Raw genomic sequence first — 70,888 nt, 5'->3', positions numbered from 1 at the left:
TTGCCCAGCCGTGCCCGCCGCAGCTTCGACCTCCGCCCACCGGGAGGGGACGCGAACTTAAAGACACACTCACCCCACCGCGTCCCGATAAGCATCCCCCACTTCAACCGCAGCTCCCAAAGAGCCGGTTCCGGGCCAGTTTCCTGCGTCCGCTCGCCCTGCGCCTGGAGAAAAAGTAGGGGGCGGGAAACAGTGCCCGCGAAGCCAGTTCCTCTTCCCTTGTCGGCTCCGCTCCTTCTGGAAGATACCCAAGGCCGGCTTCCAGCTCCTTGCCTGGAGAAAGCGGCATAGGCTGGTGGCGCCACACCCTCTCCCCAACTCCAGGTCCCCGAGGATGTTGGTAGCCCCTGGCTTCCCTATCTTCTTTCTGCTTCTCCAGTCTGAGCAGAACACCTGGGCTCCAGAATCGTCCTTTCTCCTGTGCAGCTTGAACTAGGGGACAAACGTCTCTGGGCTTCAGCCTCTCCGTATTGAAAGACCCCTGTCCCTTAGCCCTTTCTTTCTCAAGTTTGTCTCCTCTTCCTCCTGTCGGCGGCTTCCCCGATCCCCACCCCCAGCGGCCTTTCCCCCGCCACCCCCGCACCGGCCCGAGAACAAGCACCGGGTGGGCCGGCCCGAGAATGAGCACCAGGTGGGCCAGCCCGAGAACGAGCACCAGGTGGGTCGGCACGAGAACAAACACCAAGTGAGCCGGCCTGGAGCCCTGCCCCTGAGCCCCCGCCCGAAGAGAAACACTCCGTCCCAAGGTCTCCGCCCCCAAGGTCAGCCATCAGGAAGGGGGGGGGAATTGAGTCTGCTGTACCAGACACCAGACACCAGACCTTGAGAATATGCTGATCTGGAATGGCTCTGTGTCTCATTTGAACCATCCAATAGAAATAATTCTGTATTTCGCCTCATTTGAAAGACTCTATGTTTCACCTCATTTGAATAACTCTGTACTTTGCCTCATTTGAATAACCCTGTATAGCGCCTCATATACATTGACCAATGGGAATAGCTCTGTACAATGCCTCATTAGAATTATCCAATAGAATCCCTGCTCCTAGCTTGCGCCTTTTTCCCTATATAAGGACCCCTTTCCCTTGGCTCGGGGCGCTTAGCCACACAGAAGCTAAGTCGCCCCGGGTACCCGCGTCTCCAATAAAGCCTCTTGTTTTTGCATCCAAGTTCGTGGCCTCGCTGATTCCTGGGTGTGGGTCTCCCTCTACGAAAGTACCTCTTCGGGGGGTCTTTCAGTATGTCCACGGAAAGGCCCCTTAAAGAGCAGATTGTTAGCTTGAAGGTGGCTTAAGAAAGCTGCAGCTCCCAGACTTTGAAAGAGGAGGGGTCCCTCTGCTCCTACCCAAGGTCTCCAAGTAGTGGTGGGCCCAGTGGCTCCGTCGAGCTCTGGGTCCAGCACCTGGGCAGGCTACCTGACCCTTGACCTCGGCTCACCCATGTGCACTTGCTCACCCCTGCTTATGTCTCAGAAGAACCTCTTTGTGTATAGACAGAGTTACATTTTCCCTCTCTCACACCCTACACTAAGGAATCTATCCTCACCTGCCTCTAATCTGCCTTGGCCAGTCAGAACAAGAGGGTCCTTGGCACACTGCGTGGGGAGTCGAGACCAGGATGAAGACAACGCACGCCTGGCTTCTATCCACAGTCAAGCCAGGGGACTCGAATCATGCAGGGTGAAGGGCTTGCAACCCTCAAACGATTCATTAAGGGTGATCTGGCCAGATACCCAGCATGTCTGTGGTAGTGTCTCATCTGTCTAATCTTAGAAGATATCTATCATTGTTCATAATGATAAGGGGTGGGGTGCCCTGTACAGATGTGTTTGTGGTGAACCTGCATGCACAGCCAGCTTGTGCTGCCCCTCTACAGGAATGTGAAGAAGTGATCGTGTGTCTGTGTGAAGGCTTCAGTGGGAGTGTGGGAACGCAAGTGTGTGTCTGCGCGAACCTGTGCGTGCATGTGCGTGTTTTCGAGTGCATGTGTGTGCCTGAGCCAGAAGAAAACGCATATAGAACGCACAAAGAACCCCACCCCATTGCAGAGTCAAAAAACTACAAAAAGATGCTACAAAAAGCATCTCAGGAGGGTAACTTGTCTGGACACAGGACCACTCAGCTGTAGCCAGGTTTCAGTGCTCTTGAAAGAGCACTCTCAAATCCAGCCCTTGAGCAGAAGCTGTGAGAACCCAGCTTCCCTCGTGGGAACACTCAAGCCACAAGTTATTTCCTGACAGGCACAAATGACTGTCCGGAAGGCAGACGCTGTGAGTCCTAACCAAAGATGACACTTGACAAGGGATAAGAAGCAGGCCCCACTGCTCCTCTCAGCTCCCGTCAGGCCCAGCAAGCCGGGGGACACAGGACAGAGAAGATGAAGTTCACCTGTCCTTACTCTTGGTGACCACAGTATTCCAGGGCAGGTGTCGGCAGCTTCCCCCAAGCTTGGTGATCTCTGGGAGAGTGACCTGACTCCCAACCCAAACGGCAGGGCAGATCCACATTGCTTCCCAGTCACCACAGTTCTCCAGCAGTTCTTGCTTCCAGGGACCACCTGGTGACAGCTGTCACTCTCATAGTTATTGCCACCAGAGCTCACACTGAGAGCCTAGCCCTGAACCTGCCAGGGCAGAGGGCTTCTCCTGGCTGAGGCTGAAAGCCCAGTCCCCTTTGACTTCCCTCCCTGGTGTACCCACTAGATCTGTGGGCTTTGGACTCTGCCTCATTCTGGCCCTGTAAGGCTGTGGGGCCCAAGCACATCTCCTAGATTTGCATCCCCTAGACCCTAAGTGCTTTCAGTAACTGACAGCCTCAGAATCATCAGGATTCACACTCACGCCACAACCCGCCCCCTAATTTGAATTGTTCAAAGTTTAAATTCAAGCGTTTTGTTTGTTTGTTTGTTTGTTTTTCTTTTTCTGATGTTGGGGATAAAGCCCAGAGCTTTGAGTGAGACAATGCTCTACTACTGAGGTACAGCCCCAAACCCTCAGAAAGCCTAAAACCAAGACCCAAAGTAAATACTTTCATCTGGTTGTTCCTTTGTTGTTTTTCGGTTTGGCTTTTGTTTTTGAGACAGGGTCTCATGGAGCCCTGGCTGGCTTCAAAGTCCCTGTGTAACTGAGGATGCTGCTGAAACCCAGATCCTCCAGCATCTTCTTCCAGATTGCTGGGATTACCAGTGAGTGTCATCATGACTGTTTATGCGGTGCCGAGGATGGAACCTAGAGCTCCCGCCATGCCAGCACTATAGCATTGTTCTTCAAGCACCTTTTCCATGCCTAGCCCTGAACACCTATGAGAGAGCCAATTGGCCATTTCTAAGCAATTTGTTCCTGCAAGGAAGGGATGGGACCTGAGTAATGGAAAACCAAGGAAGATGGCCCTGGGCCAAGCATGGATACCCAGATTTCTAGCCCAGCTTGAGCTGAAGTAGATGGTTGCAAGGACCCTGGCAGCTGCAGCAGTGTGGGGGTAGTTTGTTCAGTCCTCTGCAGGAAACAGATCTGAGTTTTCAACCAGTTTCTGCCATTTATCTGTGTGGCTTCAGGCAAGCTGCTGAACTTCTCTGAGTTACCATTCCCACGTCTATACAGCAGCCTTACCTACCTTGGTATCATTCTGAGATTAAGCAAAGATAAACCCCTTAACCAACAGTGCCCCTGATGAAGTTCTGCTTTTTGGTTTTGTTTGTTTGTTTTTCCCCTTGGTTTTTTTTTTGTTTTGTTTTGTTTTTTTTGAGACAGGGTTTCTCTGTGTATGAGCCCTGGATGTCCTGGAACTCACTCTATAGACCAGGCTAGACTCGATGTTTTTGTTTTTTGTTGTTTTTGTATTTTTTTTTCGAGACAGGGTCTCTCTGAGTTGCTGGCTGTCCTAGAATTCGCTTTGTAGACCAGGTTGGCCTCAAACTTACAGGAACCCTCTTGCCTCTGCCTCCCCATTACTGAGATTAAAAGTGTTCCCCGCCATGCCTGGCTTTATTATTATTTTGATTTTTTGTTTTGTTTTTTGTTTTGTCAGATGAAGTTCTAAACAGAAAAACTAGTTGTGGTGGTTATCTTCAGCACTAGAAGGTTCTTTGCATGTTAGTTAACCCCCTCCCTTCCAGTGTTCCCTAGCCAGCACTTATTCCAAACCCCTTCAGAACATGCAAAATTGCCCGGCCTCTGCTGACTGTCAGGCAGGGTTCCAAGTGGCTTTCTGCTGGGTCTTAGTGTAGAATCCCAGGCCCTGGACACTGGGAATAATGGGCACAGGGAGGGGCCACCACCCTGCAGCAGAGAGGCTATCCATCCCTGAATAAACTGCTGACATTCATTCCCTCCCACCCATTCTCTCCCTTAAATAGCCCAGTCCTGTTGCCTGGTTGTCTCCAGGCAGCACCATCCAGGCTTCCAAGGATGTCTCATAATGGCAGTGCCATTTATGTAGATACCTCAGGGGAAGCAGGGAACTAACTAAAGAGGTCACAGGACCCAGGGAGGCCTGACATAGCCTCCCAGGGGCCCTCTTGTGGCAAAGTCCCTGTTCCTAGAAACTGAGCTCCTGGGGTGGTGGCATCTCCCTGAACCAAAGGCAAGGTGGATGGCTGTTTGCCAGAAAAATGTCAGGGAGGCAGAGGGCCACAGACTTACAGGGAAGGTCCTGGACATTGGGAACTTGAGACAGGCAGGACCCCGGGCAGGAGCTTAAGAAGGATGCCTGGGCTCAGCCCCCTGCCACCCAACCTCATTTCCAACACTTGTAGGCTGGTTATTCCAGCAGGGCCTCTGACCCTCTCTGAACCTCACAGAACCCCATTGCTGGAAGACGGCAACCGAAAGGGGTTAGATGAGACACTCTCATACCTTTTGTCAGTATGTGTCCAAATGACACAGGAAGAGACCCTCTGCCCTCACACTTCCACTCAGAAAGGGGCCTAGAGATGTGCTTCTATGGCTGCAAATCACCTTGAAAAAGACTGGTCACAGTTTCCAAGGGTGTGAGTTTAGAAAAATGAAAATATCTATGGACAGAGAACTCATGGGCTGGTTAACTTGAGCATGGAACGTATGTAGCTATTTTCTTTTATTTTATGTGCATGAGTGTTTTGTCTGCATGTGTGCATATGCATTATGTATATGCCTGGTGCCTTCAGAGGCCAGAAGAGGATACTAAATGCCCTGAAACTGAAATGACAGACAGTTGTGAACCACCACATGGGTGCTGGGAATTGATCTCAGGTCCTCTGGAGAAGCAGTCTATACTCTTAACCACTGAGCCATCTCTCTAGCCCAGCTATTTTATTTTTTTAAGGTGTGTGTGTGTGTGTGTGTGTGTGTGTGTGTGTGTGCAATTCTTAAATTAAATCAGTGCCTCACCTTGTTGCTCATTCTAGTCTTACACTCCTACATTAAAATTGTCCCCCTACCTCAGCCTCCCAAATACTGGGACCACAGTCATATACCAACATTCCAGCCCCATAATTTTTTAATACTATTTATTTTATTTCTTTTGGTTAAAAAAAAAAAAACACAGAGTTTCGCCAGGCATTGGTGGTGCACACCTTTAATCCCAGCACTTGGGAGGCAGAGGCAGGCAGATCTCTGTGAGTTTGAGACCAGCCTGGTCTACAAGAGCTAGTTCCAGGACAGCCTCCAAAGGCCAGAGAGAAACCCTGTCTTGAAAAACAAAAAACAAAACAAAACAAAAAAAACAGAGTTTCTCTGTATAACAACCCTGGCTGTCCTGGAACTCAATTTGTAGACCAGACTGGCCTTGAACTCAAAGATCTGCCTGCTTCTGCCTCTGCCTCCTGAGTGCTGGGATTAAAGGTGTATGCCAAGGTCAGTCTTTGGAAGGCTCTAGCAGTGGCTGTCATGATAGCTTAGCCCTAGAAGAGGAGCTGCATGGGGGCGGGGCAGGATCAGGATTTCTTCTACCATCCTTTCATGAAGATGGATTATTTTTACCTCATGCATTTATGGCAAATTCTAATTATTAAGTCATTTTAAATGTTGATCATTTTGCTGCTTCCCCCCCCCCCTGCACCTTTAATCCCAGCTCTTGGGAGGCAGAGGCAGGCGGACCTCTGTGAGTTTGAGGCCAGCCTGGCCTACAGAGTGAGTTCAAGAACATCGAGGACTGTCTCACAAGAAACCCTATCTCAAAAAACAAACAAACAAACAAAAAAAGTTCATCATTTCTGTATATGCACAGATACAAAGCAACACAATTGATTCTCTAGCCCATTGTCCAAATATGATGGCTGTCAAGCTTTTGCCTCTGGGAGCTGGGGAGATGGCTTGCAGTGGTTAAGAGCACTTTTGCTATTGCGAAAGATCCATATTTGATTCCCAACACCCAAGTAATGGTTCACAATTGCCTGTAACTCCATTCCTTTTGACCTCTGCAGGCTCCTGCACACACACACAGTACACAGATATACAGTCAGGCACGTACACATCCCTTTTTTAAATTTCATCTCTGGGGCTGGAGAGATGGCTCAGAAGTTAAGAGGACTGCCCATTCTTCCAGAGGTCCTGAGTTCAATTCCCAGCAACCACATGGTGGCTCACAACCATCTGTAATGTAGTCAGGGATACATGCAGGCAGAACACTGTATACATAACAAATAAATAATTCTTAAAAAAATTCATCTCTGGACTGATGGCTCAGTGGTTGAAAACACTGGCTGCTCTTCCTGAATTCAATTCCCAGCAACCACATGGTGGCTCGCAATCATCTATAGTGGGATCTTCCGGCATTACATGAAGTTAGAGCACTCACATACACACATAAATTAAATAAATAAATAAATCCTTTTTTTTTTTTTTTTTTTTTTTTTTCGAGACAGGGTTTCTCTGTGTAGCTTTGGAGCCTATCCTGGCACTCACTCTGGAGACCAGGCTGGCCTGGAACTCACAGAGATCCGCCTGCCTCTACCTCCCGAGTGTTGGGATTAAAGGCCTGCGCCACCAACGCCCGGCTTAAATAAATTTTAAAAACAAACAAACAAAAATCCATCTCTTAGCCGGGCATAGGCCTAGTCCCAGCACAGAGGCAGATGGGTTTCTGAGTTCAAGGCCACCTTGGTCTATAATGAGGGTTCCAGGACAGCCAGGACTACACAGAGGAACCCTGTCTTGAAACAAAACAAAATTATATATTTTGTTTTTGTTTAGGACTCAGGATTAAGAGCTAGACAGATCTCTGTGAGTCCAAGGCCACCCAGATCTACACAGATTGAATCAGCCTAAAGGAGATTATAGCTCACACCCTTAATCCCAGGACTCATGAGAGGTATATAAATCAGTATCAGGATTTAGTACAAGGCATTCATTCTCCAGCCACACTGAGGTAACGTTGCAGTCTGAGGTTTGGTAAAAGCTCTTGGAGACAGGATCAGCCCATTCAGCCTGAGGTGAGAGCTAGTGGCCAGCTGCTTTGTTTTTCTGATATTCAACTTGAACCCCAATATCAGTTTCTGAGTCATATATATATATTATATATATATATATATATATATATATATATTTCATCTTTCATGATTTCTTTGCAATCTCTTTTTCTATTGGTTTGAAGTGTATATGTGTGTCTTTTTGTTGTTTGGGTTTGGGATTTTCTTGGTTTTGATTTTTTTGTTTTTTGTTTGTTTATTTGTTTTTGGAGTCAGGTCAAATAGCCTCAAACTTGCAGCAATTCGCTTGTCTCCCCCTGCCAAGTACTAGGATTACAGACTTGTACTACCACACCCAGTTCCCATTGGGTTTCTGTTGGAGTGTTTGAAAGCAACCACAGACCTCACAGCAGTTCACAGACCCCAAATCAGGCTGTGAAGGATGCGATACACACCATTCCAGAAGCAAAGTGTAAGAGGGCAGCTAGCATGTCCACCAGACCTGTCCCTGGCCCTGGACTAAGTTCCCTAAGTGGCATCGCCTGTCCACTTCTTGACTGTTCCCAGCAATTAATTCATTACCAGAAATCAAATCAGTCTCTGTCTCTCTCTGTCTCTGTCTCTGTCTCTCCCTCTCCCCCTCCCTCCCTCCTTTGAAAAAGTCTCATGTAGCCCAATCTAACCACACCTGCCTCTACCTCCCAAGTGCTGGGATTACAGGATTACAGGTGTCCCCCAGTATGCCTGGCTTGCCCAAGTCAGTGTCTTCAGTCCAGTGGCTGGAAGCTATTTCTTGAAGGGACGATGCTTCCTACCTTCCTAGTGCTTTGCCAGTTTGCAGACCCCTAGCAGAGGCAGGGACAACTCCCAGGCCTGTCATCCCCCAAACAATCTTAGCCACACTGCAGCCCCCACATTCACTGCGGGAAAGCAGACCTCCATAGGCACTGGCAATCCTGCAGGAAGGAGCAAGCAGGAGCAGGGTCCAGACCTCTCCTATCTCAGTCATTTGCGGAAGCCATAGACACCTTTCCAGGGAGGGTGGGGATGGCGTTGACTGTCTGGGAACCATTGGGCCAAAGGACACTGAGCCCTCTTCTGGCTATATCCAGCTAATACAACTTAGTTAAAGCCCCCTCTCAACCCCTCAGCACCACTCCAGGTGTGTTAGTCTGAATTCACTGGCAGAGATGGGGCAATGCCAGTTCCTCTGAGCCTAAGGCTGCCCTGGCCAAGGATCAGAGAGCTTCCCAGGCCTGAAATGACATGGCTATAATTGCACCCCCACACACACACCTCCAGCAGGGAGCAGGAACTGTGAAGTCAGGCCAGATACCCTGAAGCAGGTTAGCTCGCCTCCCAAACCTCAGTTTCTTAGTCTACTCAAAGAAGAGAACATGGAAAGCATGGCACAGTGAGCTACCCGTGCCTCTGCCGGCTCTTCTACCCCCTTCCCTCCCACACACCACACAGCCCTCCCTCCACCGAGGGGAAGATGAGGCCAGGCTTGAAAGAGCCTTTTCAGGCTTCTAGAGACCCAAGTTCCAGCCCAACCCCTACTATCTGGGACTAGATTAGGCATATCAAGGGACCTGGCCTCAGTTTGCTCATCTGTACAATAGGCACGATCATGCTTGCCTGGTGCTCTTTTCAGCTCCATCTATGAACTGGGGGGGGGGGTGAATGCCCATTTGGTGGTAGGTGACTTAGAGGATTGTTGGAATGGGCCCATGGGTCTACTTCCACGGAACCTTGGGCCATGAGGGCAGTTGGAGAATCCCCATCCCCCTTGAGATGCGTGTCTTCCTTCCCTGGGTGGTAGATTTCATAGTGGCCATGTCCTTCCTAAGGCCGTCTCTGTCACTGTCTTCATTATACAAATGTATAAATTGAGATAATGCAAGTTGAGGAATTTGCCTGCATCCCCCAGTCCACTGGTGCCGTTATGTTCAGCCATACACATGTTGTCTGGTTTGGCTCCTCTTAGTAACTGGAGCTGACATCTTTGAAAGCAACTCTTTAAAGTCAGGGTGGCCTTCATCCTTCCAGTCAATTAATCTGACAGCCACTTCCAACTCTCTCTCTCTCTCTCTCTCTCTCTCTCTCTCTCTCTCTCTCTCTCTCTCACACACACACACACACACACACACACACACAAACCCCACACCATCATCACCACCAGCACCAGGAGTCTCAGTAGATCAGCTTTCAAATATTTGAGAAATACCACACCATATCCGGGTCCCCCAGAATCCCCAGCTAAACACCCTGACTTTCAAAGACTGTGGGAACCTTGGGAACCTTGAGTTCTGAGTTCTTTTCCTACCTCCCCTGTGGGATTCTTTCCCAAGATGATCAAGAAAGGGGCCTTTGTCTCTCCACCCATCCCCTCCCACACCACCGGGAGCTGAATCCTGGCTCTAACTTTGCACCTAACTGCCACTTTACATTAAGACACTGTGGTCCGATCCTGAGTCCCCCTCACTTGCCTCCTCCCAGCCTGTCACCTGCCCCCCATACACACACAGACACACAGACACACAGACACACAGACACACAGACACACAGACACACAGACACACAGACACACACACACACACACACACACACACACACACACACACACACACACACACACACGTCTGCTGCTTTGGGGAGGGTAGAGCACTGGGTGGCTGCAAGTGAGAAGCCTGGGAATGCTGCTGTCTGAGGTCCTATGAGAGAGACAGGCCAGACCAGGAGGGAGTGGCAGTCAGAGCCAGAAGTGAGGGATGAAACCCCAGCAGGAAGTTCTGGGAACTTGTAGACATGCAAAGGATAAGTAAGTTTTCTGGAATCCTCTTCCAGGCTACCTCCCCACCTTACAAAGCCTCCTCATGTTATCACATAATGCTACTGGAGTTTCCATTTGAGGGGATGGGAGGCTTCTAGACAATGGTCACCCAGAAGCCTTAGAAATACAGTTACTGGGGCTGGAGAGACAGCTCAGTGGTTAAGAGCACCGACTGCTCTTCCAGAGGTCCTGAGTTCAATTCCCAGCAACCACATGGTGGCTCACAACCATCTGTTATAAGAACTGGTGCCCTCTTGTGGTGTGCAGATATACATGGAACCAGAATGTTGTATACATAATAAATAAATAAAATCTTAAAAAAAAAAAAGAAATACAGTTACTGCTGTGTATGAATCAGTTAAAAATACTGAAAGGGCTGGAGAGACGATTCGATTAGGCAGTTAGGAAGACTGCCTGCTCTTCCAGAGGGCCTGGGTTCAATCTCCAGCACCCACATGGCGGCTAACAACTGTCTGTATCTCCACTCCCAGGGGATCTGATGCCTTCTTCTAGCCTTTGAGGACACTCGGCACACATTCAGTGCATAGACATACGTGCCAGAAGACATATAAACAGGTAAAAGATCCATATACATAAAATAATCCCAGCACTCGGGAGGCAGCCTGGTTTACAGAGTGAGTTCCAGGACAGCCAGAACTGTTCCACAGAGAAACCCTATCTCAATAAATAAAGCTTAAAATAAAAAAATTATTTCCTGGAAGTCAGATGTGGAAGTGCACACCTGTAATCCCAGCAGCTCAGAATTTTTTTTTTCTTGGTTTTTTTCGAGACAGGGTTTCTCTGTGTAGCTTTGGAGCCTATCCTGGCAGTCGCTCTGGAGACCAGGCTGGCCTTGAACTCACAGAGAGCCGCCTGCCTCTGCCTCCCCAGTGCTGGGATTAAAGGCGTGCGCCATCAATGCCCAGCTAGCTCAGAAACTTTTGAGATCACCCTCAACTACATAGAAAGTCCAAGGTCAGCCTGGGTAATATGAGACCCTGCAAACACTTAGTTGGTGGTTGGGAATATAGCCGCAACTCAGTTGGTAGAGTGCTTATCTAAGAGCTGGGTTCAATCCCCAAAACTGAATGAAAATGAGCATAGTCTGAACACCTGTAATTCCAACACTTGGGAGGTAGAGGCAGAGGATCCGAAGTTCAAGACCATCCTCAGTTACATAGCAAGTCTGAGGCCAGCTGGGGCTGTGGATCTGGGTGTGGTGTGATGCTGCACATCTTTAGTTGCAGCACTTGAGAGGCAGAGGCAGGCAGATCTCTGAGTTGGAAGCCAGTCTGGTCTACAGAGTGAGTTCTAGGACAGCTAAGGCTATAAATGTCTTAAGAAAGAGAATGTGTGTGTGTGTGTGTGTGTGTGTGTGTGTGTGTGTGTGTGTGTGTATACATATACATGCACTCGCACACATTTGTGCTTAGTAGCACTCACCTACAATCCCAGCACTCAGAAAACTGAGGCAGGGGGATTGCAAGTTCCAGGCTATATAATAAGACTCTATGTCAGAAACCAGCCAACAAATAGTTATAGAAACAGGCTTTATGTTTTATTTTATTTTATTGCTTTAAAATTGTCCATTGATTTGTTTGTTTATTTATTTACTTTAGTTTAGTTCAATTCTCCCTCCAGCCCCCAACCCCACACATACAAGGGTCTCACTGTGCAGCACTGGCTGGCCTCAAAGTTCCATAGCAGCTGGGCGTTGGAGGCGCACGCCTTTAATCCCAGCACTCGGGAGGCAGAGGCAGGCGGATCTCTGTGAGTTCGAGGCCAGCCTGGTCTCCAGAGCGACTGCCAGGATAGGCTCCAAAGCTACACAGAGAAACCCTGTCTCGAAAAACAAAAAACAAAAAACAAAACAAAACAAAAAGTTCCATAGCAACCACTGACTCAGGTCATGCCATTGTGCCCAGCCTAATCCCTTCCATTTTAGTGTATATGTGTGTGTGTGTGTGTGGGGGGGTGCCGCACATGCCTGCACTTAGTTTTTGTTTGTTTTAACACATCACAGTGTTTCTCTAGTTTTCTAAGATTTAAAAAAATATATTTGTGGGTGTTTGTGGGTGTTCTGCTTGTATCCATGTCTGTACACCATGTGTGTGTGTGCATACCCGGTACCCATAGAGGACAGAAGAGGATACTGGATTCCCTGGGACTGCAACTACAGACACTTATGAACTGTCAAAGGAATTTTGGGAATTTAACGAGTCCTCTGGAAGGGCAGCTAGTGCTCTTAACTGCTGAACCATCTCTCCAGCCCCATGATATGAATATTTTATGTATACATGTATTTGGCCAATTTGAGGATAGCACTCATATAAAGCTTGTCTGGGGACAGCAAGATGGCTCAGAAGGCAAATGTGCTTGCTACCAAGCCTGATAACCTGAGTTCCATTTCTGAGTCTCTGTGAGTTCAAACCCAGCCTGGTCTACAGAGTGAGTTCCAGGACAGCCGGCCAGAGCTACACAGAGAAACCCTGTCTCAAAAAACCAAAAAATATAAATAGTCATTGAGCTATACCTCCAGTCCTACTTACACATCTTTTACCACAGTTGGAAACAAACAAAAAAGACAACCCACAAAATGGAAGAAAATAATTGTAAAAAGAAAAAAAAAAAAAACAACCCAAAAACAAAAGTAGTCCTTCCCCCAAAAGAAGCTCCAGGGGTCCTGAGGTCTGGCTCTGAGTCAGGCAGACCAGCAGAGGTGGAGACCCCACACAGCGTGGGAAAACAGATTCTGCAAGTTCTCCAGCTGCTCTCTTCCAGCTGCCCCATAGCAACCCTGGGTCTGGGAGGCAGGCCTATGAAAGCCAAGAAACCCCATCTCAGCTCCAACTCAAGAGACCAGAGCTAGACTGTGGGGGTGGTATGGAGAGCAGTGTGGCTTCAAAGCCAGTACCAGGGCCCCCAGGCTGCTCTCTGCAGAAAGTGTAGGCCAGAGGGAGCTTGGCAAGGTTCCAGTGTGCCCTTGACCTTTTCTCCTACGGCTCCCCTATCCTGCAGGAGCCCCGTCCTACAGGACCCACCTCGAACTAACCCTTCATCTGTCTTCTAAAGCCAGGTGTGTGGTCCTCAGTCCCTCTTTTGGATGCAGAGGTCGTGAAAGGAAGCATGTGTTGGAGTCTGACAGGGAACTGCAGCCTGTGACTATAGCCTGTGACTATTTATATTCAGCCGCTCATCTGCAAAAAGGGTACAATAATGCCCATTTCGAGTTACGTTGAGGATCACAGCAAATGGTTTAAGTTGATGAAGGCCAACATAGATATGTGTTCATTAAATGGTCTTTCTCTTCCATTTCTAATCTAAGACCCTGTGAGCCAGCAGTGTCCCCCCTGCTCAGCCACTAACTCTCCGGGTAACTGGAGTGAACCCATTGCCTTCTCAGGGGCCTCAGTTTATCCCACTATAAAATGCATGCATACAACTATCCGATGTTTCAACTGCCTAGAGCAGAGGCCAACTTGGTTCATATGAGACCCTGACTCAAAAAAACACAAGGCTGGGCATGGACGTGCACAGATGGCAGAGGCACGAGAATCTCTGTGAATTAGAGGCCAAACCTGGTCTACACAGCGAATTCCAAGACAGCCAGAGCCACATAGTGAGACCTTGTCTCCAAAAATCAAAGTAAATTTGAAAAAATAATAATAAAGTTACTGGACAGCTGCATCTGAGGCAACGTGGAAACATAAAATCACAGAATGGTGCCAGAGCCAGGTGCCAGATGCCATATGTGGAAGTGGCCTGCTAGGATCAAGACCTTGAGAAAGGTCACCAATGAGTAAGGATGACACTGGCTAAGGCAGAACCAATGAACCTCTGGGGTGCTGGAACGCTCTTCAGGGTGTACAAGGCAGGGGCTATGCAGTCCTGAGCTGATAGCTGTAAAACTCAGGGAGCTAGAATTGTAAGATTCCATCATTCCGCGCCCCCTGGTGGCCCTGGCCCGTCATCCCACCCCCCTCTCCAGGATGAGGCAGAGGATCACTAGTTTAAGGCCAGACTTGGCTACAGAGTAAGTTGAAGGCTCAGCCCAGGCACCTTGGTGAGACTTTGCTGCTTAGAATAAACAGTAAAAAGAAGGCTATTCATATAGCTAAGTAGAGCGGCTTAACTAGCATGTATGAGACCCTAGGTTCAATCAAACCTGCTGTCTTCAGCCTCCTTCCCTCCCTACCCCACCAAGGCATTTCTTTGTCACCCACTAAGTATCATTTCATTTAGTCCCTTAAACCAGCCAAGTGTGTCCCTTCCTCTGAGCCTTTGCACTTGCAAGTCTTTCTTCCTAGAATGCCCTTCCTCAGACCCTTCTTCATTCCTGTGAGGTGTTTGCCTAAATGTCATTTCCTTAAAAAGGTCTTCCCTGTCCCCAAAGTCACCCCTTAGCCCCTCTCTATTGCATAACGCTATGGACCCCCAGTTGTTGCTCAGTATTGTCCTTGTTTGACAGGCTTCCCTATTCTATGTCTCCCCCAGAAAGGTATGAGTTTGAGGGCAAACCTTGACCGTCCAGGTTTAGGCATGTTTACATACAGAGCTGAGGCTACAAATTAAACATTGTGGACAAGCAGGTCGTCACCAGAAGGTCATCAGAACTGCACTCTCCTCAGGGTGACAAGAAGGAGTTCAATATTTACTTCCCCCCCCAAAAAAAAAACATTCAAGAGAGGCCTACTATGTGCTTGGACACTCTGAAGCCTTGAGGGGTGCACCATGGGGCAGGGGAGAAAAGGGTGAGGGACCCTGCTCAGGGCTGACGCCATCTCTGAGTTCCTAGGGTCAGTGCCCCATTATGGACTCTAAGGGTGGTGAGGGAGGCAGTTGGGCAGCAGGAGGCTGGGCCTTAGCAGGAACCCACCCCCTTCTAAAAAACCAGAGAGCTCCAGCCAAAGCCAGGTACCTGTTCCAACTCAATGGGCACTGGATGCAAGAGGCACAGAGCCAGGAGGTGACAGGCAATTGCCATGCCCCCTTTTATTGTAAGGGAAGCTCCTTAATCCATCTAAGCTGCAGGTTGCAGAGCTGAGTGTTGTGGGTTTTGTTTGTTTAGTTTTGTTTTTGAAACAGTCTCTTGTAGCTCAGTCTAGCTTCAGACTTGCTATGTAGCCAAGGATGACTTTGAACTCCCGATTCTCCTGTCTCCTACCTCCCAAGTATTGAGATTCCAGGTGTGTCTCACCCAGTTTGTTTTTGCACCATTGTGTGTTTTTGTGTACGTGCATTTATCATATACAACTGTGTGCAATGGTGCCCAGCACAACAGTGGACAGTTTCTCCTGGAGAGGGTTGAGGGTTACAGTAGGGGGAAGGATTGTGTGGTGACAAAGCCCTCCTTCACTGGGCACTATGTCTATAGGCCACCCCTCAGTTCTTTTCAGTTATTTTGTTTTGTTTTATTTAAATGAGTTTTGTTATGTTGCCCAGGCTGGCCTTGAACTCATGGCATCACTCTTGCCCTAGTGCTGGAATTATGGGTACAAGCTACCACACCTGGCTGCCATGAACTTCTTCATTCCGTGTCACATAAGCCCTCAGATGTTTGCGCTGCTTCCATTTCACGAAGAGGAAAACCAAAGAGGTCAGGGAAGAAACGTCCCGAAAGTCTCCTAATTAAGAAGCCATGGAGCCGGGTTGGAGAGATGGCTCAGAGGTTAAGAGCACTGACTGCTCTTCCAGAGGTTCTGAGTTCAATTCCCAGCAACCACATGGTGGCTTACAACCATCCGTTATGAGATCCAGTGCCCTCTTCTTGCCTGCAGGGATACATGCAGACAGAACACTGTATACATAATAGATAAAATCTTTTAAAAAGGAAAAAAAGAAAAGTAGAAGAAGAAGCCATGGAGCCAAGATTGGAACCTAGGCAATGGGACCCCAGAGCTTGGGTTCAGTACCAGGAGCTATGTCTCTGCTGCTCATGTGGCCAGAACTCTGCACAGTGCCCAGGAAGATGGACACAGGTGACAGTGACATAGGTTTCCCTGGGCTCTGCTAGAGATGTGCAGAAATAACCTGGGGAAAGTCCCAAGAAAGCAAGAATGGTACAAGGGGTTGTCCAGGTCAAGAGAGCAGAAGAGGGCAGCCTGGATCAGCACCTGGACCTGGGCTGGGGAAGATCTGTTCTCTGCTAAGGACTAATGGAAGGACCAGGCCTGAGAAGCCACCCACTAGACCACCTCTGTGACCAGCTCCTCACTTTACAAAGGTATTCTCGGGCCTACTATGAGCCTGGCACCACACTAGGCACATGGGCGTCTGGACTATACAGATGGTAAACCAGAGTGCCCTTGTGGGACCTGTGACATCATACTTAAGGCATAAGGGCTATTTAACACAGGGAAGGTGGAGGCAGGAAAATTGCTGTGAGCTCAAGACAAAGCAAGAGGACTGAACTAAAGGTCAAGATGTGGAGGGAAGCTTGGTGGCTTGAAAGCTGGGAGGGATCCAAGCCAAGTAGGATGAGAACCAGCTTAGAAACAATTCCACCATCTAAGGCAGGGAAGCCTGGGGTAGGGGGGACAGGAGAATAAAATGCATGAGGAATAGCCCTCAGGAGAGAGATGGACACTGTGAGGGAGTAGCGCCACCAGAAACTTGGCAATGAAGGGAAATGTAGCAGCATTGGGGGGGGGGGTTGAAGGTCAGGCTGCCAGGGCATAGTGGTGTGTCCAACAACAGGGCTGTGGGGCCAGAGGAAGATACGAAGCTTTCTAGAACTTTCTTTGGTTCCTTCCACATGAACTCCAGTTTCTGTCATCCTCCATGTAATATCTACCCCTTCAGCAGATGAGGGAAACAGTGCCCCAGAGAGGCCAAGGTCACATGTACTCTTTGCCCAAGTCTGCTCCATGCCAGAAGACTGTTTACAACAAGGCTCAGAAGCCAAGGACTATGCCAAGGTCCCAAGAGTCCCTTGGTCACCCTTCCTTCCCCTACCTGGCCTTCAATATTCAACCCAGCAACTCCCAGGGGACAAAAGAAGACAAAGCCAGGGAACAGTGCTCCGATGTGACATCTCAGTTCAGCTTGCTCATCATCAGTCAGAAAAGACCACATAAAGCATGCCCCCATAAGCAATTTGCTGGTTTTAAATTACATATACTCTGTGTGTCCTAAATAAATGACATATACTCTGTGTGCTATGATATCTCCAGCTGTCCCATGCCCAGGACATGAACTGTCCTCTCATACAGAGGACCCATACAGTATAGCTAACCTTCTCTTGGGCCACCTAGGAGCCATCTCAGGTCAACCATCGTCATTGCAGTGTTTGTGTTCATGTAACTATCGTTAGCCATTTCCTTTTTGAACAGGGTCTCTCTATGTATCCCCGGCTGGCCTGCAGCTTGTAGGGATCCTCAGCCCTTTGCCTTTCAAGGCAGGGATTGCAGGCATGTAATCACGTGTGTGTGTGTGTGTGTGTGTGTGTGTGTGTGTACAGTCTCACTAACTCAGGCTAGCCTCAAACTCATTACCCTCCTACCCCAGCCTCCTGAGTACTGGGTTTATAGGCATGTACCACCACAGCTAGCTCAAGTAACCCTCATCAAGCACAGCATGTTGGTTCATGTCTATAATCCCAGCACTAGGGATCCTGGAGAGGGGGGGAGGGTGTCACCATCTATACAGTGAAGTGAGTACCTGTCCAGAAAAAAAAACCCACAAAACCAAAATAAATCAGTAAATAAAAATCAGGTAATACTTATTTTACTTAATGCAATTAATGCCCTATCCTTTTTTTTACTATTATGTATACAACGTTCTAACTTCAGGTATGCATGCCTGCAAGCCAGAAGAGGGCACTAGATTTCATTACAGATGGTTGTTTGTCACCAAGGGGTGCAGGGAATTGAACTGAGGACCTTTGAAAGAACAGTCAGTGTTCTTAACCTCTGAACCATCTCTCCAGCCCCCTTAATGTCCTATCTTGTCATTAGTCACTCTTATGAATTGCTTACTGTGCCTAACTTATATATTTTTGTTTTTTTGAGACAGGGTCTCAGGGGCCTGGAATTTGCTATGTTGACCAGGCTGGCCTGGAACTCAGAGGTCTGCCTGCTCTGCCTCCAGAGTGCTGGGATTAAAGGTATGCGCCACCATGCATACCTTAATTTACAGTTATTTTAGCCAGGCAGTGGTGGCACACACCTTTAATCCCATCACTCGGTAGGCAGAGACAGGCGGATCTCTGTGAGGAGTTCCAGGACAGCCAACACTATACAGAGAAACCTTGTCTTGATGATTAAAAAAAACAAAAAAACTTATCATTATTTTAAATGTATTGTTGTTATTATTTTGTGTATATGGGTGTTTTGCCTGAATGCAGTGCCCTTGTAGGCCAGAAGAGGGCATTGGATGCTCTGAGACTATCACATACCCCCACACTAGTCTTGAAGTTGCTGTGTGGTAGGATGGATGACCTCACACTTTGCATAGCTTCTGCCTCCATCTCCTGAGTGCTGGGATCACAGGCGTGTTCCAGCACACCCAGTCTTTCATTTAGTACCAGTGTGACCTGGGGGAGGAACTGAAGCAGTGGGATCCTCAGTGTTTTCGCCTGTGAAATGGGAATAAACACTGTTAGTTTCTGCCGAGGCAGCAGCATACCTCTGCCACCAAAGCAGTTAAGTCATCACGGGTCGTCAGGAGCCTTTCCACCATCAGCTTTGTGACATGTGCACCCCTTAAAAGTGCCCCCCAGGCACAGCTCACTTTTTTGCCTCTTGCTTCTTCTTCCTCTGTCTCTTCCCTATTCTGTCTGTCTGTCTGTCTGTCTGCCTGCCTCTCTCATGTCCCCTCTCCAACACAACCTTTTGCTCTTTCACTCCCCCTCCCCCAATAATCCTCTTACACTAACTCTGCTGCATGTGGCCCTGTTTTCCTTGTAGCACACCTTGGCAGCCCCTCCCCACAAAGGTATCCATTTCAACTTTCTTTTTTCATCCTTTCAAGTACACCTCCAGAGAGCGCCACTTACCAGCATCAGGATAAAAAAAGAGGCATGGGTCCCAAGCATCTGATGTAGCTGGATGCATTGTGGTTTGTTTGTTTTGGTTTTTTTTTTTGATAATTTATTTATTTTTATTTTATTTGCATTGGTGTTTTTCAGCATGTATGTCTGTGTGTATGGGTGTCAGATCCTTTGGAATTGGAGTTACAAACACACATGGGTTCTGAGAATTGAACCTGAGTCCTCTGGAAGAGTAGCCAGTGCTCTTAACCACTGAGCCATCTCTCCAGCTCCTGGTTTCATTGCTGTTTGAGAGGACCCCACTGAGGCATGGATCTCACATATCTGACATGGATTTGACACAGTGGGGCTTCGTTGTGGTATGAGAGAATTTGAATCTGTATAGTCACTGGTCTGGAGCTAACTATGTTAGACCAGGCTGGCCTTGAACTTGTATAGAGACCCTCCTGCCTCTGCCTCCTGAGCTCTGGGTCTAAAGGCGTGTGCCACCACAGCTGGCTTCAGACAAGCTCTTCTTTGGCCGTGCTTGGAAAGGACGCGGGTTTGGCACAGCCCCATCTCACCTAATCCCCAAGTATCCAGAAGCAGCCAGAAGCCCTAGAATAAAAGACTGCTGGTGTGGCTGGGGTGAGAATAGATTCTCACTTCCAGGGAATTAGCTCTTCTCTTAGGTACTTCCTGCCCCATCCAAAGCCTCTGGGCTAATCGCATTAGCTCTCCCGGGCTTCCCTGCATTCTCAGCCTGGTATGTGCACCTCTCCCAAGATGCCTTTGAAGTCTGGGGCCCTTTGAAGTGAGTGGATGTGAATGGAGGATGCTGGAAATCCTGTGACCCCTGTGGTCACGGGCCCACAGAGCAAGAGCTCTGGGAGCCTGAGCTGCAGGTGCCCCCTCCCTGCCTGGGGTGAGCCAGTGTGGGCTCTGGAGTCAGGAAGCTGAACACTAGAGCAAGCTGCAGCAGCCCCGTGACCTTTGGTCGGTAACACAGCCTCTGAGCCTGGGACCCTTCCCTTTCAAAAGAGGACTATAGAAACGCCTGCGGGGGGTGGGGGGAAACTAGGGGAGAGAGACAGAGAGACAGAGAGACAGAGAGACAGACACACACACACACACACACACAGAGAGAGAGAGAGAGAGAGAGAGAGAGAGAGAGAGAGAGAGAGAGAGAAAGAGAGCACTCCCATCTCACCTGTTCAAGAGCAAGACTCTCTGAAAGACAAATCCTCCCTGGTTCCTGGCAGCCCCAAATGAGACCACCTTCCAAAGACCTTAGATGACTTCGGAGCTTTAGTCAAAATATTCTCTTAACTATATTTTTCTTACCAAGAGCACCATTCTAATTATTTCCATTTTTGACAGCTTTAAGAACTTGTTTAATTTTGTCTGTTTTTTTTTTTTTTTTTGCTTCTTTGCTTTTGGGAGTCCTAGATGTCCTGGGACTTGCTATGTAGCCCACCACATTGGCCTTGAACTTGTGAGCCCTGTCTCTGTCTCCCAAGGGCTGGAATTATAGACATGAGCTATCATGTCCAGGTTTATTGATTTTATTTTGTTTGGTTGGGGAGTTCTGTCTGTTTTAGGATAGCATCTTGCCTTTGTAGCTGAAATTTGCAGCAATCCTCCTGCCTCTACCTCCCAAGTTGTCTTCTGACTACCACGCTCGTACCTTAGCACACATGTTCTAACACTTATACATACAAATATAAATAAATTTAAAAACAAAATTACTGGGCTGGGTGGTAGCTCAGCAGTAAGGTGCTTCTGTAGCACTTGTGAGGCACTGGTTCAATCCCCAGGACCAGCTTTAAAAAAAAAAAAAAAAAAAAAAAAAAAAAAAAAAACGGCTGGAGAGATGGCTCAGAGGTTAAGAGCACTGCCTGTTCTTCCAGAGGTCCTGAGTTCAATTCCCAGCAATCACATGGTTGCTCACAACCATCTATAATGAGATCTGATGCCTTCGTCTGGCTTGCAAGCATGTATACAGATAGAACACTGTATACATAATAAATAAATATTGAAAACAAAAAGCATTTATTAAAAAATAATAATAATCAGTCAGGTGGTGGTAGGACACACCTTTAATCCCAGCATTATGTCAGGTGGATCTCTGTGAGTTTGAGGATAGCCTGGTCTAGATAGTGAATTTCAGGATAGCCTGAGCTACACAGTGAGACTCTATCCAAAAACAACAAAAAACAAAACAAAACAAAAAACAAAGCAAAACAGGGTCTTCCTATATAGATCTGAATGGCCTGAAACCCCCTACATAGTGCAGGCTAGGCTTAAATCCATGATAATCAGCCTGCCTCAGCCCCTGAGTGTTGAGATTTTAGGCAACAGCCATCATGTGACACTGTCTTTTCTCTTTCTGTTTGTTTTTTCATTTGGGTTTTGAGACAAGGTCTTAAGGCTCAGTCTAGTCCTAATCTTACCACATAACAAAGGATGATTTTCAAGTTCCGATCCACTTTGAAGTGCTGGAGTTGTAGGTATGGGCCACCATGCCTGGCTTGCCTCTGCTCTTAGTAGATGCCTTAACTGATCATTATCATAAAGCAATTTGGAGGTCAGTCAGAACCTTTGCACCCAGAAACTGCTCTGATGTTATTACATCCCCTCCACGACACCAGAGAGACGACGGGGACGGGAGGAAAGCATTTCTCAGCCCAGGGCTCGGAGCTGAATCATCAGACCACACCTCACCTTCCTCACTGTGACTTCCTCCCAGGGACAAGGGGAGGCAGGAGGCAGAGGCTGTGGGAATCTCAGTAGCTCCAGGGTGGGAGGAGAAGCCTTCCTCCCGGTGGTCTGGGTGTTGGTTTCACAAAATCCTCACACTCCCCGGGGGTTCCCAGGCTAAGGGAGCCTTCACCTCCTGACCCTGTGGGAAGCACTCAGCTGGGCTCCTGTTGAAGAGGGCCCAGGATGAGGAGTTGCAGGAACTTAAGATCTGCCTGGGCCCTGTGGCTGGACCAGCTCAATCCAATCTCTCAGGCCAAGATGACATCAGCCCAGTTCAGGAAATAGCTGCCATCAGCCTCCTGAAAGGTGGGCATTGAATGAGCGGTGCATGAGGAAAGCATAGTAATGGGCCATGAATCCAGATACTGTCACATCAAGACAGATGTCCCTTGCTGTGTACTTAGAAGAGTGGGGAGAATGGTGACCTGGGGCTTGTGTCCTTTTGGTAGCCACAGCATCAAGAAGCACCTGCCCAGTCTCCACCCATTCCCACTTTGTGTTCCCACCCCCCACCCCCAGTGCAGGCATTGGGTATTCATGTATTCATTCAACAAACAAAAATTCATTCAACAAAAATCCTGATTCCTTTTATGTACCAGAAATAGGCCAGGGGCTACTAAAAGAACTAAATAGGCTGGGGGCCGAGGAGGGGATAGCTAAAGATGAACAAATGGCAACATACAAAATGAGTTCATTTTTGCTGTGGAGTGAGTGCCCTGAAGATGATAAAGAGAATGCTACCATATAGGAAGTTCCTTAGTTGGAGTGCATGAGTGAGGGCCTCCCTGGGACTGTGTGGGGACATACCAGCATCTGGCCTGTGTTTACAACTCCAGAGGATGTAGGGCCCATCCCAGTATCCTTAAGTGACCTGCCTCAGTTTCTCTGTCTGTAATGTGGAAGTCAAAATCCCATCACTTCCTAGGACTAATATAGGAGAGGTCCACACTGAGCACGCTTCTAGTGTACCCAACCAGGGCCATGAACATACAACCTTAGCCGGGTGGTGGTGGCACTTGGGAGGCAGAGGCAGGTGGATCTCTGTGAGTTCGAGACCAGCCTGGACTACAAGAGCTAGTTCCAGAACAGCCTCCAAAGTCACAGAGAAACCCTGTCTCCAAAAACCAAAAGAAAAAAAAAAAAAAAAAAAAAAAACCCACAACAACAAAAAACATACAACCTAGGTGGTAGTCACCATGGGGGACATGAGTAGTGCCATGGGCCATCCAAACCCTCCTGAATTTGCACTTCCTAATTCCAGGTCTTTCTCAAATCTAATATGCACCAGAGTTTAAATTCATTTGTCTTGTTTTTTTTAAGATTTTTTTTATTTGCTTGTTCATTTGGGTTTTTTTTTCTTTTGAGACAGGGTTTCTTTGTGTAGCCCTGGCTGTCCTTGAACTCGCTCTGCAGACCAGGCTGGACTCAAAATCACAGAGATTCGCCTGCCTCTGCCTCTTGAGGGCTGGGATTAAAGGTGTGAGCTACCACCACCGGCTTATTTTTAATTTTTAATCTTGTGCAAGCATTAGTGCTTGTGTACGGATCTGTGCGGGTGAGTGCAGTTCCCTTGGGAGCCAGAAGAGTAAGGCAGATCCCTGGAGCTGGAGTTACAGGTAAAATGCCTGACCTGACCTGGGTGCTGGGAACCAAACTTAGGCCCTCAGTAAAGGCACTGCATGCCCTTCACCACCGAGCCATCTCTCCAGTCCCAAGTCCTTTGTCTTGAGAGGCAAGTAAATAGGGTTTTTTGTTTGTTTGTTTTTCATTTTTATTTATTTATTTTTATTGAGCTGTATGTTTTCCCCACTCCCTTTCCCCCTCCCCTCTCCTCTTCCACCCTCCCCCACCCCCTGTGCTCCTAATTTACTTAGGAGATCTTGTCTTTTTCCCCTTCATAGTTGATCCATGTATGTCCTCTCTTAGGATCCTCTTTGTTACCTAGGTTCTCTGGGTTGTGTCTTACAGGCTGATTTATGTCCAATATCCACTTATGAGTGAGTACATACTACATTTGTCTTTCTGGGTCTGAGTTATCTCACTCAGGATAATTTTTCTAGTTCTGTCCATTTGCCTGCAAATTTCAAGATATCATTTTTGCCGGGCATTCATGGCGTATGCCTTTAATCCCAGCACTCGGGAGGCAGAGGCAGGCGGATCTCTGTGAGTTCGAGGCCAGCCTAGTCTCCAGAGCGAGTGCCAGGATAGGCTCCAAAGCTACACAGAGAAACCCTGTCTCGAAAAACCATATATATATATATATATATATATATATATATATATCCCCGTTGTTTAAATGTACCAGAGCAAATAGGTTTAGTAGGTTAGGAAGGGAGGGGACTTAGGCACATTGACCAAACAGACCTAACAGTGACTGGTCAGCTACAGGGAATGTTTGCCACAGTAAAATGAGGGTTCAGATCTTCCCATTTCTCCTCTGAAGCAAGACAGAAATCTACCTTCTGCAAAATATCTATTTTCAGCCCGATGCTATGGCTCACACCTAGCACCTCAGCACTCAAGAAGTTGAGGCAGGAGGATTGTGGATAAACTATGACCCCAGGTACACAGTGAGTTCCAGAGTAGCCTGCTTTGGATTTATAGTCCCAGGCCCTGTCTCAAAAAGGAAAAGAACACACGGGGGTGGGCCTAGGCCCTATCCCAAAGGATACAATAGACTCTGATGACACTCTATGGAAGGCCTCACCATCCAGGGGTAGCTGAAAGGATACTTACAGTTTTAGTTGGGGGGGGGTGGTAGGGGAGGAGGGAAGGGAGTGGGAACTGGGATTGACATGTAAAACAATCTTGCTTCTAATTCAAATTAAAAATCTGAAAAAAAAAGGAAAAGAAAAAAAGAAAAAAGGAAGGATTTTCTTCTTTTTAATGACTTAATAAAAACATTTTGAAGCATAACTGGAAAGTGGCAGATAAAACATTGCTCTTGGCCAACTGGCTTCAGGCACAGTTTGCCATGTCCACTCACCAAGTGCCAGGACCTTTGTTCCACATCCACACCACGTGCCAGGCCTGCTGGCAGAAAGCTGCTACAGACTCAAGGACTTGCCTCCTGAACAAAGACCGGCAGGGTGTAGTCCTGAAGGACAGGGTATGTGGAGAAAGGAGTAGGGGACAGTGACCTTGGAGCTGGATTCTGAGGAACAACTAAGAATGTATTTCTAGGCCAGGTGTTGGTGGTGCACGCCTTTAATCCCAGCACTGTGGAGACAGAGGCAGGTGGATCTCTGTGAGTTTGAGGCCAGCCTGGTCTCCAGAGCGAGTTCCAGGACAGCCTTCAAAACAATACAGAGAAACCCTGTCTCAAAAAAAAAAAAAAAAAAAATGCATTTCTTTTTTCTTTTTTTTCTTCGGGACAGGGTTTCTCTGTGTAGCTTTGGAGCCTGTGCCACCAACACCTGGCTAAAAATGCATTTCCATATTTTACTTACCGCTTGGCTTTTTGAGGCAGAATCTTGCTAGGTTTCTCAGGCCAGCCTGAACTCATAACAATCCTCTTGTTTCATCCTCCCAAGTACCAGAATTACAGGTGTGACCCATTACACCTATTTACTAACTAAGACAGGTCTTACCAGAGCTAGGCAGGTTTCAAACTTCCTTTGTAAGTTGAGGATGACCTTGAACTTCTCATTCTCCCACCTTGTACCTCCTGAGTGCTGAGATTTTACCAAGCCTGGTTAATGTGGTCTTGGGTCAGGGCTTCACATAGGCTAGGCAAGCACTTAGCCACCCGAGCTCCATCCCCAAGCCTACGAATTCATTTTGACCAGAGGTACCACTCACTATGTCACCCTAGGCTTATCTCATGCTTAGATCACCTCCCCCTTTTGCCAGCCTTCTAAATAGTTGAGAGTATTGCTGGGAGGCCCTATCACCTGGTAATAGCAATATTTTATGTAGCTAAAGAGGCAAAATTATTTCTGGGGGAAACAAACAAACAAACAAAAAAGAAGCTGTGAAATCAGGGAAGGGTGGCTGTTTCTGAGGGGCTGGAGCACACTTAAGAGAGGTGGGAGGCTGGAGGGGAGGACTGTGAGCTACAGGCTACAGAGAAGGAGCTGTCAGTACCTCAAGAACACAGAGAACCACCTGAGCACAGCAGGGGCCTTGACCGCTCAGCTCTGGGTGTCAAGCTCACAGAGCAGTGGTATAGGAAACAGATGGGTGGGACATGCTGAAAGTGCAAGCAAGAAACAACATTGGGGACCCCTGTCCCCAGCACCCCCAATCCCTCCCTGCATGCAGCTCCCCAACCACCCTGCCCACTGCCATTCATGGAGCTCCTTCATTTCAGGTCACTAAATGAATGGACATGGGGGCTACAGAAGGGCATCCGAAATTGTCCTGCTTCTGGAGAACTCCATCTGGTGGCTGTCATGGATACATGGAGAACTGATGAACCATGCTTGCTTGCTTTACTCATTTATTTAATTTTTGAGATAGGGTCTTACTATGTAGACCTGGCAGGCCTGGGACTCAGCTCCGCCTTCGGCAGCCTCCTAAATGCTAGGATCCAAGGCACCTGCTGCCATGCTGGCTGGACGATGCTTTATTTAGGAGCTTTAGTGTATAGCTGGAGACTGTATAGTGAAGAGGGTCCCCCTCCCCACACGAAGTACTGGGGTGAACCTAGGGCCTTGCACACACTAAGCAAGCACTCTATCATTGATCCACACCCCGAACCCCTTTTCTATTTTAAATTTTTGAGACAGGGTCTCTCACTAAGCTGCCCAGGCAGGCCTTGAACTCATGATCTTCTGGTAGTTGGTGTTATTTGGCTTTAAGCACCAACTCCAAGAGAAGATTTTCAGTCTGTGTTGTTAGACAAGTTGGGGTTTACTGAGGAAACGCAGTGGAAACAACAGAAAGGCGAATGTTCTGGGGCCTTGCTTTGTAAATCTGAGTCCACTGAATCAGTCGGCAAACATGGTAATTGATTGCTAGAAGTTGCTCCCAGGCCCTGGAGTGATGCAAATGTTCTCTACCTTCGCAAAGACCTCGATATTTTGTTCTTCCTCTGTGGCTTCTGTGTGCTAATACATACAGTTGTCCAGATGTAGCCATAAAGAGTTCCAGGCTCTCCCAAGTACCAAAATCTACAGAGGATCAAGTAAAATAGCACAATGTCTGCAGATAAACTATTCACCTTCACAGTCTTTTCCTTTGTAGACAAAGCCCCATGCAGCCCAGGCTGACCTTGAACTATGTAGCTGAGGATGGCCTTGAACTCCTGTTCCTCAGGCTTCTACCTCCCAAGTGCTGGGATTACAGGTATGCACCACTACACCGAGTTTCTGAAGTGCTGGGGATCAAACCCAAGGACCTCAGGCATGCTAGCCAAGCACTCAGTTGGTAAACAGAGCTACATGTGCAGCCCTTCCCATACACTTCCGAGCATCTCCCAGTGACTTATAAGATCCAATACAATGGAAAAGCCGGATGAATGATTATTACACTCTATATAATGATAAACTGGTTTTCCTAAAATACTTCCTAGCCAAAATGGTTGAATCTATTGATTAAGAACCTGCAGACACAGAGGGCCAACAGTATATGAAGTCAGTGTCAAACCTGGCATGAGGTGGTGCACACCTTTAATTATAGAACTCTGGAGGTAGAGGCAGGAGTGATTTCTATAGTCTACAGAGTGATTTCCAGGACAGCCGATACACAGAGAAACCCTGATGAAACCCTGTCTCAAAACAAAACAAATACAACAACCTGACAGATAAGTAAAGCTCGCTAATGTTTTTGTTGTTGTTATGCACCTGTAATCTCAGCACTTGGGAGGTGGGGGCAGGGGGATCAGGAATCTAAAGTCAACCTTAACCTCAACTAAGTAGAGAGTTTGAGACCCGCGGTAAAAAGAAACTTTGTGTCAAAAAATCAAAACCAGGGCAGGAAAGATGACTCAGAGCTTAAGAGCACTGGATGCAACGAAAAGAAGAAGAAGAAGAAGAAGAAGAAGAAGAAGAAGAAGAAGAAGAAGAAGAAGAAGAAGAAGAAGAAGAAGAAGAAGAAGAAGAAGAAGAAGAAGAAGAAGAAGAAGAAGAAGAAGAAGCTGAAGCTGGGATGGGACTTGGTGGCTCATGCCTTTAATCCCAGCAATTGAGAGGCAGAGGCAGGTGGATCTCTGTGAGTTTGAGACCAGCCTGGTCTACAGCAATACAGAGAAACCCTATCTCGAAAAACCAAAAAAAGAGCACTGGATGCTCTTTACAGAGGACCTGGGTTCAATCCCCAGCGCCCATGTGGTAGCTCACACCTGTCAGTAACTCAAATTCTAAGTGATCTTACCCCCTTCTGGCCTCTGACCACACCAGGCATACATATAGTACACAGATACATAAGAAGGCAAAACACCAATACTCATAAAATAAAAACAAATCTTAAAAACAAACCAAAAAAGTAATAAAATAATTTTTATATAATAATAATATAAACATGTCTTTGACTCCCTAAGAATCATGTCTGAATTAACAGGTTGTGAACTCATGGGATGCCCAGATTTCTTCAATGAGTTGCCAAATGCTACACACATCATGTTTATCCGCATTTACTATCTACAGTTCTTGTGTTATTTAGACGTTATTATCTTCATCTTATAACCAGGCAGGCAGAAGCATCAAAATGGATCTGTCGAGATGGTTCAGCAGGTAAAGGAATTTGCTGCTAAGCCTGAAGACCGGAAACCACATGAGAAAACACAGCCCCAATTTCCTTTGACCTCCACATATAGGGCACATGTATGATCTGTACACATAAATAAATAAATAAATAAATAAATAAATAAATAAATAAATCAGTGTTTTGCTTTTTAGGATAGTAAACAATTAAGTCAGGTGGTGGTGGCACCTGACTTAGCATTTGGGAGGCAGAGGCAGGCAGATCTCTGAGTTCAAAGCCAGCCTGGTCTACAATGTGAGTGCCAAGACAGCCAGGCTTACACTGAGAAATCCTGTCTGGAAAAACAAAAAAACAAACAAAAAAAAAGAGAGAGAGAGAGAAGGAAGGAAGGAAGGAAAGGAAGGAAGGAAGGAAGGAAGAAGGAAGCAATTGATTCAATACACTGAGCTGGTGAGAAGAATCCAGATTTGCTTTCTAAGGCCTGACTTCAGGGGCCTAGAGCAAACACACTGCCCCACACTAGGGCTCAAGTCAGGAGAGAGCCAGAGCAGCCTGCTGGCTGGAAGCCTCTGCAACCACAAGAGACTTTGCCCCCACCCCCAGCAGCTGTGTGGCCTCTGAGGTTATCATTCAGGTCAGACTGTCTGGGGACGTGAGAAAGTGTCACTCTCCGCCTCAGGAAACAACCCTGGGACTGACTAATGCCCTTAATTAAAGGGGAAGGGTGGTTTGATGGTTGGCCTGTGTCCTGAAGAGGCTGCAAAGACTTAGGTCCTCTTCCTTAGGAGCAAGAGAATGCTGGAGATGGACGAGCTTTGCCAGACAGTCCAGGGAGAAATCCCAGATCCCCAGGCAGCTGGGGGTCAATACACACAAGAAATGAGGCTCTGTCTGCAGCCCAGGTCACATGAGGGCAAGGCTTGGGAAGTCTAAAAAAAACTTCTGCTACAAGACATTTGCACAACTGTATTAGTCTCTAGAGTGTCAGAACTTATGAAATGAATCTCTCTCTCTCTCTCTCTCTCTCTCTCTCTCTCTCTCTCTCTCTCTCTGTGTGTGTGTGTGTGTGTGTGTGTGTGTGTGTGTGTGTGTGTGTGTGTGTGAATTTATTGGAATGTTTCACAGGCTGCAGTCCAACAATGGCTATTGTGAATGGAAAGTCCAAGAATCTGGTAGCTGCTCAGTCCCACAAGGCTGGTGTCTAAGGGGTAATGGACGTGCTGACAAGGTGAGGGCAAGCAGGGGAAGAAAGAACCCTTCCTTCTTCCATTGTCATTGCATATGCTTCCAGAAGGCGTGGCCCAGATCAAAGGTGTGTCTTCCTGCCTCAAGATCTGGACCACAAGTATGCCTGCTCTCCATTCCTGGATTGTAGTTCATTCCAGATACAGTTAAATGGACAACCAAGAATAGCCATCACAACTTTTGTGAGGGGTTGTTTGTTTGTTTGGACACAGGGTCCCATCTATTTCATGTAGTTTAGTTACTATATAGCTGAGTCTAACCTTGAACCCAAGGTTTTCCTGCTTCCATCTCCTGGGATTATAAATATTACCTGTCTTTCTTTTCTTTTTTCCTTTTTAATTTTTTTTAATATGGCTGGACATGGTGGTGCACAAACTTAGGAAGCAGAGGCAGGTGAATCTCTGTAAGTTCAACCTGGTCTATGTAGTGAGTTCCAGGGCAACCAGGACTTACACAGAGAAACTCTGTCTTGGAAAAACCATAGAGAAAGAGAGGGACAGGGACAGAGACTAGAGACAGAGACAGAGACAGATTTATAAACATTGGGGAGGGGGCTCAAGATAGGGTTTCTCTGTAGCTTTTGGAGCCTGTCCTAGAACTTGCTCTGTAGACCAGGCTATCCTTGAACTCACAGAGATCCGCCTGTCTCCACCTTCTGAGTGCCACCAATGCCCAGCTATAAATAATGTTTAAAAACATTTATTTATATATTTATGTGTTGTGCTAGGGCAGAGGACAAAACTTCAGGAGTCAAAACCCCCTTCACTGTATGAGTCACAGGGATTGAACTCAGGTCACCAGGTTTGGTGACAAGTGCTTTTACCCACTGAGTCATATCACCAGCTCTTTCTTGATCTTTTTTATTTTTAAGACTTATTTATTTATTATGTATATAGTGTTCTGACTGCACACCAGAAGAAGGCACCAGATCTCACTATAGATGGTTGAGAGCCACCATGCGGTTGCTGGGAATTGAACTCAGGAACTCGGGAAGCGCAGCCAGGGCTCTTAACCTCTGAGCCATCTCTCCAACCTCCACCAGCTCCATCTTTTCCTTCTCCTCCTTTTCTCACTTCTTTTATGGGAAAGCACCAAAAGTTATAACGTAGATGTGGGTGACTGGTAGACTGCCTCTCCCACCAGCTGTCTCTTGTGTATCTTGGGACCAGCACATCACCTTCTTGCAAGCTTCCATGTTGCCTTGCCATCCATCATGCCTTGTACATGGGGTAGATAATGAAATCAATGGACACTTAGCAGAATGCACAATGCACATGCCCCTCAATAATTAGCCATTGTTGTTATCATTAACTTCAACTCTGTTTGTTGGTCCCTCTCTGTAGCCCTGGTTGTCCTGGAACTCACTCTGCAGACCAGGCTAGCCTCAAACTCAGAGATCTACCTCCTCTCCCTCCTGAGTGCTAGAATTAAAGGCATCATACATCACCACCACCTGGCACTCAACTCAGTTCCTACACTTCCTATGTGCCACACAGTGCAAGAGACACAGATGCCAGAAGCTTAGCCATTGATTAAGAGAAGCTTCTAACTGAAAGTAGAAAAACCATAAGAATCATCTTCTTGGCTCTTGGTGGATAAGTCTGCCCTTAGCCACCTGGATCCCAGGAGTCCAGACTCTGGCAGCCAGGAGTTCTGGAATTCCCATCTCTTCAGCACCCCTTTGCGTTGTCATACTTGATGCTCATTTTGTTAGTCAAGATTTCACTATGTAAACTTGCTGGCCTGGCACAGCAGCTGGAAGTCAGATTAGCCTGGAACTCACAGATATCCTCTTGCTTCAAAGATCTTCCTGCCTCGGCCCCTCAAAGTGCTGGGATTAAAGGCACATCCCACTATGCCTAGCAATCTGTCATGGTTTAATTTCTATATGCTAGGATCCAGGTGCTGTCTGCCTCTGGGAAGGGGTCTGCTTCAGCGGGCAGGAGCTCCTAACACCACCAAGTAACATTGATCAGGAGCTCCTGTACCCATCCAGGTGTATAATCCCTTCAAAAGGGTTCAGAGCCTTTTAAGCTCTTAGTTTTAAGAGCTTAGGAGGAGATATCTCCAGCTGTTTTACTCGGCACACATCCTATAAACTGTAACCTGGCCCACCCAGGTTTCCAAAGCCTTCAGATAAGAACCACTGGGGTGCTTGCTGAATATGCAGATCACCGCACCCTCTCTTGGAATTCTAATTCTGAGGTCTGGAGGGAAGTGTGGAGCCCAGGCTTTAACAAACAGCCCAGGAGACTGGCATCCTCAGGCAAGCCCAGACATGGTGCTCTGCACAGTGGGTCTGAACCTCGACCAGAAACTAAGCTCAGTTCCTATCGAGTTCACCTAGAAGGCATGAGGCCATAGATTCAACCCCAATACCACACAAACCAAGGCACCAGCAGTGTAATCTGAGTACTTAGGATGTAGAGGCAAGAGGATCAGACTTTAAGGTCATCCTCAGCTTCAAAATGAGTTCAAGGCTAGCCTGGGCTACACCAGACTGTTTTGGGGAAAAACAAAATGCCTGGGCCGGGCTAGGATATCAAGATAAGCTTGATCTGTTATGCAAACCGTCGGGACATTTGGTGGCCTGCGACCAGAGGCTTCTTCCAGCCAGTTAGAACAGCTTCTACAAGACCATGCAGGTCTGCGGAGCCCCAGGGAGTCACTGCACCCTCCTAACACCTGCTCACAACCCAGCCTGTGAAAGAGCCCAAGTGTGTAAAGTGCCCAGCACATAGTAGGTGTTCAGTAAATGTTAGCCAGCTGCTAATGTGCTAGTTGGAGGCTTGAAAAGGATGGGATGGGGGTGGGGAGCAGCTAAGGAGAAAACCAGCAATAGCTGAGGAAAACATGAGGGCGGACGTCGGGACAGCAATTTACATTTCTTTAAAAGGTAATTCCAATCCTGCCTTCCCTTTTGAGAACACAAAGCCTAGGATCTTTCCATACCCAAGATTCTCTTCTTAATGACTCCATTCCAATGAACTCAATCATTTGAACGGTGTGAAAAATGTTCACCCCCTTGACATAAATAACACTCCTTACAAATATTTATTATATTGAGTCCCGCACAAACAAATAGGACTGATGGGAGTTACTTTGAGAAAATAGAATTCTTCAATTCCATCATGGGCAGACAAGGTGAGCAGGCCTCAGGGAGATGGAGCAGCGGTCTTGAGAGGAACTAAGACCTCCCAGGGCTCGGCCACGGCTGACAGGAGATGCAGCCAGCAGGCCCCAGCTTTTTTTTTTTCTCTTTCTCTCTCTCCGAAAACTCCTGTAGCAAGCAGGGAAGGGCCTGTCACCACCCAAAACACCTGGGTTAGCTATAGCTGGGCCTCCCTCTGCTCCCCAGGAGGGCGCTTTGGTATTTGAAGCTGACATTTGTCACCAAGGGCCTTCCTCTGTTCTTGCAAATTTCCAATACCCAGTACTTGCCAATGAAGGCTGTACCCCAGGCTGGCCTGGAGCTACCCAGAACAGAGGGCCGCCCCCACCCCAGCACTCCCTACCTGCTTTTGGATGAGCTGGAAAGAGGATCACCAGGGGTCCTGGAGAGGCAGAGTAAGGAAGCCATTGTTGTGGTTGTAGACTTGAAGCCAGAGCTCCAACACACCTCCAGCTCAGCGAAGCACAATCCGTAGCAAGTAACAGCCCGCTATCTCAGCAGTAAGACTTTCCTAGGTAGAGGGGTAAGGTGCGGGGGTAGCCCAGACCCACCCAGTCTCTGTACCCAAGACCCCCATCACAATTTAATCAGTCACATCTCATCACATCACACCTTCCCCCAGCAGGGGCTCCCCTGCCCTACTCCTCCAGGGGGGTTATAGGTTCTTAAGGCATCTCAGGAGGGAGGACGGGAGGGGGCGGGGCGGCGGTAGCTCAGATATAAGGGACCCAGCCGCTGTTTTCGGGTCCAGCCAGCCCACCATGAGTGCCCACCGCCTCCCCATTCTTCTTCTCCATGCCTGGTGGGCCCTACTCCAGCCCCGCGCCGCGACGGTGGCCGCCTTTCCTCTGTGGACACAGGGACAGCCTTCATCACCATCCTCTCTCGCGTACATGATGAGCCTCTACCGAGACCCGCTGCCTCGGGCGGACATCATCCGCAGCCTCCAGGCGCAAGGTAGGCTGCAAGCCTGGCCTCACCAAGCACCCAAGGGCGCACGACCTGGGAGGGGCGCGGTGGCTGCAGCGGGGACTGGGCACCAGGGGAGCTTCAGAGTCTGGTCTTAACGATGGTTGCGCGTGGGCAGGCTCAGGGCACAGCGCTGGTGGCCAAGTCGGAGAGGAACCCAGCGTCCCGGGGACATCGCCTTTGGGGTTCTAGTTTAGGTGGCAGAGAATAAGAGAATAGGGCGAGGCCCGGATCGCACCACTGAGCATCTGGGACCCTCAGTTTGCTCATCTGTAGTTTAGAAATTGCAGGACTTCCTTCACAGACTTACGTTGAGGACTAGGTGACAACACCCCAACGCTCCCAAAAACGCTGGGCACGAACCAGGCGTACAAATACAACAGGTCGTTACTGAGTTTTGTCCCGGCTGCCAGATTTCAAGGATCGGAAATTAGGGATCGGGTGCCGCGCAAGTCCAGAACTCAGGCAGTTCTCACTGCTGGGCCGTGTCAGGTGTCCTGGGTGAGCCCGGGCTCGGAACCTATTTGGATCGAGGTGTGCGTGTGTAGTTGGCCCAGTGACCTGAGTGTCGCTCACCAGAGTAGACCGACAGGTGGGTGCCCAGGAGAGGGAGTACAGACTCGGGACTCCCTTCCCGGGCGCAATCCACATCCCGTCGCCTGGGCAGCTTGGCCAGTCCGCGCCTGTCCTGCGAGGCCAGACGGCCCTCCGCGGGACCCGGACGCAATCCACATCTGCTAATCCGGTCTGACCCGTCGCCCTCCGGCCCTGGAGGCGGAGCCCCTAGTCCCTGCATACAGCGTCTGGGGTGAGACTGCCGGTGACCCTCTCCTGAAGGGTCATCTGGGGACTACTGGCCAGGACATCCCTGAGGTCGAGGCAATGGGAAATTGGTGAAGTGCTCGGCCCCTCCGCCTAGTGTGGGACGGAGGCAAAGCGGGAAAAACCTACCTTTCCAGTTCTCTTCACTTTTAGAAAGTTCTTGAAGGTTTATATAAGTGATGGGACAACCAGGGATTCAGGAAAACTGTTCAGGTCCATCCAATTCTGTTTCGAAGTCGCCTGAGTCCCACGGCACCATCATCTCACTCTTTATTTGCTTTTGTAAATCGGAGGACTTTAGCATTTTAACTATTTGCCAATGGTGTCAACTGCCTCCATTTCAGCAAAATGGCTCTGCCTGGAGGGAGTCTGGGGGAAGATCCGCATTCCAGGCCACTCCTTCCCTCTTGAGTCAGTAGGTAATCTGCCCCATCACAATGGTAGTGGGCTCTGTCAGCTGGAATCTTAGTGCCTGTCTGTGCCTCAGTTGTTCAGTTTAATCCTGTGCAAATGGCAGTCCCAGTGAGGGGTGTGTGTGGAGGTGGGAAGACAGTTCTTGTAAAGCCTTGGCATACGGGAAGCAAAAAGTGGCAAGGACCTCATGATAGCCCCTTGCCTACCTAGCTGAGGACTGGGGCAAGCAAAAGGCCTGAGTTACAACTCTTTCCTTTAGAACTGGAGGTGGCTAAACATGCTAATGATTCTTGCCAAATCCACACTCAGCACACAGTGGGTTTCAGGGTGGCCATGAGTCCCTTCCTCATACCCACACCATTGACCTTTACCATATCAATCGTTTAATAAGCTAGAGCCTACCTCTATCCCAGGAAACCCTGAGGGTGGCCCAAGTGGAAGCAGTTTCTTCCTGCCCTGCCTGCACACTGGTCATCAGTTACGAGCAACCACGTCTACGTACAGGGCCTTGCATCTAGCTACCTGACTGCCACATTTCATTCCTGAGTTTTGTTTAGCACACAACATCCCTTCTTTCTACTAAGGCAACTGAGGCCCAGAGAAGGGAAACCACTTGAGCACTGTCAAACGGGAACCAACACAGGAGAACTCCTCAAGTCCTGGGGGACTCGGGCTGCTGCTCTTAGCCAATGAAGCAGGAGCACCTGCTCGGAGAGGCCATTTGCAGATCACAGGCAGGCTGCTAGTACAGGGGCAGGACTGACCACCTAGCTTACAGGGTCAGTGGCATCTGGGGAGAGTCTCTAGGAAAGGGCTAGTTACTGTCTCCCGAAGTTGCTAATGAGGAGGGAAAGTGGAAATTAAATGAAAAGGCAACTAGAAATGGACAGGGAGAAGCCACCAGAGGCAGATGCTGGAAATTTCCTTGAGCAACTCCCCTAAGCTCAAAGATGTTCTGGGGATGGTTAAAAGCTAGGAGCTACACTGGATCATTCCAGATCCCTGCCTCCTCCAGAACTACTCAATATGCCTGTCACAGAGTCCTTGCTTTGTCTTATCTAATGAAACAAAACAAAAACACCAGAAAAATGTAAAACATTAAACCTCTAGATTTCCCCAAGTCCATGCATTATTTTGTTGGGGTGTGTGTGTGTGTGTGTGTGTGTGTGTGTGTGTGTTTGAAACAGGGTCTCATGCAGCTGGCTCTGACCTCAAATTCTGATCCTCCTGTTTCTATGTGTCCCCAGTGCTGGAATTACAGGCATGTGCCACCACACATGGCTGTAAAGCAAAGGAGAGAAAAGTAGGCTTGCAAAAAGTAGAAAATCACTTTTTTTTTTCTTTTTTTTTTTCCAGTCAGGGTTTCTCTGTGTAGTTTTGGAGCCTGTCCTGGCACTCTGTAGACCAGGCTGGCTTTGAACTCACAGAGATCCGCCTGTCTCTGCCTCCCAAGTGCTGGGATTAAGGGCGTGTGCCACCAAAACCCAGGTCTCTCTCTCTCTCTCTCTCTCTCTCTCTCTCTCTCTCTCTCTCTCTCAAAGAGTGTCTCATTCTGTAGGCCAGGTGGGCCACAAACCCACAGCTATTTGAGTGCTGGGATTGCAAGCATGAGTGCCATATCCACTCACTTAATCACTTAAAAAAAATCCATTAATGCACGCTAGTTGGAGACATCCACTATCCCAGTATATATCTCATTGAGTGAGGGCCTCCATCTTGGGTTCTTGCCATGGGGCTGCGTCTGTCCCGCCTATCTCTGTGAAGGATCAGGCACAAGAGGGCAGTGTGAGGATGCTGCAGGTAGATAGGAAACGCTGGATGAAAACAATCTTCTTCTTCTTCTTCTTCTTCTTCTTCTTCTTCTTCTTCTTCTTCTTCTTCCGGAGGAGCAGGTGGGGATAGGGTGGCCAGTGCAGCCTCTGTTACTTGTTCTTCCCGGAGAATTCTGGGGTTTCTGTGACATTTACATCTACCCAGCATGTCTGGAACAAGCTGCCCTGTCCACTAAGAAAAAGCACAGGGCTGAGAGGGTTGCTTGCTCAAGGCTCAACAGGGCAAGTAGAAGCCCAGGGTTAGGAAAGAAGGCCTCAGCTTTAGACTGGGGGGTGAGTGGTGGCTGAGCCATTCAGTCCTTTGTGTATGTGTGTTTCTTCTCTCTCTCTCTCTCTCTCTCTCTTTTTAATTTTATTATGTATACTGCCTTCTGCCTGCATGCCAGCAGAGGGCACCAGATCTCATTCAAGGTGGTTGTGAGTCACCATGTGGTTGCCGGGCATTGAACTCAGGACCTCTGGAAGAACAGTCAGTGCTCTTAACCACTGAGCCATCTCTCCAACCCTCTCTCTCTCTTTTTAAAAAAATATTTATTTAGGCCTCTTGAAGTTCCCACGCCCCCAACGCTCTGAGCTTTCTCAGTCTTTTAAACTCCTCTCCCTTCTACTATGCGGCTGCTAGTCTCAATGCATTGCTAGCATCTATGTCTAAATCAAAAGGCATGTTTTGCCTCCTGTCTGCCCTATTGTTTTTCTCTTAAACTCGAATAAAATCATCCTCGAAGCTTCAGAAAAAACAAAAAACAAAACCACACGGTAGCCACAGAAAAACAAGCATAGTCCCAGGTCTACTGGGAGATCAGTGCGTAAGGCTTCAAATGAAACAGTCCACCCCAAACAAAACAGTCCTTAAAACCTAACGGCTGCAGAATTACCAGCTCTGCTAATTCTGCTAATCCAAGAGGTGGTGCCGTGTATGACGTCATCCATGGCGCAGGCGCAGTGAAATGGCAGTGAGCCAGCGCAGACTGGCAGACTGGAGCAGAATGCCACGCAATGGCAGGCACGGGTTTGGTAGCCCGGGAGGTGGTAGTGGATGCGTTGCTATACGTCCTGCGTGCGGGAAGCGGCTGCGGCCCTGGTGAAGGAGGAAACGCGCAGATACCGACCTACCAAGAACTACCTGAGCTACCTGACAGCCCCGGATTATTCTGCCTTTGAAACTGACATAATGAGAAACGAATTTGAGAGGCTGGCTGCTGGACAACCAACTGAATTGCTCAGCATGAAACGATATGAACTTCCAGCCCCTTCTTCGGGTCAGAAAAAATGGCATTACTGCATAGCAAGAGTGTGTCAACGATTCCATGGCCCAGTTAGAGCATCAAGCAATGCGAATTGAGAATCTGGAACTGATGTCACAGCATGGGTGTAATGCCTGGAAAGTATGTAATGAAAACCTCGTTCATATGATTGAACATGCACAGAAGGAGCTTAAGAAGTTAAGGAAACATATTCAAGATTTAAATTGGCAGCGAAAAAAACATGCAACTCTCAGCTGGATCTAAATTAAGAGAAATGGAGTCAAATTGGGTATCCCTGGTAAGCAACAACTATGAGATTGAAAGGAATATTGTGCAGCTGGAGAACGAGATCTATCAAATCAAGCAGCAGCATGGGGAGGCAAATAAGGAAAACATCCGCCAAGACTTCTGACCTTGGGCAGAAGGGAAGGGAAACCTCAGGCCCCTGAACTTTCTCAGAGCAACTAGTTAGGTGTTCAGAGACTGTGGACTGTGTATACTGTTGTGTTGCTTTATATGTGTGTGTTAGCAAAATAAGGATTTTCAACATGTTGCTATTTTTGTAGCTATAAAAATCTGAGTTTTCAAAATGAGTATGGCTTTAGAATAATGACATATTTTGTAGCAGTTCTTTATTGAAGGCGTCAAATTTTGTAACTAAGCTGCTTTATTTAAGACTCCTAACATGTTTAGGAACTTTGAGTTTATGTTTTTGTTGAATAAAATTCATTTCTAAGCAAAAAAAAATATTTATCTATTTATTATGTACATTGTGTTCTGCCTGCATGTATATCTGCACACCAGAAGAGGGCACCAGATCTCATTATAGATGGTTGTGAGCCACCATGTAGTTGTTGGGAATTTAACTCAAGTCCTCTGGAAGAGCAGCCAGTGCTCTTAACCTCTGAGCCATCTCTCCATCCCATGTGTGTATTTTTCTTTTTTTTTTTTTAAAGATTTTATTTATTATGTATACAACATTCTGCTTCCATGAATGTCTGCACATCAGAAGAGGGCACCAGATCTCATTACGGATGGTTGTGAATCACCATGTAGTTGCTGGGAATTGAACTCAGGATCTCTGGAAGAGCAGTCGGTGCTCTTAACCTCTGAGCCATCTCTCCAGCGCACCCCCCCCCCCAATGTGTGTATTTTTCAAGACAGGGCTTTTCTGTGTAGCCTTGGCTGCCCTGGAACTTGCTCTATAGACCAGACTGGCCTTGAATTCAGAACTCAGAGATCTGTCTGCCTCTGCCTCTGGAGTGCTGAGATTAAAGGTGGGAACTACCACCACCCAGTGTCTTTCAGTTCTTACCCACTGTTCTCTGACTGCCCAGTGTGTTAAAAAGAGATGGCTAGAACAGAGATTTCAAGCTTACTCCTAGCTCTTCCTTCTTTCCTTCCTTCCCTCCTCTTCCTTTTCCCTGGCCACGCCCCTCCACAGTCTCAAGCCAGGTTGGCCCTGAACTCTCAATGAAGTTGGGGATGACCTGGAATTTTTGACCCTCCAATTCTACTTTGTAGGACAGTTTAAGCAGTGCTGGGGATCAAATCCAGGTCTTTGTACTTTCTAGGCAACAGGTTGACCAACTCAGCCACATCCCCAGCCCTTTGGTTACTTTTTCCTTTTTTTTTTTTTTTAATAACCTTTATTTGTGTTTTTTTTTTCCTTCATCTCTAAAATGGACTGTATCTGAGTGCTCTCTCACACACACACACACACACACACACACACAAGGCAGCTTGAGAGACTGAGACAGAAGGATGGCCCAGAGTTCCAGGCCATTCTAGGGTAAATATCAGGTTCCAATTCTGCCTGAGTTAGTATGAAACTCAGTATCAAAAGGCCAAAATAAATAAAATGGACTAGATGACCGTACAAGCCAGTAAGGGTGGGTGAGGGTGAGCAGTGGGTGACAGGCAGCCTACCCAGCTGGTGGTTGACAGAACTCCCTCTTACCCTGTTTCCTCCTCCAGATGTGGAAGTGAGTGGCCAGAACTGGACCTTCGCTTTTGACTTCTCCTTTCTGAGCCAAGAAGAGGATCTGGCTTGGGCCGAGCTCCGTTTGCAGCTGCCCAGCCTGGTGGACCTCCCCGCTGAGGGCTCACTCACCATTGAAATTTCCCACCAGGCTAAGCTGGACCCAGAGCAGGCCCCAGCCGACTGCCTGGAGCGAGTTCGGATGGAGCGGTTCACTGTCAGTCCATCTCAGGTCACTTTTTCCTCGGGCAGCACTGTCGTGGAGGTGACCAGGCCACTCTCCAGGTGGCTAAAGGACCCCAGGATACTGGAGAAGCAAATGTCCAGTCAGAAAGGAAAGTGCTGGCATCAGCCCCGAACCCCACCTGTCACTCTCACCAGCACAAATGTGCTCATGCTCTACTCCAACCGGCCTCAGGAGCAGAGGCAGCTGGGTGGTGCCACTTTGCTCTGGGAAGCTGAAAGCTCCTGGCGGGCCCAGGAGGGACAGCTGTCTGGAGAGAGGGGCCGATGGGGCAGAAGGCACCGGAGGCATCACTTGCCAGACAGAAGCCAACTGTGTAGGAGGGTCAAGTTCCAGGTGGACTTCAACCTGATTGGCTGGGGCTCCTGGATCATCTACCCCAAACAGTACAACGCCTATCGCTGTGAGGGCGAGTGTCCTAACCCTGTCGGGGAGGAGTTTCACCCTACCAACCACGCCTATATACAGGTAGGATGCCTACAATGGAACAGGCTGCTAGACAGGGGATGATGTTCAAGGTTTGCATGAGATAACTGGGTTTGGTCATTCAAGTACCTCCATGTTTGCTCCTGTGAGAATGTAGATTGTCACAGCACGGCGTCCTGTTTGGTGGGGTTATACTGGAGCGCTCTCTCTCTCTCTCTCTCTCTCTCTCTCTCTCTCTCTTTCTCTCTCTCTCAGCACTGAGTCCTGTTCCATGGGGGGTTACCACACACACACACACACACACACATGGCGCGCGCGCGCGCGCCAGGCTGGCCTCAAATTCATTACATGGCCCAGGATGACCTTGAACTCTTGCTCCTCTTGCCATCACTCCCCTAGTGCTGGAATTACAGGCATGCATCACCACACCCAGTCATTACAGTATTGGGGATCAGATCCAGGACCTCGAGTATGCTAGGCAAACACGCTACCAACTAAGCTACATCCCCAGCTTTTCCTTGTTCCTGTAATTAGGTGTTGGGAATAGAACAAAGGATCTCTGCTCCTCCAGCTCTGCCACTCTGGGAAAAGACATTCAAAATTGGACTTGGGGACTAGACTAGCCTTCCTACTCCTGCTCATTTCTTGTGTGACATTAAGCTGCTGCTTCTCCAAAGCCTGTCTATTTCAAAGCCAGTAGCATATTTCACAGGCATGGAGTGTGTGTATGTGTGTTTGTGTGGGGGGATCATGAGTTGGTTGCATCTGCAGCATTCAATTATTTATGAAAATAATTTTCTATTTTTGTACCAGATGAAACATCTGTTTCACTTTGGCCAGAAATACTAATTCTCTGCCCCAGCGGTGCGAACTTACTGATGCTCCCTCCTTCCTCCCTTTCAGAGCCTATTGAAACGCTACCAGCCCAACCGGGTCCCTTCCACGTGCTGTGTCCCTGTCAAGACCAAGCCTCTGAGTATGCTCTATGTGGACAATGGCAGGGTCCTTCTGGAACACCACAAGGACATGGTTGTGGAGGAATGTGGATGCCTCTGACAGAGCTGGGGGGAGTGCTGAATCAGCTTGCTCTCCACAATGCTAGAGAACTCCGGGGAGACCCCACAGTGTCTATCCAGGGAGCAAAAATGGAAGAAGGGCTCTGCCTGCCAGAGCTGAAGAGGAAGGCCTGCTCCCTGTGCACAGTCAGGCCTTAGACCTGCCAGGCCAGAGGCTACTGCAGGGAGGCAGAAATGGAGAAGCCTTGCAGGGACTGACTGGACTCCCTGGAATGGGGGTTATGAACTGTGCAAGTGCTTTTTAAACTTTGAAGCCCTTGAAATGGTGTGCAAAGGCTGGGGTATGTTATGTATTTATTTTTGTGGCCATCTGTAGCTTTCCTGTATTCTGAAAAGTGGTCTGTGACCCACTGTCCCTCCTTAAAGATCAGTATAATTTTATTAGATTAAAACTAGCCATTTGGCTCTCCCTGTTTCAAGCTGGGCTAGGGGAGCCCCACAACTTTCTGGCTTGCTGACATTAATGCAATGGTCTTCCTCAGGGGCTCCCTGATCTCTGGTAATGAGTTGTCTAACAATAAAGCACTGTCCAGTTCTATCAGGGCCAGCTGATGCATTTGACCAGAGAGGTGGGTACTTGTCCAAGAGGGACCGGCCATGGTGGACTGTAGAAGCCAGCCAGAGCTGTCAGATGTCTGCTTGGCAGACAGAACCCAAGTCTATTAAAAGTCAGTGAGAATTCACCTCAGGCTCTCAATGTGTGTTTTGGGATCCTGAGGTTCTGATCCATCAGGGATTGGGTTGTGGTCACAGCTTTTGCAAAGCGGCTCTGTGGTGTGTGTGTGTGTGTATGGGGACATTCACTGCCAGGCCTCTCCTTGTGAAAAAAACAGCAGATCCTGATTCCTTTGTAGGGTGTGCCCCTAAGGGCTAGGGAATGACTGTGGCTCACTAGGGACAGTCAGAGCTATACAATGAGATCCTGTCTCAAAACAAACAAAAATGGCCGGGTGTTGGTGGCTGGCGCCTTTAATCCCAGCACTCAGGAGGCAGAGGCAGGAGGATCTCTGTGAGTTCAAGGACAGTCTGGTCTCCACAGTGAGTGCCAGGATAGGCTCCAAAGCTACACAGAGAAACTCTGTCTCAAAAAAAACAAAACAAAAAAACAAACAAAAACCAGCATGAAACCGAGGGCCCTGGGCCTCCAACTGGATTGTCCTCTGAGTCTTCTCCCTTCTCTAAATCCTTAAGCCTTAACGTGTAAGACCTACTATGCTGGGGCCGAAGAGATGGCTGGAGGTTAAGAGCACTGGCTGCTCTTCCAGAGATCCAGAGTTAAATTCCTAGCAACCACATGGTGGCTCACAATCATCTTTAATGAGATCTGGTGCCCTCTTCTGGCCTGCAAGCGTACATGCAAGCAGAACACTGTATACAAACAAATCATCTTAAAAAAAAAAAAAAACAAACACAAAAAACCTGCTATGAATGCCCTGTTTTAACTCCTGATTCTGCTTGGTAGCATAGCAGAAGGAAACTCAGCTTTCTAAAGAAACTTCTACGGCAACCACCTTCCCACCCTTCCTCCCCCCCCCCCCCCGCCCCCGAAAAAACCCACAAATACCTTTAATCCCAGTACTGGGGATTGAGTCCAGCCTGGTCTATGAAGAGTTCCCGGACAGCCAGGGCTGTTACGCAGAGAAATCCTGTGTGTGTGTGTGTGTGTGTGGCGGGGGGTGGGGGGGGTGTTAAGTTCTATCACTAAAGTATCTGAACAGCTGCTTGTTCTTTTGGCTGGGGGATGGGGCTGCTTTGGGAGGGGGGCATGAAAGTCCACAGGCGCTCTCCCTCCTGCTAGCTTCCCATCCACTTTGCTCCAGCCTTGGCAGAATCAAGGCAGTGAGACTGGTCCAAGCAGGGACTGGGTTGGGCACAACCTATCCTGGGCTTGACAAAGCTGAAGGCCCATGACTCAGCAGCAAGGCTGGGTCCAAGCAAGCTCTGAGCTGAGTTTAGTCACCAGTGCTCAGGCGTTGGGATTGGAATCAGGATCTCACTCTGGCTCCTACCGGCTTCAAACTCAAGGTATTTCTGTTTCAGATTCTCAAACACTAGGATTACTCACCTCTACCACCATGCCAAACCAAATTTTACTTTTGCAAACGGCCTATGAGGTTCACTTGTCCCAGCTGCTTCCCCGAATGCTAACCCAGAAAGGTCTCATGGACACCACAGCAGTGCTGAGATCCAAGACACTTGGATGGCATCTAGAGGACTAGGCTAACCTAGCTTAGACCAAAGGCTTGACTTCCAGGACTCAAAACCACTATGGAGCTTAAGTTCTTGGAGTGAAGCGGCCTCTTGAGGCTGCAGGAGGCAGGTGCCTGCAGTTCTTACACATCCAGACAGCAGGGCCAGCAGAGCCAAAGACCAAGCTATTCGTGGCTCCAGCTTGTGGGAGTGTTTACAGTTGGCTGTTGAGTGAACTTGCGACAAAGCTCCCTGGTGACAAGGTATTGGGATGTAGGCATGAAGTGATCAACTACGTGTGCTGATCTTGCTTGTAGTGCTAGCTGCAGGACCACCGTGTAGTGCTGCCCTGGCTGGGGGTTTCTGGCTGCCATTGTTAGACAATGGCTCTGGATCTGGTCCACAGCTTGGCAGGATGCCTTGGACATCCCAAAGGACTGTCTCTGAGAACTATCCTATCTGAATGTGGGGCTTTAATAGTTACGTGCTCTCAGGGTAAAGGTCTGGTGTTCTGCAACTGTAAGCAGGGCCAAGAACAGAAACAATAGCTGCCTTACACACACACACACACACACACACACACACACACACACACACACACACACACACACGCACGCACACACCCTGGGTCTGGCAGTAGCAGAGGTAAGAGACTGCAGAGAACTGTGACCCTCTGCACCATAACCTGGGTTTATCTCCACCTTAAGAGCCCTTGTACAGCAGGAAGACCACCCCCCCCAAGGTTCTGTAGGTTATCTCAGCTCCATCTTCCCTTTAGTCCTAGGTCCATCTAGTTGCATCTGCTCTAACCAACACCTGCACAGAGGGTCTCCACAGGATGGGGATTCTCTCAAACAGCTGAGCTTAGTGAACCTATCCATGGCCACCAACGTAAGAAAGCCAAGGGAGGCTCATGTATCAGCCTAGAACAGTCATATACCATGCACATCAGATATTTACAATTCATAACAGCAGAATTACTGTTACAAAATAGCAATGAAAATAATTTAAATGGTTGGGGGGGGGTCACCACAACACGAGGAACTATATTAAAGGGTTGCAGCATTAGGAAGGTCTAGAGCAAGACACATATGACGCGGTGACCCTCTCAGAGCAGGGAGAGGCCACCAAGCTCCAGTGCTTACACTCACAGGACCAGAATATCAGTGGTCCATGAGAGAAACAGAAAACAGTTGGCTTATTCTGCCTGGCTCCTCTGAGCTAAGACTTGCCATATGTGAATAACCCTCAATAGTTCACTGGACACAGTTTTGGTGCGTGTGTATGTACGTAGCCCAGGCTGGCCTCCAACTTTTAGCAATCTGTTTCAGCCTTCTGAGCACTGGGGTTACAGGTGTGAACCAAGCATAGTATCTGAAAAAAAAAAAAAAAGCTGGGTGGTAGTGGTGGCAGGGGCAGCACCACCACACACCCTTGTTCCCAGCACTTGGGAGGCAGAGGTAGGCAGATCTGTGAGTTTGAGGTCAGCCAGGTGGTCTACAGAGAGTTCCAGGACAACCAGAGCTATTACACAGAGAAATCCTATCTTTTTTTGAGACAGGGTTTCTCTGTGTGGCTTTGGAGCCTATCCTGGCACTCGATCCGAGTGCTGGGATTAAAGGTGCAAGCCACCAACGCCAGGGCCAGAAATCCTGTCTTGAAAAACAAAAAATAGAGGTTGAGTTGGGTGACACAAGCCTTTAATCCTAGCACTTGGGAGGCTGAGGCTTGTGGATCTCTGCATTCAAGAGCAGCCTGGTCTATATGAGATGTTCTACGCCATCCAAGAGCTGCACAGTGAGACCCTGTCTCAAAAATAAACAAAAAGCTGAACATACTAAATTCAGGCTGGCTCCGTGGCAGAGTGAGATTGCAGCATATGTGAAATGCTGGCGTACGCCTTTAATCCCAGCACTCAGGAGGCAGAGGCAGGCGGATCTCTGAGTTTGAGGCCAGTCAGGTCTATAGACTGAGTTCCAGGACAGCCTCCAAAGTTACAGAGAAACCCTGTCTTGAAAACAACAACAACAACAAAACAAAACAACAACAACAAAAAAAAACAAAACAACAACAACAAAAAGGCAGGGTTCAATGCTCAGCACCACAAAACACCAAGTCAATATTCAAGGTCTTTATTTAACTGTAACAGCAACCGTTGGTGAGAATTTTTCCCTGGTTCCAAACACCTGCTAGCTTGTAAGGACAGTAAGAAAACAAACTGGTCATGGAATCACACACGACTGTCTTAAGATTGCATGGAACCCACTGACCATTGCTGACAGTGATGAAGGGAGGTGAGGGGACAGCACATCAAGGGGACAAAGTGGGAGGACCAAGGGAAGTACTGGCAGCCTCTCAAATTCCATTCCACATGGCTACAGCTGCAGCAGTGAACAGGGGACAGTCTATCAGAAAACACCAGGATTCTTAAAATGGACAACCAGGAACCGGGAGTCCTTGGGGCTCTTCAAGTTGCCTTCTTTGAGGCTTACTGGAGCTGGCCCAGGTGCCATCAAGTGGAGCAAAGGCATTGGCGTGAGGCAGTGTGGTTCTGCTGGTGACCCCATGTCCTGCCCTCCAGTCATAACCCCCAGGCCTGGGCAGTTTTTAAGACTGAAACGGAGAGGAAGGGGATGTAGAGGCAAGAATGGGCATTCTGCGCTGGATCCATGGAATTCTCTAAGTTTGCAATGCCCTGGATCCATGGAATTCTCTAAGTTTGCAATGCCCTGGATTTTGGTCTGAAGCCCTGGCAGGAGCTTCCTCTCATGGCCACCCTTCTACCCCAGAAAGGTAAACACGTGCTTGTATTCACTGGGAACTGTTTCAGCTCAGTAGTCTTTTCTACTGGACACACAGTATGGCCCACTAGGGCTACAGGAAAGGCCAAGCAAGCAGAGAGAAACCACAGACCACCCAAGAATTTTGAAAGTTAAGCTCTACCAACAGGCACCAGCTTCCAGGACCTGTCTAAGGTGAAGCTACAGTTTCAGAGGGTGGGGAAGGTATCTTGATTGATCAACTGGAAAAATGAGGATCCGTCAGTCATCCTTACAGTCTTCAGTCAAGTTTCTGTGACTAATGTGGAAACCATTACCAGAGCAGGAAGCATGCCTGGATGATACGCACCGAAGGACTGCCTCAACCCGAATTCCCGTCACTAAAAGCCCAGAGGCAAGGAGCTGTGGGTAATCATGCCCTACTTAGAAGTTCAGACAGAACCCTCTACCCCAAGAAGAAATGGCGTTCCTCCACTACAAATCCCACCTTCCACGGTAAGGATGGGTCAGTGATTGGGTTTTCGCAGATTAATAAATAGCTGCCGTGGGCATGAAGTCCAGAAAACACACTAAAGAACTACATGAAGACAGTGGTGCCTTTCCTTTAGAGGGAACAAAAAGGGTTACACCATACCCACCTAAAGCATCCAGCACCCAAGATGGAGACAGGAAGGAGGTTCCATCCCTGATAGATGGCTGCCAACACTTGAGTCTTGTACACTAGTGACCAACTCACAGTGGCAGTCCATACAAGCAGGCTGGATAGACTCTCAATGGAACACAACTGAACTGCCAAGGTCTGAGAGGCCCAAGGAGACAGCAACACAAGAGCTCCCCATCCCCCACCCTTCAGATTAGAAGGAAACCCACCAACCACTAGTACCTGAAGTACATACTACAGCAAGTATGGCTACAGAAAAGAAAATGCTAGTAAAGACAGCACCAATTCAAACAAGAGCCTCCATCTAAGGATGGGGAGAATGGCTAGCAGGAACAAGAAGACCTTTCATGAGATCTGAGGCACTGGTGAGCTACCTCTTAAGCTCCCCCTACAGGTGAAAACAAGACTGCTGCTTTTTAAGAGCACCAGTCCAGGAGGCAATAGGCTACTTAGCATGCTGCACTGACCAGGCAATCAAGCACATATAGACATCTGCATTCTCAGGTGCCCCTGGCTTATAGAGAAGTTGGTCTGGGTGGGACACCTTGACCAATGCACAGACTCAGGTACCACCTGGCCACGATACAATCACCAGGAGCACGAACTGCTTCCTGTTTTGCAACTCAAGAACCTAACATCCAACATCCTTTGCTTCCTGTCTGACAAGGCCTGCTCCAGTTAAGAAAGCTTGTGTGGCTGCACAGGCATGCTCCCAATTCCTTTTGTCAATTCTGGACTAAAGACAGAAGGGGTAAATGATGCTTAAAGAGGCCATCTCAGAACCTTGCAAGAGCAAGCATTCTTGAGAAGACAGGCAGACACAATGCAATGGATCTGGGAATCTTCATTTCCTGCCACTTCTCTTAAGACAAATGGGTAGCTTTGGGGAAAAATAAGTCTTTTATCCCAGTTTGGTCCCACCTTAGAGGGCTGTTTTGATAGCAATGTGCACCCAGCTTATGGCTGTAGCTATCCTCACTTCCCTGAGGACCACTTTCCTCCTGTTAGGGGCATGGTGGTTTAAAGGCACTGCAACTTTCTTCTTATCCACCTCCTCTGGGATCAGTCACTCAGGAGGAAGCCAGGTGCTGTGGCATAATACATACCCAACAGAGACCCTATGCTAAAGCTCCATGGTAAGCAGCCCCTAACCCTGTTTGAGAGACACTGACAGGTCATGTTCACTATTGTAAGATACTAGGCTTGCAGGTAATTTGTTACACAGCAATAGAGAACTCATATGAACTCTTGCCTAGAAGCCAGCTTTTCCACTCCAGTGCCCTGGAGAAGGCAAGGAAACACCTACTTCAGCAGAACATGAGGACTGGGAACTCAGAAGGAAGGTCACTGCTGGTGTGTCTCCTCCTAGAGCTGGAGGTTCTTGCTCATGTAGACGGACTGTCTCAAGTGCAGATTGCATATCCTTCATAGAAATGGCACACACAGTTACCAAGATTTACATAGCTGTTGTACTCAGATGGGAGGCTGGCAGATTAGGAGCTTATGTCCTCTACTTAGGTCTACAGCTATGAGACTCTCTGAACACCCAGAGGTAACCCTCTATGAACCCTGCCTACTACAAAATGGCCCATGAAGCATGACACAAAGATGCCCTCTGTGTTGGAAGCTTATTTCTTGTCTTGTTCAATCATCTTACAATTATGATTTATGGAGATCAAAGAATGGGTAATGGTGACCTTCATATAAGGTCTGCATCAAGCAGTGAGGGGTCCTGGCAGAGGACATAAGGCTAAAAGACTCCTGCACCAAACAGGTGACACTTCAAGGAATACTAGACATGTCTTCTGATTGAGGGGGAGGGGCACACATGCAGGCTCCCCAAGATGGCAAGAAAAGAGTAAGTTTCTCAATTCTACTCAACACCCTTTCCCAGTTGTGGGTCCAGGAGGCCACTCTGCTGCAAGCAGCCATTCAATGAGGAAGCGGGTGTTCTGCACCCTCACACCTCCTCACTGCAGCTGGAGCCAAGAGTCCACAGGGTGCCAACACCAGTGTGTGAACCATGAGCCTTGCTCCTGAAGAATGAAGCTCCAGGGTACAGAGGTCCTGAGCAAACTGCTTATGCCACTGGCAGCACAACTTAAGTTTTCCCAAGACTCCAGGAAATGAAATTTGGAGTTTAATTAAAAACACAACAGATACATTTAACAAAGAAATAAAACTCTTCTGATTATCAACTTGGAGACTCCAAGAATCCCCAAACATTGGAGACCCAGCTTATTCCTGAGACAGCGACCGTCACAGAGGGTTGCAGTCCGAGCTATTCACATTGTGTAGCAGAAAACAGAACCAAGTTCTGCAGATGTCCTTCCTTTCTTTTTTCTAAAGTCTTCACAAAATAGGGTCTTCCCATGGTTCAAAGGAAAAACAAACAGCTTTCTTTCCCAGCCAATGGGATCTGAAATCTTACTAAGAGGGCTTAGATAGGCATCCAATACAACCAGAAACTCCCAGGACACCAGTGGCTGCTGTACTGTCTTCCTTTAGGAGGATGGATGCATAAGTCTGTCTATCGGGGTCTCTCTCTCTCCTGGGATCACCATGTCGGTCCACAGTCCCAGGAAAGTGCGGTGGGGAGGAGGAGCACGAGAGCAAACAGGTAAAGGAAAGGAATGAAGTTTTTGTCAACAACTCATAGCAAGGCAGACTGATCCAGTTTCACAAACCACCCATTAGTCCCCCAAACTTGAGAGCACAGGAAGGAGCTCAGAAAGAACAGTGAGAGACAAAGGACAGTAGACTTGCCTAGGAACTTTTTTTGTTTTTTAAATAACCTTCCTAATACTGGAAGATGTTTTGTTAAAAAAGTTGCAGTTCAAAATTGTACTGAAAACTTATCTAAAAATAGGTCTGTAGTCATCTTAAAAATAAAAGGTCTCTCCTCTAATAAGAGACAGGTATTATCAGATACCAACATGTTGAGGTACCTTTGATGTAGATTTGGAAAATGGCCTGGTGGAAGAACCAGAAGGAAAGAGAGTGAGGCCTGAAAAGGGAAGGAGGAGGGAAGCAGGAAGGATGAACTACAATGAGAAGGGCAGGGAAACGGGGAGGAACACACTTTTTCAGCCCATGCTTTTCTCTCGGCAGCCAAGTACAAAGCAGATTCAAAGGAGGATATGTGTGTGTGTGTGTGGGGGGGGGGAAGTCAACTTTAAAGTCAAAATATAAAACTGCAGGATAGCAACCTGCTAAGGTCTACCATGACTACTGAAGCTGGCTACTTGTGTGGCTCAGTCCTCCTCAGAAGCCACAGTTGGGCATTCTCAGGCAGACCCACCAGATGGAGGCCACAGCACTTGCACTTCAAATGACTGCTCTGGGAGTAGACAAAAGTCACAGGGTATCTCAGAGTGAAGAGAACTCTTGCCTGCAAGATGCAGGTAGGAAGAACGGCAGACAGGCCAAGACCAACTGGTCACCCAGGGATCTCTTCAGGAGAGGGCTTAAAAAATACCCGTGCCAATGAATTAGGTAAGGGAACAGGGAGATGAGCAATCACACCCAAGACAGAAGCCTTCTTCCCAGAGAAAAGGGAGACTGATGCCATGTGTCCCAGGAATGCAGTTGGCGCTGCAGGAGGTACAAGAGCTGTGCTCCAGTACTGAGGACAAGCATCTCCAGGGGTAGGGCAAGCAGCTCATTGTTTATCATTACCCCAAAAGGTTTAAAGATCCCACACCCAGCACTGAATCACCGATGGGATGCAGGGAGGGAAGACAGAGTCAGTACAGGCACAGCAGCGGGCACCAAACATCCTTCTTCCCCAGCCACCACAGGTAGAGAGATGCTTCTTAGGGAGTCCCTGGACTTGGGATGAATCTGAAGGGAGCAGGAAGATTCTTAGGAAACGACCAGGGAAGCTGTAGGGACTGCTTTCCTCTATGGGTCAATCGATCAGTTCAACAGAGTAATCCAAGGGCTTTCATCCTAACCATAACTGTGCAGGGGCAGGAGAGAGGGGAAGATGTGGTCAAATGGAGCACATTTCCCATCATTTGGCACCCAGAGGGAGGGGAAAGGGAACTGCTGCTTCTCGGTTCACTGCGTTACTACTGGCCCAGTCAGGTCACACGCAGTCTCCTTCAATTCTGCAGCAATCAGATGTCCATTTCAAACTGAGCCTCATCTCCTGGTTAGAGGGAAAGAAATGAGCAGTTTAGTACAAAAGTAAATGGCAAAGTGGTTTTCAACATCTTTTTCTACCTGCAAAGGGCAAAACTAATACACACACTTACTCCTGAGTGTAACACTATCGCTCAAATTCAATACTTAAATTTTGGGTGAGCCTGGGATACATAGCAAGACCCTGTCTTAGCAACAAACCGCCATTTATTTTGTTTTGACTAATCTCAAATGGGGGTAGGTGTGCAGAGGGGAGTGGTCACACTAGGAAAGGTACAAGGGGATATTTCCAGTTGCTTTTCCACAGACCAACCACACAGCAGCTCCTGGTCACTCAAGTGAGCACTATTCTGGAGCCTCTGAACAAACACTTGCAGTGGGAACAGCAGCTTACACCCATAATTCAGGCACTAAGGAAGCTGAGGCAGGAAGACTACTGCAGCAAGTCTGAGGCCAATCTGGGCTTCATGGTGAATTCTTTATAGCCTTGGCTAAGAGCAAGACCTTGTTCCCCAATCCTCCACCTCAAAAAACCAACGAAACAAAACGAAAACAAAAAACTTCAATTGGAGCTGCAGAGAACATGAAGTACAAAGTCTTCTCTCTTCCTCTCCCTCTCTGAGACAGGGTTTCTCTGTGTAGCCCTGGCTGGTCTCAAACCGAGAGATCCACCTGGGATTTAAGGGTGTGTGCCGCCGCCACCTGGTCAAGTTTATTTCCTGAGGTTGCTGGAAACAGGTGGCCTAAGATTCTGCTTTGGGGTGTATGTGTGCATGTGCACACTTGTTCATGCAACGAGGTTGCAGGGGCAGTATGTGTGTGCAACTGTGTCTATGTGAGGGCGATCCCTAGTAAATAAAGACTCCTCCAGGCATGGTTCTAATTCACTTTTGGGTTACCATCCTTTTTTAAAAGACTGGGTCTACTTAGGTAGCCCCGGCTGGCCTCCAGTTTACAGAGATCTCCCTGTTTCTGCTTCCTGAGTGCTGGGACTGAAGGCATAAACCACTACATCTGGCTCCCATCCCGATTTGTTTTTCCCCAAGCAACTAGGTGGAAACTGAAAGCATTTTAGTAGATGTTTAGGAGGAGAGGAAACAGACTGACAACTGCAATCAGCTGTGCATTGATGAAGCAACTTTTGCCAGGCTGCAGTAAACTGACAGTCCACCCCAGTGTCACGCCCGAGCCCAGCCCCTCACCAACTGCATGCTTCCTGTCGTGATTGTTCAGGTTGTTCAAGTTGTTCACTTCTACTTTGGAGTCTTCAATTAAGGTGCCAGGGCTGGTGACTCCAGGGATATTGGGCAGATGGCAAGGCGGGGTCTGTGCCATGGGAGAATTGCGTCGATCCAACAGAAACTTTCGGTCATAAATGATTCGTGTTCCTAAAACACAGGGTTGAAGAGTTTCAAATAAATTAAAGCAGCATCAACACAATGACTACTGAAGCTGGTTACTTGTATGGCTCAGTCCTCCTCAGAGGCCACAGCACTGGCACTTCAAATGACTGCTCTGGGAGTAGACAGAAGTCACGGGGTATCTCAGAGTGAAGAGAACTCTTGCCTGCAAGATGCAAGTAGGAAGAACAGCAGATAGGCCAAGACCACCTGGCATCCCTTCAAATGCCACCTAACCCTTAAAGGCATCAATTCAGCCAAGAGGAGAGCCTACCCTCTCCCCATGAAGAGGGTAAGGTGCTCTGCCCCCCTGGAAACTCCTGTTGGTTCTTCAACACCCAACTCCAATGCCAGTTCTTCTAGGAAGCCACCTTCCCTCCCTCCCCTTCATCCATTCTTTCCCCATCACTCAATACGGCCCCTCGTAGGGACCCCTACTCATGTATGAGCCTGTCTACGGACTTCAAGCTCTGTATGCCAACTGGGTCTTACTTATTTTCAAAACAACCTCTCCACCTCGTTTCCTTTCTCCTTCTCCTTCCCTTAAAGAAATTTAAGCTAGCTTGGGGTTTTGGATCTAAAGCTTATCTCAGCCCTTACCTACTAGACCAACAACTTAACTCCCAAAGAGGTTTTTCTTTTTAAATTTATTATTTTATGTGCACTAGTATTTTGCCTGAAAATATGTCTGTGTAAGGGTACTGAACCCCTGGAACTGCAGTTACAGACTGCTCTGTGGGTGCTGGGAATTGAACCCAGGTCCTATGGAAGAGGAGCCAATGGTCCTAACTGCTGGTTCATCTCTCTAGGCACCATCAAGATAAATTGCTTTTTTTTTTTTCCTGTTTTTTGAGATAGGGTTTCTCTGCACCACCACCACCCAGCCTAAGATAAATTTCTAAATGAAAGAATGATCGAATGAACAAGTATGTGAAAAGGTAGATAACCACCTTCTATTAAAGGCTACCCAAAGAAGCTTGTAGGCTGACCTCCTCCCCAGAGAGACAGAACACCATATTTCTTTAAACATGGCCCTAAGGATGGCTTAGCAGATAGAGGCACTTGCTGCCAAGCCTGGCCATCTGAGTTCAATCCAGGGTCTCACATGGTGGAAGGAGACGGGTGACTCCCAAAGTTTGTTCTTTTATAAAACAAGATTTGAGCCTGGCCTTGGTGGCGCACACCTTTAATCCCAGCACTCGGGAGGCAGAGGCAGGAGAATATCTATGAGTTTGAGGCCAGCCTGGTCTACAGAGCAAGTTACAGGACAGGCTCCAAAGCTACACAGAGAAACCCTGTCTCAAAAAACAAAACAAAAACCCAAGATTTATTATTGTTAATTGACAAATGACTATTTTACCAGCATGTATGTGAATGTACTGAATGTACTGAGAGGCCAGGAAGCACTGGGTCCCCTAGAACTGCAGTTACTGATGTTATGAGCCACCATACGGGTGCTGGGAGCAGAACCCAGGTCCTCTCGAAGAGCCTTCAGTGCTCTTAACACCAAGCTATCTTTTTAGTCCCAAAAGGTGTCCTTTGCCATATGCCCAATGTGTGTGCCATAACACACACATAAAATAAATAAAATATAATGAAACAAACACACCACTTCCAGTCAGAGTCAGCTGAGTATGTTACCTGGCAGACTCGGGAAAACCTGCTGCTTACAAGTTGTCTTATAATCAGTGTTTATAACCTTTGACTTGAGCCTGAGCGGGGACTGCTAAGTCAGCCTGGACTACATCATGAGACCCTACCTCAAGGCTCTCCACTACACACAAAAAAAATAAATTAGTAAGTAAGTGCATGCCTCAACCTCCGACTCAAGTTGCCAACAGGTGCATATCATTGGGGGCTGGAGAGATGGCTCAGTGGTTAAGAGCATGGGCTGCTCTTCCAGAGGTCCTGAGTTCAGAAACCACATGATGGCTCACAGTCATCTATAGTGGAATACGATGCCCTCTTCTGCCATGCCGATAGAATACTCATATACATAAAATAAGTAAATCTTTAAAAAACAAAAGGTGCATAACATCACCAAATCTTCAGAAAAACACGAAGCGAAACCACAAGAAGAGATCACTCTATACCTGGCAGAATGGCCATTATCAAAACCACAAGAGATAAGTGTTGACCAGGGTAAGAAAAGGGATATGTTAAAGGTACAGTTCATAGGGAACACTTTGGAAAATGGGATGGATGGATTCCCAGAAATTAGAAACACCATTTCTACAGGGTTTACCAATCTCACCTAGGGTGTAGCTCCAAGGAAATGAAACTGGTAGCGCAGAAAGACTGAGTTACTCATAATGGCAATTGACTATCTATCCGAAGAATGGGGGGGGGAGGGGGAGGCAGGAGAACTGCTACCACCAGTATGAGGTCAACCTGGCTACAGGAAGTGAGGCTTTGTTTCAAAAAGCCAACAAAACAAGCCGAGTATAGTGGCTCAGGCCTTTAATTCCAGCACCCCAGAGGCAAAACAATAAACAAAGTAAACCAAAAGACGCCAACAAAAATAGGATAGGGAGAAGTAAAATATTCACATCCTCTGCTTGAAAAATAAGCTAAAGTAATAATTCTGACAGACATCTGAATTATGAGCAATAAAGCATCTAGATTATAGAAGACTTTGACTATGAAGTTTGAGAGTCGCTGACATGAGATGTATCTGTCATCCCTGCACCCAGCATGGTTACATGGTGCGTTTGATGCCAGCTAGGAGTACAACAAAAACAGCAATAAGAGCAAAACCCTCAGACCCTATTCAGCCACACTCTGTGCAGCTGACACTGCTACACCTAACATACTGTGCTAAGGTTGGCCCTGTGCTCCTCCTCCAAGTTCCTGTAAGGTGTTCCCAGGACACAATGCCACAGATGGCCTGAAGGTTTCTTAGTGCTGGGGTAGAACGACAGGAGAAAACAGGTGGGAGAAGCAAGCTCGCAGTCATCCCTATTTAGGAGGACACTAATCTCGGCATCAGAGGCCAATCCCTCACGCTCTCAGCTCTCATCTCATCGGTACTCAAGCTCCCCACCATTTAGTCCCATCAAACTGCGTGCGCATCAGAGATTCTACACTGGAACTGTGTGCATAACAGATTCTTTTCTAGTCATCCCAACTTGATACTTCCAACCTGGTTGGAAGCCCAAGATCTGCTCATTATTATGCTAACGTAGATTAGGGGCCAAGGGCTGAAAGGGGTCGCAATGGCTTTTTGTAACAAAGGGAGAGAGCTTTAGTGGATTAACTCTACACATTTGTCTGACACCCCTATTTTTGACTAACATATGTATGGGGTATAGTAATGTTTTAATTCATATGGACATTAGATAATTATCACCTTGGGGCATTTAGCACATCTACTACCTTAAACTTTTTTAAAGATTTTTATTTATTACGTATACAATGTATATCTGCACACCAGAAGAGGGCACCAGATCTCATAACGGGTGGTTGTGAGCCACCATGTGGTTGCTGAACTCAGGACCTCTGAAAAAGCAGTCAGTGCTCTTAACCTCTGAGCCATCTCTCCAGCCCCCTTTTCCTTGTTTTAAAAATGTATTTATTTTATGTGTATAAATGTTTTGCCTACCTGTATGTATGTGCACAATGTATGTGCCTATGAGTGGTGGTGAGTCACTTTTGAACTGGGTCCTCTCCAAGAACAGCAAGTGTTCTTAACTGCTGACCCATCTCTCCAGGCCCCATATAGTTGGTTTTAGACAGAGCCTCCCTATGCAGCCCTGCTGGCCTTGAACTTGGCATCCTCCTGTCTCAGCCTTCTAAATGCTGGGATTACAGGTAAGCACTCCCCATTCGGCTGAAATGTTTCTTTTACTTATAGTATTATGTATGTACATGAACAGGCATTTATGTGTCATGGTACGAATGTGGTGGTCAAAGGACAATTTTCAGGAATCTTCTCTCCTACCATGGGGGTCTCAGGGATTGAACATTAGATTTGGCAGAGAGCATCAAACTTGTGATAGTACATTAAAATCCTGTCTTTTAACTACCATTACACAATAATCTAATGAGCTGTTATAATTAAATTTATAAATTACAGGACAGTAGTCCTCCCTTTTCTGGAGTTTTACGGAGAATTCCAAAGATTTCTTAAGTTTCAAATAACTTTCATTACAACAGCATAGTTTCAATTATTTTATCATCAGTTACTACTAATCTCTTGCTGTGCCTAACTTGCAAACATAGATCATCACAGGGACTCACCGGGGTAATCAGCTGCCATAGTTTAATGCTGCCTGTAGTCCCAAGCACCTGAAGGATGTTTTGAAATCCACCCCCATGATCAGGGGAGATGCCAGTAATGTGCACATCACATTTGTTAATCTCACAGACAGGTGGCTGTGGCTATTACGAATGACACTGATTTAAGATCTAGATATCAATGTACAGGGTGGACAGTCATTCGCTGGAGCACGTCCCAATATAGAATGGCTAAGTCACATGCTGTCTGAGGAACTGCTGAGACTTCACACTCCTGTCAGCAGGGTGAAGGCTCTGATTTCACACAATGCAGTTTACACTGCTAAGTCTCTTTCATGCTAGCCATCCTAGCTGCTATCAAGTGATTTCCCCCTGTATTGACCTACTTTGCATTCCCTGATGGCTAATTATGCTGGCTCATGTGCTTACTGGCTTTTCCAATATACATCACCTTTTACTATGTTTTAATCACCTCCTCAATACACCCACACACACAGCTGAGGACTGAACCCACAGGCTTGTATGCCTGAGGCAGGTGCACACACACAATTTGTAATCTTTTTTCTGCTTATATATTTTCTCCCTTGATGGTTCTCTTTCTTCTCCTATCTCTCTCCCTCCCCCAGTCCTGTGGAACGAACCCAGGGGCATGTGTTAAGTGATGTATTCTTTGAAGCATAAAAAGAAAACAATTTTTTTAAAAGATTTTATTTTTTTATTATGTATACAACATTCTGATTCCATGTATATCTGCACATCAGAAGAGGGCACCAGATCTCATAACGGATGGTTGTGAGCCACCATGTGGTTGCTGGGAATTGAACTCAGGACCTCTGGAAGAACAGTCAGTGCTCTTAACCTCTGAGCCATCTCTCCAGCCCAAGAAAACAAATTTTTAAAATCCTTGGTGACCTGCAACTTGTAGCAGCCTCCCCCCCCCAAAAAAAAACCACACACACACACACAAAATCAGGTGCTAAATGCTGGGCTCATATGTGCCACCACTTCAGGCCTACTGTTTAACTTCGATGAGATCCAATATAAGTTTGTTGTTACTGCTTGTGTTTTTGATGTCAAATCTAAGAAATTATTTAATTAATCCAAGGTTATGAGTTCTGTTGCCTATTTTTCTCTAGGAACTCTGTGAACTGTGGATCCAAATTGTATGCGTGCGTTCGTGCGTGCGTGGACAGCCAGTTGTATAGGCACTGTCTGCTGAAAAGAGGTTCAATTTGAATGGCTATGGCATCTCTACTGAAGATGGGGGCAGTGTACTGAGAAGGCACATTACTTCTGGCTTCTCAATTACTTCTTCCCACCGATCCACATACAAATGCAAACCACACATTTTGAAACCAGGAGATGAAAGGCCCCCAAGTTCATTTTCAATATCTGTGTGGCTACTTCAGGTCCCTTAGAGTTCTACATGAATTTCAAGGCTGCTCCCAAAGATGCAAGCTTGGATTCTGATTGCCCTTACTGTGTGCATCATCTCTTAATCAACAAGTGCCTTCTGAATTTCTTTCAACATTAGTTTTTTTTTTTTTTTTTTTGGTTTTTCGAGACAGGGTTTCTCTGTGTAGCTTTGGAGCCTATCCTGTCACTCGCTCTTGTAGACCAGGCTGGTCTCGAACTCACAGAGATTCGCCTGCCTCTGCCTCCCGAGTGCTGGGATTAAAGGCGTGCGCCACCAACGCCCGGCTCAACATAGTTTTTTAAAAAGATTTATTCATTTACTTTATGTATATGCATGCTCTATCTGCACATACACCTTTATGCTAGAAGAGGGCATAAGATCCCACTACAGTTGGTTGTGAGCCACCCTGTGGTTGCTGGGAATTGAACTCAGCACCTCCGGAAGAGCAGTCAGTGCCCTTAACCTCTGAGCCATCTCTCCAGCCCCTCAACTGACTTTTAAAATGTTTGATTTACTCAGTGTGTGTGCATGTTTGAGAACACACATGCTATGGAGTGCATGTGGAGGTCAGAGGACAACTTGAAGAAGTCCGTTCTCTCCTTCCACCACATGGATGGATCCTGGGGATCAAACTCAAGCTTGGCACTAAGACCCTTCACCTACTGTACTACTTTAATGGCCACTCAACATTTTGTAGTTCCCAAAGCACAAGTTTTGACTTTTGATCAATTTTATTCAGTTGTACCTATTGATCAAATTATTACCTTTCCAGACCAATTTATTGAATTTTGAGTCACTGCAAGTTAAAGAATTTACTTATTTGGGCTGGGCAGTGGTAGCACACACCTTTAGTCCTAGCACTTGGGAGGCAGAGGCAGGCAGATCTCTGTGAGTCTGAGTCCAGACTGGTCTACAGAGTGAGTTCCAGGACAGCCAGAACTGCACAGGGAAATGGAAAAAAAAGAAAGAAAAGAAAGAAGAAATAGAAAATTACTATTTGCTAGTTACATCCCACATGGAACACACAAAATTAGCAATAGCAACCAGCATGTTAGTGATTAACAAGCACCTGACCATTCCAAAGAACCAAACTATTCAAAGAAAAATGTTAATTACCAGGAAAAAATTCTTAATTCCTAAATGGATGTTTGTGTTTACGGTAAAGAATCAAAGACAATCTATTAAAACTTAAGATACTTCATGTCTTTGACACACATGAACTTATAGACACTTTTTTAATTGTGTGTGGGGGAAACAGCCCCCATCCTATCACAGCAATCTGCCTACCACCTTTAGGAATTCAGTGTAGGGACTACAGATTAACTGGGCATAAAGTACTTGATTAGTTTATGCAAGGCTCTCAGTCTGAACAGAAACACAGAGAAAAAGGTGCTTGTGTTCCATATCTACATAGAAGAGGACTAACTAGGGCAGCAGAGACCACGAGAAAGGGGTCCTTCAAACCAACGAGTGGTTAGATGGTGAAGTCAAGAGTACTTGAGGGAGTGCTCAGAGTTCATACAGTTCCAGCACTAGGAAAGCAGGTAGACGAATTGAATTTAAAAAGAAAGAGCTGGGGCCATCGTGGCTCTCATCTTTAGTCCCAGTGCTTGGAGAGGCAGAGGCAGGTGGATCTCTGAGTTCAAGGCCAGTCTGGCCTAAGGAGTGAGTTCCAGAATAGTCAGGGCTGTTACGCAGAGAAACCCTGTCTTGAAAAACCAAAATAAATAACTTAGCTAAAAATAAATAAAAAGAAACAAGAGCCAACAAGATGGCTCAGTGGGTAAAAGCACTTGGTGCACAAACATGAAGCCCAGAGTCCAATCCCTGGGTCCCACAGTAGAAGTAACTTCTAAAAGCTATCCTCTGACGTCCATACAGTTACCAGTAATACAGTTAAAAAAAAGAAACAGGCTGAGTTTGATGGCACATGCCTTTAATCCCAGCACCTGGTCTACAAAGTGAATTTGTGAATTTCAGGTCAGCCAGGACCACACAGACTATCATGAAACAAAAAAACAAAAACAAAACAAAACAAACAAACAAACAAAACAAAACAAAGACAAAAACCACTAACCACCACCGAACAGCACTTGGCAAAACCTTGGTAATCTATGGGAATTCTTTCTAAAATTTATTTTTAGCCCAGTGGTGATGGCACCTTTAATCCCAGCAGAGGTAGGTGGATCTCTGTGAGTTCAAGGTCAGCCTGGTCTACAAAGTTAGTTCCAAGGCAGCCAGAGCTGTTACATGGAGAAACCCTGTCCCAAAAAACGAAAAATAAAAAATTTAAAAAAACGATTTTTAGTCTTTAATTATGGATATTTGTGTACAGGTATGTTTATAAGAGTGCATGTACCCAAGGAGACCAGAGGGTGTTGATCTTTTGGAGCTGGAATCATAGGAAGCCTGATGTGGGAGCTGGGAACAAAATTCCATTCCTCTGCAAGAGCAGTACATGTTCTGAACCACTGGCCCCTCTCTCCAGCCCTAACATATCTCTAGCTGTAAGAGTGATCAAGAAATCAGAAACAAGATATCTAGCAGCCAGTGACTTTAATGCACTCAAGAAGGCTGGGCCTCCCCCCACCCCTTAATAACACAGAAAGAAGATGCAGAAACATGTGAAGGATTATATAGAGTTTATCCCCTGAGCTTGAGAAAGTCTGCCTGCCTGCACCAGAGCCCAGGGAAAAAAAGTTTTAACAACATTTGTTCTTCATGGAGGCCCTTGATGAATAGACTGTTAAAAAGTTCTGTGGCTGATAATCCAAAGAAAACTAAAAGCTGCCTAAGCCAGAGGCCCCCCAGGAGACTGATGGTGGCCAAACCACATTTACTTTGCTTAGCCACTAAATCCCTGAAGCACTAATAAAACAAAAAAATGAGTCTGTTTTTATGACAACTAAAGGCACAACTGGAGTTTGAGGCCTTCTATCATAAGTGTTGTGGCAAATGGAAACCTCTGAAGTTGTTTTGTGTGGATGGTCTACCAAATCCTGTAAACCCATCATGCCCACTAACTGGGAACAAAGGTTACCAAATCCAAGCACTCAAGGATGGACCCCATCTGATCACTACACGGCAAGAGGGGAATGGCTGTGTCCTACTAGGAAGATCCATTGTTGGGGAGACCTTGAAGAGCAGCTGACAGAAGCCCTCTTTACAGATAAAGAAATCAATGTGATACAGGTGACAGGGACAACAATTAACTCAAGCAAATCTGGCAGCCTGGGTTGCATAATGAGCTGAATCAGGTGTTCTCTAATGCTAATGACAGGGGGCTGGGGATGTAACTCAGTTGGTAGAATGCTTGCCTAGCATGCACAAAGCCTTGGTGCAATTGCTGCACAAACATAAACAGGGCATGGTAGTACATGCCTGTAATCCCAGCACTCAGGAAGTAGAGGCAGGATCTTAAATTCAAGATCATCAAAAGCTAGTTAGTTCTGGCCAGACTAGGCTACAAGAGACCTTGTCTCAAATTAAAAAGAAAAAACAAAACCAGCTAATAGCAATTCCAAAATGGTGTCATGACCTGTAATCCAACCAACTCCACCTAGTGAGTTTCTGGAAATCTGAGTCAAAATGAAGCATCTCCACTACCGTCTGGATTTGAACATTCACCTGGAAATAGACCTTCTCCACAGAAATACCCAGAAGATAGTGCAGGTTGGGTCTCCCAGGCTGCTGGCTGCATCCTGGATCAAGTCTCTGGATTGAATCTCATGTCCTAGGTTGTCAAGTCTCGGTAATGCTAATGATTACTATCCATCATTGCTAGTGGTGTGGGGAAAACATAAATTCAACTTAGGCTTCCAATCCAACTATTTCCTTCTCAAGTACACTTCTTTTAGCCACTTCTAAAAAACGGTCTGTACATTACCACCTTCATTTTTCCTCACAATGAGGAGTATGGATATACCCACCTATGCTACTGTTAGTTGCTGCTTATTTTAAAAGTTTTAGGAGTCAGGCATGGTTGATGGTGGCACAAAAACTTAAGTAGGCAGAAGCAGGTGTATCTTTGTGAGTTTCAGACCAGCTAGGGACATAATTGAGACTCTGCCTCAAAATCCACCAGACACGCCTTTAAGTCCAGCACTCCGGAGGCAGGCAGATTTCTGTGAGTTTGAGGCCAGCCTGGTGTACAAAGCTACACAGAAAAACCCTGTCTCAAAAGACAAAAAAAAAAAATCCACCAGACACAAAAACCACTTCATGTCAATGCTGAATTAACAGAAGACCTAAGAGCTCTTAAAGCACAGTGGAGCCTGCCACACTCCTGCTCTGAATCCACAGAGCGACATCTATCCTAATATACAGTCAGCATGCCCACTATAAACACAAAGACATTTCCAAAGGAATTAAAATTGAAGGAGATGTTATTACCTTAATTCCAAAATCTGGCAAAGAAGACACAAGAAAAATAGACTAATGTCCTTCATAAGTATACAAAAGTCCTCAACCAAAACCAACAAACCAAATTCAACAACATCTAAAGAGGATTACTAGAACCAAGGGAGATTTAACCAAAGAGTGTGAGGTTGACTTGACACCTGAAAAGTCAATTAACGGAATAGATCTTTTTTGTTTTGTTTTTGTTGATGTTGTTGTTTGAGACAGGGTTTCTCTGTGTAACAGTCCTGGCTGTCCTTAATTCTTTGTAGACCAGGCTGGCCTCAAACTCACAGAGTTCTGCCTGCCTCTGTCTCTCAAGTGCTGGGTATAAAGGTGTGCACACCACCACCTAGCTATGGAATACATCCAAAAGAACAAAAGGAGTCTCTAAAACCTGGATTTAAGAGGGTCACTCAAATGGCAGAGGCTTTGAGCTTGATCCCCCAGGCCACACCCTCCAAAAGACCCCGAACATTTTTTCATGACAATTATATCCAGCAAACTAGGAATAGAATTCCTGGTGAATTTCCTCATCTTCTAGTAAAAGGCACCTGTAAGAACCCACAGCTAAGATTTTACTTCATGATGAAGACTGTCTGCTTTCTCCCAAAGATCAGAGTGACACACACCACCACACTGAAGGCCATACCCAGGAGACCTGGTCAAGAAAACCAAACGCACATCCAGACAAAGATGGAGACCTTCATGTGTAAATAAAAGCAAGTCACACGACCAGAATTGTTACTTCCTGGTTTATCTTTGCTTGTTGAAATTTTTACCTTCTCAAACTACCCAGTGAAATGAACAGATTCTATTTGTCATGACATATGCCATTACACAATCGTTTATTGAAATGGAAACATGCAAAGATGTCTGGGCTTTTGGTTTGAAGCTATGACCTAGGAACCAGATGAGGTGGTCTTTAAAACGAGGCTCTTGACATGGGCTGGTGGCAAAGATCTGAAATCCCAACTACTTTAGTGGCTGAGTCAAGGGAGAAAGAAAGTTCAAAGTCAGCCTGGTCTACGAGAGGCAGAGGCAGGCGGATCTCTGTGAGTTCGAGGCCAGCCTGGTCTCCAGAGCGAGTGCCAGGACAGGCTCCAAAGCTATACAGAGAAACCCTGTCTTGAAAAACCAAAACACAAAACAAAACAAACAACAACAACAAAAAACAAAACAAAAGCTAAGTTAGCCAATCAATCAGCGAGTTCCATTCAGTGAGAAGTCCTTTCTCCAAAACTAAGGCAGAGCACATCAAAAAACAAACAAAACAAGGATGCATGTATACACACATACACGCAAAACCAAACTAGGAACACTCAGGATAAACAGCCATTGGCGGCTGACAAACTAGGCCTTTGCTTCAGTGTTTGTGAGCTGCCAACCTCAGACCCCAAGTAAAGAATATGGGTTTTTAAGGGGCTTCAAAAAACCAAGTAAGGTCAGGTATGGCTGCACACAGGAGGTAGAGGCAGGCAGATCACTCTGAGTTTGAGGCTAGCCTGGTATACTTAGTAAGTTCCAGGCCAGCCAGGGCTACAAAGCAAGACCCCATCTCAAAAACAAACAAAATACAAGCAAGCAAGCAAGAGCGCGCCCGCCACACACACACACACACACACACACACACACACACCACACACACACACACACACACACACACACAAAATCTGACAGATTTGAAAATGGCAGCCTAGGTCTTACCTACAAGTCTCAACAGAGCTTAGGTCCTATAAATACAGTCAAAAAAAATCCCCACAAGCATTTCCTCACCCTAAAGACTTGGAGTTAGGAAGCCCTGCAACTAACTTACCAAGGGCCCAGGCCCCTCCCCGTCCTGTTCACCAGATGGAGCAGCTTCCCACACATAACTGTCCTGTGTCAACCAAAAGCCTTTACATATACAAAGTACTAAGCCTACATAATCCACAACCATACAAAAATCCCTCGGTACTGCCTTTACGATGCTAGGCCTGGAAAGGTTGTGCTGAATGACTTTGGGTGCAGGTGTCAGTTTCCCTATTCCCTCTGAGGGATGGTGGGTAGAAGGCAGCGCTGCACCAGGAACAGCAGCATCAGCAGCGCTACCTTCTCCGTCACCCCCCAACTGACCTGATCCTCTCTCCCAGTGCTGCCTCGACTAGAAACGTCCTCAGCATTTATCAGGCTTGCAAAGCCAGTCAGTCCCTCCAAATCCAGCACAAAAGCTGAAGAACAGACACCCTGGCAGAATGCCATCCCATGGCAGTCTATAATATTGAGGCAAGCAGTTGCCATTTTCCTGGCATAACAAGGCAAGTGTGTGAAGTGAATCTCTCACCTATAATAATGAAGTGCTGTGGCTAAGAACTGAAGTTAACGGGCCGGCTCAGTGAGTAAGTGGTATATAAACGTGAGGATCTCAGTTCAGTCCCTGGCATCCATGGAAAGAATGTGGTTGGTTCTGGGTGGCCTTGTATTCCCCTTGTATTCCCAGGGCAAGCGTGCGTGCGTGCATGTGTGTGTTGGGGGGGGGGGGGGACTGGCTGGCTAGTTAGCCTTAGCTTAGCCAAATCTCTAGATTCAGCAAACCCAGACTCAGTGACAGACCCGGAGAGTAAGCAAGCAAAGGTTTCCTCTGGTCTCTACATGGGTCCACAGAGGCACACACGAGAAACAGTGTGGAATAAAGTATGGAATAAAGTTAAAGAAAGACATTTTGTTGGCTCAGAATAAACAGGCTAAACTCACTAAGAAACCAAACCACCCCTGAAGCTACAGAGCACAGCTGTTTCCTTCAAGAAAGGACCTGATGAAAAAGAATTTTGATACAGCTCACTTTAGTCTAAAGGGAATTATTTCCCCCCTTTCAGGCCTTCTCATTTATTTCTAGATTCTCCCAATGGCCTGCAGGTTAACTCTGCCCTAGGAAACCAACAGCAGCAAAGAAGGAGCCAGCTGGCAGGGAAAAGAGACACAACACAGGATTTCAGGCCACAGTGATTAGTGGCCCTCTGCTGCTCCTGTGTGCACTCTTCTTTTCCGTAACTGAGAATGTGACTGAGGAGAAGAAGGCTAAAATAGGTCACTATACTTCTGCTGACCCCAGAGCATTTGTCTCAGGAAAAAACTAAAGAGAAAGACATTACAAGCTAACATTCCAAAGGCAGAAATGTCTTGAAAGGTCTGCCAACTTCCTTTCCCTGGACAGTAAGTATCTAAGATGGTGGAGGAAGACTGGGTAGTGAGCGGTAAGACTACTGAGTGATGAGACTACTACTAAGCCTATCCACTGACATGAATTGGCTGTACAATACTAACTAACCAGTTAATTTCTTTGGGTCTCAGGGCCATTTGATTCTAAAGTGAACACATTAGGGTCCTCAGCTAACAGGACTAGTATACAAGAAAGCTCAGTTATTGGAGCAAGCTTACCTTCCATAAAGGCAGCAACAGCTTGTACTGGAAGAAGTAATGTCCACCAATAGCTCCATGGGCAGACAGGAGAAAATGAAACAAGCTTTCCTGTCCCTGAGTAATGAGCAGAGTCCCCTCACACCAGCAAAAGCAACTCAAGATGTCACAGCAAGTGTGCTTTTAGCTGGGTTCTCATTTCCAAACCACAGAGGGGAGTTTTAAGAAACCCTTCAGTTAGCCAGGGGGTGGCACATGCCTTTAATTCCAGCACTCAGGAGGCAGAGGCAGGTGGATCTCTGTGAGTTCAAGGCCATCCTGGTTTACAGAGTCAGTTCTAGGACAGCTAGGGCTGTCACACAGAGAAACCCTGTCTCGAAAAACAAAACAAAAAAGTTGCTCTCTGATCTTCACTGGTAAGCCAACACACACACACCAATAATAATGTCCTTTTTTTTTTTTTTTTTTTTTTTAAATGAGTATGTGTCTGTAGGATATGGTATGTGTGCAAATGCCAGTGAAGGCCAGATGGGAGCATGAGTTCTCCTGAAGCTGGAGTTACAAGTGTCCCAGTGTGGGAGCTGGGAACTGAACTCAAGTCCTCTGCAAAATGTGCAGGCACACTCTGAACCCTCTCTCTAGCCCCAATAAAGAGCACCTTACAATCATTCCAGCTGGACAATGGTGGCACACGCCTTTAATCCCAGCATTCGGAAGGCAGAGGCAGGCGGATCTCTGTGAGTTCAAAGTCTGCCTGGTCTACCGATCGAGATCCAGGACAGGTTCCAAAGCAATACAGAGAAACCCCGTCTCGAAAAAGAAAAAAGACTGCTTAGCCAGGCATAGTGGCTCATACTCTTAATCTCAGCATTAGAGAGGCAGAGGTAGATGGATTGTTGTTTGAGACTGGCCTGGTCTACCAGGCAGGGTTATACAATGAGACCCTGTCTCAAAAAAAAAAAAAAGGCTCAGCTCAGCTCTAATCCCTACAAATGCTATCTTCTTACAAACAGAAAGCAGCTCTGCTGCATCAAGATCCCAAGACTGCTAGGCATAGCGGCCTTTAATGCCACTACTTGTGAGACAGAGGCAGGCACATCTCTGTGAACTGCAGGCCAGCTGGGGATACACAGTAAGACCCCAACTCCAAACAAACAACTATGTGCAGAAGCTCTGTAGATGCAGGCTGAGTGATGACACTGTCATGGAAGAGCAAATGAATGAATATTTCCAGCCGACCTTCCCAAGCATTTTAGAACTAATCCAAGCTTTGAGACAACTTCTATCTTTTAAAGCAAGGCTTAAAGACTATGTGCCTTTTCTTTTTTTTGAAAGAACAGCAGTGAGGTGTTTGAAATATGACCACAGGGTTTTCCCTCTCTGGATCCTCCCTCGGGAGAGCAAGATTAACACAGAGCTAGAAGTATGGTTCCTCCCCAAGTAAATTAGAGCTAAGTACACCTGTTACTGTGGCATGTGCTGGGAACATGGGCATTTTACTGACCAATACCATCTGGAGTAAATAACAGATCTCTCTCCACTACCTTGGAAATATTTTGTTGTTGTTTGTTTTGAAACAGGGTCTCACTAAGCAGCCTTGGCTGTCCTGGGAAAGTAGTATAAAAATGGGCTAGCTTTGAACTCACAGAGATCAACCTGCCTCTGTCTGCCAAGTGTTGCTGGCCACTAATCTCTGTTTCTTAAAAGCTATCAGTTCAAAATAAGACAATTCCATCTGGGGCTGACTAAGATCTTTCCTGATTTTTGGTTCCACCAGGTATGGAGGGACACACACATCCCAGCCCTCAGGAGGCTAAGGCAAGAACATCATGGGTTTGAGGCCAGCCTGGATTACATAAAGAGGTATAAGGTAGCCACACACCCCCCATACACAAAAAGAAAAGAAAGACTAAAACCTGCTGGTCTTTTTTTGGTTGGTTGGTTGGTTTTTCAAGAAAGGGTTTCTCTGTGGCTTTGGAGGCTGTTCTGGAACTAGCTCTTTGTAGACCAGGCTGGTCTCGAACTCACAGAGATCCGCCTGCCTCTGCCTCTGGAGTGCTGGGATTAAAGGCATGCGCCACCAACACCGGCTAAACCTGCTGGTCTTAAACAGACCAAATCAAAAAGGCTTCTTGAGCAACTTAAGCCACTACCACTTCACCAGGATCTGCACTGTTCTACAGTGGACTTATAAGCTTCTAAAACCTGTCTATCCATAAGGCATGCCTTCCTTTGCCTGGGTCATTTTGAAGGTCTTTCAGGGCATTCATTCCTTTCTCTAGACTGGCCTGGCTGGATCCTCTGCCAGCTTTTCTCCTAGATTTGTTTGCTTTCCTTCCCCCTTCCTTGTTGGTTGTCTGACACTGTAGCATAGGCTGTCCTGGAACTCATTATGTAGCTGGGGCTGACTTTAAATTGCAATTCTCCTTCCTCTTCTTCCCGGAGTAATGGGACAACAGCCCCAAACTACCACACACAGCCTCTGGATTGCTATTTCTTGGTGTTGGCAAGGCGGTTCTTTATTCTGTGCCTTCTTCCTATTGCACAAGATTACAGGAGGGCCAGGCCCAATTGCAAGTGATTGGTTGAAGAGAAATTAGGAGCCCTGCCCCATGGTCAAGACTACGAACTCCATAGAACTGCAGGGCTGCCAACCAAATCTTCACCCACTAACCAAAGCCAACCCCCTGGGTCACCAAAAGAAGGCAAAGTTCTGAGATTAGAAGAAAAGGAAGGCCAGTTCCCTTCATTAGGACCCGGAAGATCCCTTTCCAAGCTCCTCCCTCCAGAGAACAGCCCAGAAAGCGGACAAACAACCTTTGCGCTTCCTTCTCCCGTGACCAATTCAACATGTTTCACCTCTTCTCTAGTGTTGCGCTTGTAAACAGTTCCGGGCCATCTTATGGAAAGCAACCCAGGAACCTCCTTTTGCACCTCCTCTTTCTACAAGCCCCTTCCCTAGGATCAAGCAACATAACCCGACTAGTGTGTGCTGTTTGACAAATCACCCTTCCACAGTCTCAAAGCCGCTCCCCAAAAGCCCTGGGCTGAAAGCTGACAGAGCCAACATCTTCGGGGCTACCACAGGAGGCATTTTACCCCCCGGTTTTCTCCCAGTCTGGGGCTCCCCCAACCTGTGATGGTTCCTCCAGCAAAGTAAACAATGCTGTCAAAGAAAGATAACAGCGAGCGAGGCAAGCAAAGTGCATGCCAGACACGTCCCGGGGCTCTAAGCACGGCCAGATAAGTCGTCGTACCGTTCCGCGCCGGATCACCCAGCTCGTTTTCCCTCCCTCAAAATCCGTAGGGCAGCCCCAGAAACGAGCCCCGCTTCGCAGAGTGCACGCTCTGCGGCACACAGCCCGAGCGGCGGACGGCCCCAGGAAAGGAGAGGAAGCTGTAGCTCGAGTATACGGTGCCACGCGCCAGCGGCGATGGCTGGCGGGCAGGCCCGGACGGCTCACCTCCCGGCGTGGTGGAGAACAGCGTCCCCCCGGGCGTGGTGCAGTAGTCCTGAGGTAGCTGCGCGGCGTCGCTGATGGCCACGGTGCGCGTGGGGATGGCGCGGCTCTGGCTGGGCTGGTGGCCGCCGCCTGCAGACGCGGACATGGCTCAGGCGCGGGCTCGCGGCTTTGTGCGGCGGCGGCGGCGGCGGCGGCGGGGGGGACCCGGGAGGCTCTGGCTCTTCGAGAGGGCGGAAGAGCGCGCTGGGCTCTCAACTCGCCGGCTCTCGCTCGGTTGGTCCGCTGCACGCCGCCGCCGCCGCCGCCGCCGCCGCCCGGTCCTCCGGCCTCCGCCCGCAACCTCAGCAGCAGCAGGAGCAGCAGCGGCAGCAGCGGCAAACGGCGACTACCGGAAGCGAGCGAAGGCGGGAGCGAGAGGGCGATGCAGAGGGCGGACGTGACGTAAGGGGGCGTGTCGAGGGAGGTGGGCGGGTACCTAAGGGCGGGGCTGAGCGAACGATGGTTGGAACCAGAGGGCCATCCCGGAAATCCGAAAACAGGAAGTAGCGTAAAGGGTGGGGCCTTCAGGGAGTGCTGGGCGGGACTTGGAGGGGCGGGACTGAGTTCAGCGGAACCAAATTGAAGTGAATCTGAGTGTGGGTGACCAACGAAGGCGAGCAAAGCTTTTGTTTGTGGTGTGGCGTGTAGGTGTCAACTAACAGTACTTGCCTGGTGCCTACTTCACTTTCCCATATATATCTAATAATTAAAAATATAATTTGGGGAGGTCCCGCGGATGGTTCA

At 47.5% G+C, this 70,888-nt stretch overlaps 2 protein-coding genes, 1 long non-coding RNA gene and 1 pseudogene across 3 annotated transcripts; 2 read left to right on the top strand and 2 right to left on the bottom strand.

Moving 5' to 3' along the window:
• The first annotated feature begins 33,770 nt into the window (after positions 1 to 33,770).
• Nodal (nodal growth differentiation factor) lies at positions 33,771 to 41,997 on the top strand. The gene is made up of 3 exons (XM_027388289.2): positions 33,771 to 33,966; positions 40,268 to 40,983; positions 41,845 to 41,997. The coding sequence occupies exons 1-3, from the start codon at positions 33,771 to 33,773 to the stop codon at positions 41,995 to 41,997; spliced, it is 1,065 nt and encodes a 354-aa protein (XP_027244090.1).
• LOC103159897 lies at positions 36,716 to 45,742 on the bottom strand. The gene is made up of 3 exons (XR_004772531.1): positions 43,582 to 45,742; positions 40,251 to 40,578; positions 36,716 to 37,218 (listed from the first exon to the last, which is right to left on the bottom strand). It is a non-coding gene; the product is annotated as an uncharacterized LOC103159897 (long non-coding RNA).
• Positions 38,043 to 38,714, top strand: LOC100762609 (annotated as a pseudogene).
• A 581-nt stretch (positions 45,743 to 46,323) lies between the features above and the next one.
• Positions 46,324 to 70,403, bottom strand: Eif4ebp2 (eukaryotic translation initiation factor 4E binding protein 2). The gene is made up of 3 exons (XM_027388288.2): positions 70,106 to 70,403; positions 52,997 to 53,182; positions 46,324 to 51,801 (listed from the first exon to the last, which is right to left on the bottom strand). Exons 1-3 carry the CDS (start codon positions 70,248 to 70,250, stop codon positions 51,770 to 51,772), a joined length of 363 nt encoding a protein of 120 aa, XP_027244089.1. The 5' UTR covers positions 70,251 to 70,403; the 3' UTR covers positions 46,324 to 51,769.
• Positions 70,404 to 70,888: the final 485 nt, after the last annotated feature.

This window comes from Cricetulus griseus (genome assembly GCF_003668045.3).
Source record: "Cricetulus griseus strain 17A/GY chromosome 1 unlocalized genomic scaffold, alternate assembly CriGri-PICRH-1.0 chr1_1, whole genome shotgun sequence".
In the NCBI taxonomy this organism is placed as follows: domain Eukaryota; kingdom Metazoa; phylum Chordata; class Mammalia; order Rodentia; family Cricetidae; genus Cricetulus; species Cricetulus griseus.
Note: the sequence above shows the minus strand (reverse complement) of the source record. Positions and strands in the feature narration are given on the sequence as shown.

Excerpts from the sequence above, each read along its gene's own strand:
- Nodal (XM_027388289.2), top strand. The coding sequence starts at position 33,771 with ATGAGTGCCCACCGCCTCCCCATTCTTCTTCTCCATGCCTGGTGGGCC. Across the intron at positions 33,967-40,267 it reads CCGCAGCCTCCAGGCGCAAG|ATGTGGAAGTGAGTGGCCAG; the intron begins GTAGGCTGCAAG and ends TTCCTCCTCCAG. Across the intron at positions 40,984-41,844 it reads CCAACCACGCCTATATACAG|AGCCTATTGAAACGCTACCA; the intron begins GTAGGATGCCTA and ends CCTCCCTTTCAG.
- Eif4ebp2 (XM_027388288.2), bottom strand. The coding sequence starts at position 70,250 with ATGTCCGCGTCTGCAGGCGGCGGCCACCAGCCCAGCCAGAGCCGCGCC. Across the intron at positions 53,183-70,105 it reads GTTCTCCACCACGCCGGGAG|GAACACGAATCATTTATGAC; the intron begins GTGAGCCGTCCG and ends CCTGTGTTTTAG. Across the intron at positions 51,802-52,996 it reads CGACAGGAAGCATGCAGTTG|GAGATGAGGCTCAGTTTGAA; the intron begins GTGAGGGGCTGG and ends CCCTCTAACCAG.